The following is a 71,420-nucleotide window of genomic DNA, read 5'->3' as shown; positions in this document are numbered from 1 at the left end:
CAAACTAAGACGGCCGCTCAAACTAAGGCAACCGCTCAAACTAAGGCATCCGCTCAAACTAAGGAAGCCGGTCAAACTAAGGCAACCGCTCAAACAAAGGCAGCCCCTCAAACTAAGGCAGCCACTCATACTAAGGCAGCCGCTCAAACTAAGGCAACCGCTCAAACTAAGGCGGCCATTCAAACTTAGGCAACCCCTCAAACTGAGGCAACCTCTCAAACTAAGGCAACCGCTCAAACAAAGGCAACCCCTCAAACTAAGGCAGCCGCTCAAACTCAGGCAACCGCTCAAAATAAGGCAACCCCTCAAACTAAGGCAGCTGCTCATACTCAGGCAACCGCTCAAACTAAGGCAGCCCCTCAAACTAATTTAGCCGCTCCAACTAAGGCAACCCCTCAAACTAAGGCAACCGCTCAAACTAAGGCATCCCCTCAAACTAAGGCGGCCGCTCAAACTAAGGCAATCGCTCAAACTAAGGCAATCGCTCAAACTAAGCAGAATCTCAAACTAAGGCAACCGCTCAAACTTAGGCAGCCGCTCATACTAAGGCAGCCATTCAAACTAAGGCAGCCCCTCAAACTTAGGCAACCGCTCATACTAAGGCAACTGCTCAAACTAAGGCAACCGCTCAAAGCAAGGCGGCCGCTCAAACTTAGGCAGCCGCTCAAACTAAGGCAGCCGCTCAAACTAAGGCAACCCCTCAAACTAAGGAACCCCTCAAACTAAGGCAGCCCCTCAAACGAAGGCAACCGCTCAAACTAAGGCAGCCGCTCAAACTAAGGCAACCCCTCAAACTAAGGTAACCTCTCAAACTAAGGCATCGTCTCAAACTAAGGCATCCCCTCAAATTAAGGCAACCGCTCAAACTAAGGCAACCGCTCAAACTATGGCGGCCGCTCAAACTTAGGCAACCGCTCAAACTAAGGCAGCCGCTCAAACTAAGGCAACCGCTCAAACTAAGGCAGCCGCTCAAACTAAGGCAACCCCTCTAACTAAGGCAGCCGCTCAAACTAAGGCAACCGCTCAAACTTAGGCAACCGCTCAAACTAAGGCAGCCGCTCAAACTAAGGCAACCCCTCAAACTAAGGCGGCCGCTCAAACTAAGGCAACCGCTCAAACTTAGGCAACCGCTCAAACTTAGGCAGCCGCTCAAACTAAGGCAGCCGCTCAAACTAAGGCAAGCCCTCAAACTAAGGCGGCCGCTCAAACTTAGGCAGCCGCTCAAACTAAGGCAGCCGCTCAAACTAAGGCAGCCACTCAAACGAAGGCAACCCCTCAAACTAAGGCGGCCGCTCAAACTTAGGCAAACGCTCAAACTAAGGCAGCCGCTCAAACTTAGGCAATCGCTCAAACTAAGGGAGCCACTCAAACTAAGGCTACCCCCCAAGCTAAGGCGGCCGCTCAAACTTAGGCAGCCGCTCAATCTAAGGCGGCCGCTCAAACTAAGGCAACCCCTCAAACTAAGGAACCCCTCAGACTAAGGCAACCCCTCAAACTAAGGAACCCCTCAAACTAAGGCAGCCCCTCAAACTAAGGCAACCGCTCAAACTAAGGCATCCCCTCGTACTAAGGCAGCCGCTCAAACGAAGGCAACCGCTCAAACTAAGTCATCCCCTCAATCTCAGGCAGCCGCTCAAACTAAGGCAACCGCTCAAACTAAGGCATCCCCTCAAACTAAGGCATCCGCTCAAACTAAGGCGGCCGCTCAAACTAAGGCAACCGCTCAAACTAAGGCATCCCCTCAAACTAAGGCAGCCGCTCAAACGAAGGCAACTGCTCAAACTAAGTCATCCCCTCAAACTAAGGCAGCCGCTCAAAGTAAGGCGGCCGCTCAAACTTAGGCAACCCCTCAAACTAAGGCAGCCCCTCAAACTAAGGCAACCGCTCAAACTAAGTCATCCCCTCCAGCTAAGGCAGCCGCTCAAACTAAGCAGAATCTCAAACTAAGGCAACCGCTCAAACTAAGGCAACCGCTCAAACTAAAGCAACCCCACAAACTAAGGCAGCCGCTCAAATAAAGCAGAATCTCAAACTAAGGCAGCCGCTCATACTAAGGCAGCCGCTCAAACTAAGGCAACCCCTCAAACTAAGGCAGCCGCTCAAACTAAGGCAGCCGCTCAAACTAAGGCAACCCCTCAAACTAAGGCAGCCCCTCAGTCTGAGGCAACCGCTCAAACTTAGGCAGCCGCTCAAACTAAGCAGAATCTCAAACTAAGGCAGCCATTCTAACTAAGGCAGCCCCTCAAACTTAGGCAGCCCCTAAAACTAAGGCGACCGCTCAAACTAAGGCAACCGCTCAAACTGAGGCGGCCGCTCAAACTTTGGCAGCCACTCAAACTAAGGCAGCCGCTCAAACTAAGGCAACCCCTCAAACTAAGGAAACCCTCAAACTAAGGCAGCCCCTCAAACTAATTTAGCCGCTCCAACTAAGGCAACCCCTCAAACTAAGGCAACCGCTCAAACTAAGGCATCCCCTCAAACTAAGGCGGCCACTCAAACTAAGGCAACCGCTCAAACTAAGGCAATCGCTCAAACTAAGCAGAATCTCAAACTAAGGCAACCGCTCAAACAAAGGCAGCCGCTCATATTAAGGCAGCCATTCAAACTAAGGCAGCCCCTCAAACTTAGGCAACCGCCCAAACTAAGGCAACTGCTCAAACTAAGGCAACCGCTCAAAGCAAGGCGGCCGCTCAAACTTAGGCAGCCGCTCAAACTAAGGCAGCCGCTCAAACTAAGGCAACCCCTCAAACTAAGGAACCCCTCAAACTAAGGCAGCCCCTCAAACTAAGGCAACCGCTCAAACTAAGGCAGCCGCTCAAACTAAGGCAACCCCTCAAACTAAGGTAACCTCTCAAACTAAGGCATCGTCTCAAACTAAGGCATCCCCTCAAATTAAGGCAACCGCTCAAACTAAGGCAACCGCTCAAACTATGGCGGCCGCTCAAACTAAGGCAGCCGCTCAAACTAAGGCAACCCCTCTAACTAAGGCAGCCGCTCAAACTAAGGCAACCGCTCAAACTTAGGCAACCGCTCAAACTAAGGCAGCCGCTCAAACTAAGGCAACCCCTCAAACTAAGGCGGCCGCTCAAACTTAGGCAGCCGCTCAAACTGAGGCAGCCGCTCAAACTAAGGCAAGCCCTCAAACTAAGGCGGCCGCTCAAACTTAGGCAGCCGCTCAAACTAAGGCAGCCGCTCAAACTAAGGCAGCCACTCAAACGAAGGCAACCCCTCAAACTAAGGCGGCCGCTCAAACTTAGGCAAACGCTCAAACTAAGGCAGCCGCTCAAACTTAGGCAACCGCTCAAACTAAGGCAGCCACTCAAACTAAGGCTACCCCCCAAGCTAAGGCGGCCGCTCAAACTTAGGCAGCCGCTCAATCTAAGGCGGCCGCTCAAACTAAGGCAACCCCTCAAACTAAGGAACCCCTCAGACTAAGGCAACCCCTCAAACTAAGGAACCCCTCAAACTAAGGCAGCCCCTCAAACTAAGGCAACCGCTCAAACTAAGGCATCCCCTCGTACTAAGGCAGCCGCTCAAACGAAGGCAACCGCTCAAACTAAGTCATCCCCTCAATCTCAGGCAGCCGCTCAAACTAAGGCAACCGCTCAAACTAAGGCATCCCCTCAAACTAAGGCATCCGCTCAAACTAAGGCGGCCGCTCAAACTAAGGCAACCGCTCCAACTAAGGCAACCCCTCAAACTAAGGCAACCTCTCAAACTAAGGCATCCCCTCAAACTAAGGCAGCCGCTCAAACGAAGGCAACTGCTCAAACTAAGTCATCCCCTCAAACTAAGGCAGCCGCTCAAAGTAAGGCGGCCGCTCAAACTTAGGCAACCCCTCAAACTAAGGCAGCCCCTCAAACTAAGGCAACCGCTCAAACTAAGTCATCCCCTCCAGCTAAGGCAGCCGCTCAAACTAAGCAGAATCTCAAACTAAGGCAACCGCTCAAACTAAGGCAACCGCTCAAACTAAAGCAACCCCACAAACTAAGGCAGCCGCTCAAATAAAGCAGAATCTCAAACTAAGGCAGCCGCTCATACTAAGGCAGCCGCTCAAACTAAGGCAACCCCTCAAACTAAGGCAGCCGCTCAAACTAAGGCAGCCGCTCAAACTAAGGCAACCCCTCAAACTAAGGCAGCCCCTCAATCTGACGCAACCGCTCAAACTTAGGCAGCCGCTCAAACTAAGCAGAATCTCAAACTAAGGCAGCCATTCTAACTAAGGCAGCCCCTCAAACTTAGGCAGCCCCTAAAACTAAGGCGACCGCTCAAACTAAGGCAACCGCTCAAACTGAGGCGGCCGCTCAAACTTTGGCAGCCACTCAAACTAAGGCAGCCGCTCAAACTAAGGCAACACCTCAAACTAAGGAAACCCTCAAACTAAGGCAGCCCCTCAAACTAATTTAGCCGCTCCAACTAAGGCAACCACTCAAACTAAGGCAACCACTCAAACTAAGGCATCCCCTCAAACTAAGGCGGCCGCTCAAACTAAGGCAACCGCTCAAACTAAGGCAATCGCTCAAACTAAGCAGAATCTCAAACTAAGGCAACCGCTCAAACTAAGGCAGCCGCTCATACTAAGGCAGCCATTCAAACTAAGGCAGCCCCTCAAACTTAGGCAACCGCTCAAACTAAGGCAACTGCTCAAACTAAGGCAAGCGCTCAAAGCAAGGCGGCCGCTCAAACTTAGGCAGCCGCTCAAACTAAGGCAGCCGCTCAAACTAAGGCAACCCCTCAAACTAAGGAACCCCTCAAACTAAGGCAGCCCCTCAAACTAAGGCAACCGCTCAAACTAAGGCAGCCGCTCAAACTGAGGCAACCCCTCAAACTAAGGTAACCTCTCAAACTAAGGCATCGTCTCAAACTAAGGCATCCCCTCAAATTAAGGCAACCGCTCAAACTAAGGCAACCGCTCAAACTATGGCGGCCGCTCAAACTTAGGCAACCGCTCAAACTAAGGCAGCCGCTCAAACTAAGGCAACCGCTCAAACTAAGGCAGCCGCTCAAACTAAGGCAACCCCTCTAACTAAGGCAGCCGCTCAAACTAAGGCAACCGCTCAAACTTAGGCAACCGCTCAAACTAAGGCAGCCGCTCAAACTAAGGCAACCCCTCAAACTAAGGCGGCCGCTCAAACTTAGGCAGCCGCTCAAACTAAGGCAGCCGCTCAAACTAAGGCAAGCCCTCAAACTAAGGCGGCCGCTCAAACTTAGGCAGCCGCTCAAACTAAGGCAGCCGCTCAAACTAAGGCAGCCACTCAAATGAAGGCAACCCCTCAAACTAAGGCGGCCGCTCAAACTTAGGCAAACGCTCAAACTAAGGCAGCCGCTCAAACTTACGCAACCGCTCAAACTAAGGCAGCCACTCAAACTAAGGCTACCCCCCAAGCTAAGGCGGCCGCTCAAACTTAGGCAGCCGCTCAATCTAAGGCGGCCGCTCAAACTAAGGCAACCCCTCAAACTAAGGAACCCCTCAGACTAAGGCAACCCCTCAAACTAAGGAACCCCTCAAACTAAGGCAGCCCCTCAAACTAAGGCAGCCGCTCAAACTAAGGCAGCCGCTCAAACTAAGGCAACCGCTCAAACCAAGGCAGCTGCTCAAACTCAGGCGGCCGCTCAAACTAAGGCAGCCGCTCAAACTAAGGCAGCCGCTCAAACGAAGGCAACCCCTCAAACTAAAGCAACTGCTCAAACTAAGGCAACCGCTCAAACTAAGGCAGCCGCTCAAACTAAGGCGCCCGCTCAAATTAAGGCAACCCCTCAAACTAAGGCAACAGATCAAACTAAGGCAGTCGCTCAAACTAAGGCAACCGCTCAAACTAAGGCAACCGCTCAAACTAAGGTGGCCGCTCAAACTAAGGCAACCGCTCAAACTAAGGCGCCCGCTCAAACTAAGGCAACCCCTCAAACTAAGGCAACAGCTCAAACTAAGGCAACCCCTCAAACTAAGGCAACAGCTCAAAATAAGGCAGCCGCTCAAACTAAGGCAACCGCTCAAACTAAGGCAACCGCTCAAACTAAGGCGGCCGCTCAAACTAAGGCGCCCGCTCAAACTAAGGCAACCCCTCAAACTAAGGCAACAGCTCAAACTAAGGCAGCCCCTCAAACTAAGGCAACAGCTCAAACTAAGGCAACCCCTCAAACTAAGGCAACAGCTCAAACTAAGGCAGCCGCTCAAACTAACGCAACCGCTCAAACTAAGGCAACCGCTCAAACTAAGGCAGCCGCTCAAACTAAGGCGCCCGCTCAAACTAAGGCAACCCCTCAAACTAGGGCAACAGCTCAAACTAAGGCAGCCGCTCAAACTAAGGCAACCGCTCAAACTAAGGCAACCGCTCAAACTAAGGCGGCCGCTCAAACTAAGGCAACCGCTCAAACTAAGGCAACCGCTCAAACCAAGACGGCAGCTCAAACTAAGGCAACCGCTCAAACTAAGGCATCCGCTCAAATTAAGGCAACAGCTCAAATTAAGGCAACCGCTCAAACTAAGGCAACCGCTCAAACTAAGGCAACCGCTCAAACTAAGGCTTCCCCTCAAACTAAGGAAGCCGCTCAAACTAAGGCGGCCGCTCAAACTAAGGCAACCGCTCCAACTAAGGCAACCGCTCAAACTAAGGCAACCGCTCAAACTAAGGCGGCCGCTCAAACTAAGGCAACCGCTCAAACTAAGGCAACCGCTCAAACCAAGACGGCAGCTCAAACTAAGGCAACCGCTCAAACTAAGGCATCCGCTCAAAATAAGGCGGCCGCTCAAACTAAGGCAACCGCTCAAACTAAGGCATCCGCTCAAATTAAGGCAACAGCTCAAATTAAGGCAACCGCTCAAACTAAGGCAACCGCTCAAACTAAGGCAACCGCTCAAACTAAGGCTTCCCCTCAAACTAAGGAAGCCGCTCAAACTAAGGCGGCCGCTCAAACTAAGGCAACCGCTCCAACTAAGGCAACCGCTCAAACTAAGGCGGCCGCTCAAACTGAGGCAACCGCTCAAACTAAGGCGGCCGCTCAAACTAAGGCAACCGCTCAAACTAAGGCAACCGCTCAAACTAAGGCAGCTGCTCAAACTCAGGCGGGCGCTCAAACTAAGGCAGCCGCTCAAACTAAGGCAGCCGCTCAAACGAAGGCGCCCGCTCAAACTAAGGCAACCCCTCAAACTAAGGCAACAGCTCAAACTAAGGCAGCCGCTCAAACTAAGGCAACCGCTCAAACTAAGGCAACCGCTCAAACTAAGGCAACCGCTCAAACTAAGGCATCCGCTCAAATTAAGGCAACCGCTCAAATTAAGGCAACCGCTCAAACTAAGGCAACCGCTCAAACTAAGGCAACCGCTCAAACTAAGGCTTCCCCTCAAACTAAGGAAGCCGCTCAAACGAAGGCGGCCGCTCAAACTAAGGCAACCGCTCCAACTAAGGCAACCGCTCAAACTAAGGCGGCCGCTCAAACTGAGGCAACCGCTCAAACTAAGGCGGCCGCTCAAACTAAGGCAACCGCTCAAACTAAGGCTTCCCCTCAAACTAAGGCAACCGCTCAAACTAAGGCATCCGCTCAAACTAAGGAAGCCGCTCAAACTAAGGCAACCGCACAAATTAAGGCAGCCCCTCAAACAAAGGCAGCCGCTCAAACTGAGGCGGCCGCTCAAACTAAGGCAACCGCTCCAACTAAGGCAACCCCTCAAACTAAGGCAACCGCTCAAACTAAGGCATCCCCTCGTTCTAAGGCAGCCGCTCAAACGAAGGCAACCGCTCAAACTAAGTCATCCCCTCAAACTAAGGCAGCCGCTAAAACTAAGGCAACTGCTCAAGCTAAGGCATCCCCTCAAACTAAGGCAGCCGCTCAAACTAAGGCGGCCGCTCAAACTAAGGCAACCGCTCCAACTAAGGCAACCGCTCAAACTCAGTCATCCCCTCAAACTAAGGCAGCCGCTCAAACTAAGGCGCCCGCTCAAACTTAGGCAACCGCTCACACCAAGGCTTCCCCTCAAACTAAGTCAGCCGCTCAAACTAAGGCAACCGCTCAAACTAAGTCATCCCCTCAAACTAAGGCAGCCGCTCAAAGTAAGGCGGCCGCTCAAACTTAGGCAACCCCTCAAACTAACGCAGCCCCTCAAACTAAGGCAACCGCTCAAACTCAGTCATCCCCTCAAACTAAGGCAGCCGCTCAAACTAAGGCGCCCGCTCAAACTTAGGCAAACGCTCAAACTGAGGCAGCCGCTCAAACTGAGGCAACCGCTCAAACTAAGGCAGCATCTTAAACTAAGGCAACCGCTCAAACTAAGGCAGCCGCTCAAACTAAGGCAAGCGCTCAAACTAAGGCGGCCGCTCAAACTGAGGCGACCACTCAAACTAAGGCGGCCGCTCAAACTAAGGCAACCGCTCACACTAAGGCTTCCCCTCAAACTAAGGCAACCGCTCAAACTTAAGCAACCGCTCAAACTAAGACGGCCGCTCAAACTAAGGCAACCGCTCAAACTAAGGCATCCGCTCAAACTAAGGAAGCCGGTCAAACTAAGGCAACCGCTCAAACAAAGGCAGCCCCTCAAACTAAGGCAGCCACTCATACTAAGGCAGCCGCTCAAACTAAGGCAACCGCTCAAACTAAGGCGGCCATTCAAACTTAGGCAACCCCTCAAACTGAGGCAACCTCTCAAACTAAGGCAACCGCTCAAACAAAGGCAACCCCTCAAACTAAGGCAGCCGCTCAAACTCAGGCAACCGCTCAAAATAAGGCAACCCCTCAAACTAAGGCAGCTGCTCATACTCAGGCAGCCGCTCAAACTAAGGCAACCCCTCAAACTAAAGCAACCCCTCAGACTAAGGCAACCGCTCTAACAAAGGCAACCGCTCAAACTAAGGCAACAGCTCAAACTAAAGCAGCCCCTCAAACTAAGGCAACACCTCAAACTAACGCAACCGCTCAAAATAAGGCAGCCCCTCAACCTAAGGCAACCCCTCAAACTAAGGCAACCCCTCAAACTAAGGCAACCACTCAAACTAAGGCAGCGGCTCAAATTAAGGCAGCCCCTCAAACTAAGGCAACCGCTCAAACTAAAGCAACCCCACAAACTAAGGCAGCCGCTCAAACTAAGGCGCTTGCTCAAACTAAGGCAACCCCTCAAACTAAGGCAACAGCTCAAACTAAGGCAGCCGCTCAAACTAAGGCAACCGCTCAAACTAAGGCAACCGCTCAAACTAAGGCGGCCGCTCAAACTAAGGAAACCGCTCAAACTAAGGCAACCGCTCAAACTAAGACGGCCGCTCAAACTAAGGCAACCGCTTAAACTAAGGCAACCGCTCAAACTAAGGCGGCCGCTCAAACTAAGGCGGCCGCTCAAACTAAGGCAACCGCTCAAACTAAGGCAACCGCTCAAACTAAGGCAACCGCTCAAACTAAGGCGGCCGCTCAAACTAAGGCAACCGCTCAAACTAAGGCAACCGCTCAAACTAAGACGGCCGCTCAAACTAAAGCACCCGCTCAAAATAAGGCGGCCGCTCAAACTAAGGCAACCGCCAAACTAAGGCAACCGCTCAAACTAAGGCATCCGCTCAAATTAAGGCAACCGCTCAAATTAAGGCAACCGCTCAAACTAAGGCAACCGCTCCAACTAAGGCGGCCGCTCAAACTAAGGCAACCGCTCCAACTAAGGCAACCGCTCAAACTAAGGCGGCCGCTCAAACTAAGGCAACCGCTCAAACTAAGGCTTCCCCTCAAACTAAGGCAACCGCTCAAACTAAGGCATCCGCTCAAACTAAGGAAGCCGCTCAAACTAAGGCAACCGCACAAACAAAGGCAGCCCCTCAAACTAAGGAACCCGCTCAAACTGAGGCGGCCGTTCAAACTAAGGCAACCGCTCCAACTAAGGCAACCCCTCAAACTAAGGCAACCGCTCAAACTAAGGCATCCCCTCGTACTAAGGCAGCCGCTCAAACGAAGGCAACCGCTCAAACTAAGTCATCCCCTCAAACTAAGGCAGCCGCTCAAACTAAGGCAACCGCTCAAACTAAGGCATCCCCTCAAACTAAGGCATCCGCTCTAACTAAGGCGGCCGCTCAAACTAAGGCAACCGCTCCAACTAAGGCAACCCCTCAAACTAAGGCAGCCGCTCAAACGAAGGCAACCGCTCAAACTAAGTCATCCCCTCAAACTAAGGCAGCCGCTCAAAGTAAGGCGGCCGCTCAAACTTAGGCAACCCCTCAAACTAAGGCAGCCCCTCAAACTAAGGCAACCGCTCAAACTAAGTCATCCCCTCAAACTAAGGCAGCCGCTCAAACTAAGCAGAATCTCAAACTAAGGCAACCGCTCAAACTAAGGCAACCGCTCAAACTAAAGCAACCCCACAAACTAAGGCAGCCGCTCAAATAAAGCAGAATCTCAAACTAAGGCATCCGCTCAAATTAAGGCAACCGCTCAAATTATGGCAACCGCTCAAACTAAGGCAACCGCTCAAACTAAGGCAACCGCTCAAACTAAGGCTTCCCCTCAAACTAAGGAAGCCGCTCAAACGAAGGCGGCCGCTCAAACTAAGGCAACCGCTCCAACTAAGGCAACCGCTCAAACTAAGGCGGCCGCTCAAACTGAGGCAACCGCTCAAACTAAGGCGGCCGCTCAAACTAAGGCAACCGCTCAAACTAAGGCTTCCCCTCAAACTAAGGCAACCGCTCAAACTAAGGCATCCGCTCAAACTAAGGAAGCCGCTCAAACTAAGGCAACCGCACAAACAAAGGCAGCCCCTCAAACAAAGGCAGCCGCTCAAACTGAGGCGGCCGCTCAAACTAAGGCAACCGCTCCAACTAAGGCAACCCCTCAAACTAAGGCAACCCCTCAAACTAAGGCAACCGCTCAAACTCAGTCATCCCCTCAAACTAAGGCAGCCGCTCAAACTAAGGCGCCCGCTCAAACTTAGGCAACCGCTCAAACTGAGGCAGCCGCTCAAACTGAGGCAACCGCTAAAACTAAGGCAGCATCTTAAACTAAGGCAACCGCTCAAACTAAGGCAGCCGCTCAAACTGAGGCGACCACTCAAACTAAGGCGGCCGCTCAAACTAAGGCAACTGCTCACACTAAGGCTTCCCCTCAAACTAAGGCAACCGCTCAAACTTTAGCAACCGCTCAAACTAAGACGGCCGCTCAAACTAAGGCAACCGCTCAAACTAAGGCATCCGCTCAAACTAAGGAAGCCGCTCAAACTAAGGCAACCGCTCAAACAAAGGCAGCCCCTCAAACTAAGGCAGCCACTCATACTAAGGCAGCCGCTCAAAATCAGGCAGCCGCTCAAACGAAGGCAACCCCTCAAACTAAGGCAACCCCTCAAACTAACGCAACCGCTCAAAATAAGGCAGCCCCTCAACCTAAGGCAACCCCTCAAACTAAGGCAACCCCTCAAACTAAGGCAACCACTCAAACTAAGGCAGCGGCTCAAATTAAGGCAGCCCCTCAAACTAAGGCAACCGCTCAAACTAAAGCAACCCCACAAACTAAGGCAGCCGCTCAAACTAAGGCGCTCGCTCAAACTAAGGCAACCCCTCAAACTAAGGCAACAGCTCAAACTAAGGCAGCCGCTCAAACTAAGGCAACCGCTCAAACTAAGGCAACCGCTCAAACTAAGGCGGCCGCTCAAACTAAGGCAACCGCTCAAACTAAGGCAACCGCTCAAACTAAGACGGCCGCTCAAACTAAGGCAACCGCTCAAACTAAGGCAACCGCTCAAACTAAGGCGGCCGCTCAAACTAAGGCGGCCGCTCAAACTAAGGCAACCGCTCAAACTAAGGCAACCGCTCAAACTAAGGCAACCGCTCAAACTAAGGCGGCCGCTCAAACTAAGGCAACCGCTCAAACTAAGGCAACCGCTCAAACTAAGACTGCCGCTCAAACTAAAGCACCCGCTCAAAATAAGGCGGCCGCTCAAACTAAGGCAACTGCCAAACTCAGGCAACCGCTCAAACTAAGGCATCCGCTCAAATTAAGGCAACCGCTCAAATTAAGGCAACCGCTCACACTAAGGCAACCGCTCAAACTAAGGCAACCGCTCAAACTAAGGCTTCCCCTCAAACTAAGGCAGCCGCTCAAACTAAGGCGGCCGCTCAAACTAAGGCAACCGCTCCAACTAAGGCAACCGCTCAAACTAAGGCGGCCGCTCAAACTGAGGCAACCGCTCAAACTAAGGCGGCCGCTCAAACTAAGGCAACCGCTCAAACTAAGGCTTCCCCTCAAACTAAGGCAACCGCTCAAACTAAGGCATCCGCTCAAACTAAGGAAGCCGCTCAAACTAAGGCAACCGCACAAACAAAGGCAGCCCCTCAAACTAAGGAACCCGCTCAAACTGAGGCGGACGTTCAAACTAAGGCAACCGCTCCAACTAAGGCAACCCCTCAAACTAAGGCAAACGCTCAAACTAAGGCATCCCCTCGTACTAAGGCAGCCGCTCAAACGAAGGCAACCGCTCAAACTAAGTCATCCCCTCAAACTAAGGCAGCCGCTCAAACTAAGGCAACCGCTCAAACTAAGGCATCCCCTCAAACTAAGGCATCCGCTCTAACTAAGGCGGCCGCTCAAACTAAGGCAACCGCTCCAACTAAGGCAACCCCTCAAACTAAGGCATCCGCTCAAACTAAGGCATCCCCTCAAACTAAGGCAGCCGCTCTAACGAAGGCAACCGCTCAAACTAAGTCATCCCCTCAAACTATGGCAGCCGCTCAAAGTAAGGCGGCCGCTCAAACTTAGGCAACCCCTCAAACTAAGGCAGCCCCTCAAACTAAGGCAACCGCTCAAACTAAGTCATCCCCTCAAACTAAGGCAGCCGCTCAAACTAAGCAGAATCTCAAACTAAGGCAACCGCTCAAACTAAGGCAACCGCTCAAACTAAAGCAACCCCACAAACTAAGACAGCCGCTCAAATAAAGCAGAATCTCAAACTAAGGCAGCCGCTCATACTAAGGCAGCCGCTCAAACTAAGGCAACCCCTCAAACTAAGGCAGCCGCTCAAACTAAGGCAGCCGCTCAAACTAAGGCAACCCCTCAAACTAAGGCAGCCCCTCAATCTGAGGCAACCGCTCAAATTATGGCAGCCGCTCAAACTAAGCAGAATCTCAAACTAAGGCAACCGCTCAAACTTAGGGAGCCGCTCAAACTAAGCAGAATCTCAAACTAAGGAAGCCATTCTAACTAAGGCAGCCCCTCAAACTTAGGCAGCCCCTAAAACTAAGGCGACCGCTCAAACTAAGGCAACCGCTCAAACTGAGGCGGCCGCTCAAATTTTGGCAGCCACTCAAACTAAGGCAGCCGCTCAAACTAAGGCAACCCCTCAAACTAAGGAAACCCTCAAACTAAGGCAGCCCCTCAAACTAATTCAGCCGCTCCAACTAAGGCAACCCCTCAAACTAAGGCAACCGCTCAAACTAAGGCATCCCCTCAAACTAAGGCGGCCGCTCAAACTAAGGCAACCGCTCAAACTAAGGCAATCGCTCAAACTAAGCAGAATCTCAAACTAAGGCAACCGATCAAACTAAGGCAGCCGCTCATACTAAGGCAGCCATTCAAACAAAGGCAGCCCCTCAAACTTAGGCAGCCCCTCAAACTAAGGCAACTGCTCAAACTAAGGCAACCGCTCAAAGCAAGGCGGCCGCTCAAACTTAGGCAGCCGCTCAAACTAAGGCAGCCGCTCAAACTAAGGCAACCCCTCAAACTAAGGAACCCCTCAAACTAAGGCAGCCCCTCAAACTAAGGCAACCGCTCAAACTAAGGCAGCCGCTCAAACTAAGGCAACCCCTCAAACTAAGGTAACCTCTCAAACTAAGGCATCGTCTCAAACTAAGGCATCCCCTCAAATTAAGGCAACCGCTCAAACTAAGGCAACCGCTCAAACTATGGCGGCCGCTCAAACTTAGGCAACCGCTCAAACTAAGGCAGCCGCTCAAACTAAGGCAACCGCTCAAACTAAGGCAGCCGCTCAAACTGAGGCAACCCCTCAAACTAAGGCAGCCGCTCAAACTAAGGCAACCGCTCAAACTTAGGCAACCGCTCAAACTAAGGCAGCCGCTCAAACTAAGGCAACCCCTCAAACTAAGGCGGCCGCTCAAACTTAGGCAGCCGCTCAAACTAAGGCAGCCGCTCAAACTAATGCAAGCCCTCAAACTAAGGCGGCCGCTCAAACTTAGGCAGCCGCTCAAACTAAGTCAGCCGCTCAAACTAAGGCAGCCACTCAAACGAAGGCAACCCCTCAAACTAAGGCGGCCGCTCAAACTTAGGCAAACGCTCAAAGTAAGGCAGCCGCTCAAACTTAGGCAACCGCTCAAACTAAGGCAGCCACTCAAACTAAGGCAACCCCTCAAACTAAGGCAACATCACAAACTAAGGCAACCGCTCAAACTGAGGCAACCCCTCAAACTAAGGCAACCGCTCAAACTAAGGCAACCCCTCAAACTAAGGCAGCCGCTCAAACTAAGGCCACCCCTCAAACTAAGGCAACCGCTCAAACTAAGTGCAACCCCTCAAACTAAGGCAACCGCTCAAACTAAGGCAACCCCTCAAACTAAGGCAAACGATCAAACTGAGGCAAACCCTCAAACTAAGGCAGCCACTCAAACTAAGGCAACCGCTCAAACTAAGGCAAACCCTCAAACTAAGGCAACCCCTCAAACTAAGGCAACCCCTCAAACTAAGGCAGCCGCTCAAACTCAGGCAGCCGCTCAAACTAAGGCAACCCCTCAAACTAAGGCAACCCCTCAAACTAAGGTAACCCCTCAAACTAAGGCAACACCTCATACTAAGACAACCGCTCTAACTAAGGCAACCGCTCAAACTAAGGCAGACTCTCAAATTAAGGCAACCGCTCAAACTAAGGCAGCCCCTCAAACTAAGGCAACCCATCAAACTAAGGCAAAACCTCAAACTAAGACAACCGCTCTAACTAAGGCAACCGCTCAAACTAACGCAGACTCTCAAATTAAGGCAACCGCTCAAACTAAGGCAGCCCCTCAAACTAAGGCAACCCCTCAAACTAAGGCAATAGCTCAAAATAAGGCAACTGCTCAAAATAAGGCAGACTCTCAAACTAAGGCAACAGCTCAAATTAAGGCAGCCCCTCAAACTAAGGCAACACCTCAAACTAATGCAATACCTCAAACTAAGGCAACACCTCAAAATAAGGCAGCCGCTCAAACTAAGGCGGCCGCTCAAACTAAGGCAGCCCCTCAAACTAAGGCAACCGCTCAACTAAGGCAAAACCTCAAACTAAGGCAACCGCTCAAGCTAAGGCGTCCGTTCAAACTAAGGCAACCCCTCAAACTAAGGCAACCGCTCAAACTAAGACAACTGCTCAAACAAAGGCAGCCGCTCAAACTAAGGCGGCCGCTCAAACTAAGGCATCCCCTCAAACTAAGGCAACCGCTCAAACTAAGGCAACCGCTCAAACTAAGGCAACCGCTCAAACTAAGGCGGCCGCTCAAACTAAGACAACCGCTCAAACAAAGGCTTCCCCTCAAACTAAGGCAACCGCTCAAACTAAGGCAACCGCTCAAACTAAGGCAGCCCCTCAAACTAAGGCAACCGCTCAAACTAAGGCAACCGCTCAAACTAAGGCAACCGCTCAAGCTAAGGCGTCCGTTCAAACTAAGGCAACCCCTCAAACTAAGGCAACCGCTCAAACTAAGACAACTGCTCAAACAAAGGCAGCCGCTCTAACTGAGGCGGCCGCTCAAACTAAGGCATCGTCTCAAACTAAGGCAACCGCTCAAACTAAGGCAACCGCTCAAACTAAGGCAACCGCTCAAACTAAGGCGGCCGCTCAAACTAAGACAACCGCTCAAACAAAGGCTTCCCCTCAAACTAAGGCAACCGCTCAAACTAAGGCAACCGCTCATACTAAGACGGCCGCTCAAGCTAAGTCAACCGCTCAAACTAAGGCAACCGCTCAAACTGAGTCAACCGCTCAAACCAAGGCAACCCCTCAAACTAAGGCAGCCGCTCAAACTAAGGCAACCGCTCAAACTAAGGCATCCGCTCAAACTAAGGCGGCCGCTCAAACTAAGGCAACCGCTCAAACTAAGGCAACCGCTCAAACTAAGGCAACAGCTCAAACTAAGGCATCCCCTCAAACTAGGGCAGCCGCTCAAACTAAGGCAACCGCACCAACTAAGGCAACCCCTCAAACTTAGGCAACCGCTCAAAATAAGGCAGCCCCTCAACCTAAGGCAACCCCTCAAACTAAGGCAACCCCTCAAACTAAGGCAACCACTCAAACTAAGGCAGCGGCTCAAATTAAGGCAGCCCCTCAAACTAAGGCAACCGCTCAAACTAAAGCAACCCCACAAACTACGCAGCCGCTCTAACAAAGGCAACCGCTCAAACTAAAGCAACCCCACAAACTAAGGCAGCCGCTCAAACCAAGCAGAATCTCAAACTGAGGCAACCACTCAAACTGAGGCAGCCGCTCAATCTAAGGCAACCCCTCAAACTAAGGCAACCGCTCAAAATAAGGCAACCGCTCAAACTAAGGCAGCCGCTCAAACTAAGGCAACCGCTCAAACTAAGGCGGCCGCTCAAACTGAGGCAACGGCTCAAACTCAGGCTTCCCCTCAAACTAAGGCAACCGCTAAAACTAAGGCAACCGCTCAAACTAAGACGGCCGCTCAAAATAAGGCAACCGCTCAAACTCAGGCATCCGCTCCAACTAAGGCAACCGCTCAAACTAAGGCAACCGCTCAAACTAAGGCATCCGCTCAAATTAAGGCAACCGCTCAAACTAAGGCAACCGCTCAAACTAAGGTAACCGCTCAAACTAAGGCATCCCCTCAAACTAAGGCAGCCGCTCAAACTAAGGCGGCCGCTCAAACTAAGGCAGCCGCTCAAACTAAGGCGACCGCTCAAACTTAGGCAACCGCTCAAACTGAGGCAGCCGCTCAAACTAAGGCAACCGCTCAAACTAAGGCAGCATCTCAAACTAAGACAACCGCTCAAACTAAGGCAACCCCTCAAACTAAGGCAGCCGCTCAAACTAAGGCAACCGCTCAAACTAAGACAACCGCTCAAACTAAGGCAGCCGCTCAAACTAAGGCGGCCGCTCAAACTTAGGCAACCGCTCAAACTAAGGCAGCCGCTCAACCCAAGGCAGCTGCTCAAACTAAGGCGGCCGCCCAAACTTAGGCAACCGCTCAAACTAAGGCAACCGCTCAAACTAAGTCAGCCGCTCAAACTAAGGCGGCCGCTCAAACTTAGGCAACCGCTCAAACTAAGGCAACCGCTCAAACTTAGGCAACCGCTCCAACTAAGGCGGCCACTCAAACTCAGGCATTCGCTCAAACTAAGGCAGCCGAGCAAACTAAGGCAACTGCTCAAACTAAGGCAACCGCTCAAACTAAGGCAACCGCTCAAACTAAGGCATCCCCTCAAACTAAGGCATTCCCTCAAACTAAGACAGCCAATCAAACTAAGGCAACACCTCAAACTTAGGCAACCCCTCAAACTAAGGCAACCGCTCAAACTAAGGCATCTGCTCAAACTAAGGCAGCCGCTCAAACTAAGGCAACCGCTCAAACAAAGGCAGCCCCTCAAACTAAGGCAACCACTCAAAGTAAGGCAACCGCTCAAACTAAGGCAAACCCTCAAACTAAGGCAACCCCTCAAACTAAGGCAACCCCTCAAACTAAGGCAGCCGCTCAAACTCAGGCAGCCGCTCAAACTAAGTGCAACCCCTCAAACTAAGGCAAACGCTCAAACTAAGGCAACCCCTCAAACTAAGGCAACCGATCAAACTGAGGCAAACCCTCAAACTAAGGCAGCCATTCAAACTAAGTCAACCGCTCAAACTAAGGCAAACCCTCAAACTAAGGCAACCCATCAAACTAAGGCAACCCCTCAAACTAAGGCAGCCGCTCAAACTCAGGCAGCCGCTCAAACTAAGGCAACCCCTCAAACTAAGGCAACCCCTCAAACTAAGGTAACCCCTCAAACTAAGGCAACACCTCATACTAAGACAACCGCTCTAACTAAGGCAACCGCTCAAACTAAGGCAGACTCTCAAACTAAGGCAACCGCTCAAACTAAGGCAGCCCCTCAAACTAAGGCAACCCATCAAACTAAGGCAAAACCTCAAACTAAGACAACCGCTCTAACTAAGGCAACCGCTCAAACTAACGCAGACTCTCAAACTAAGGCAACCGCTCAAACTAAGGCAGCCCCTCAAACTAAGGCAACCCCTCAAACTAAGGCAATAGCTCAAAATAAGGCAACCGCTCAAAATAAGGCAGACTCTCAAACTAAGGCAACAGCTCAAATTAAGGCAGCCCCTCAAACTAAGGCAACACCTCAAACTAATGCAATACCTCAAACTAAGGCAACACCTCAAAATAAGGCAGCCGCTCAAACTAAGGCGGCCGCTCAAACTAAGGCAGCCCCTCAAACTAAGGCAACCGCTCAAACTCAGGCAACCGCTCAAACTAAGGCAACCGCTCAAGCTAAGGCGTCCGTTCAAACTAAGGCAACCCCTCAAACTAAGGCAACCGCTCAAACTAAGACAACTGCTCAAACAAAGGGAGCCGCTCAAACTAAGGCGGCCGCTCAAACTAAGGCATCCCCTCAAACTAAGGCAACCGCTCAAACTAAGGCAACCGCTCAAACAAAGGCAACCGCTCAAACTAAGGCGGCCGCTCAAACTAAGACAACCGCTCAAACAAAGGCTTCCCCTCAAACTAAGGCAACCGCTCAAACTAAGGCAACCGCTCAAACTAAGGCAGCCCCTCAAACTAAGGCAACCGCTCAAACTAAGGCAACCGCTCAAACTAAGGCAACCGCTCAAGCTAAGGCGTCCGTTCAAACTAAGGCAACCCCTCAAACTAAGGCAACCGCTCAAACTAAGACAACTGCTCAAACAAAGGCAGCCGCTCAAACTAAGGCGGCCGCTCAAACTAAGGCGGCCGCTCAAACTAAGGCATCCCCTCAAACTAAGGCAACCGCTCAAACTAAGGCAACCGCTCAAACTAAGGCAACCGCTCAAACTGAGGCGGCCGCTCAAACTAAGACAAGCGCTCAAACAAAGGCTTCCCCTCAAACTAAGGCAACCGCTCAAACTAAGGCAACCGCTCAAACTAAGACGGCCGCTCAAACTAAGTCAACCGCTCAAACTAAGGCAACCGCTCAAACTGAGTCAACCGCTCAAACCAAGGCAACCCCTCAAACTAAGGCAGCCGCACAAACTGAGGCAACCGCTCAAACTAAGGCAACCGCTCAAACTAAGGCGGCCGCTCAAACTAAGGCAACCGCTCAAACTAAGGCAACCGCTCAAACTAAGGCAACAGCTCAAACTAAGGCATCCCCTCAAACTAGGGCAGCCGCTCAAACTAAGGCAACCGCTCCAACTAAGGCAACCCCTCAAACTTAGGCAACCCCTCAAACTAAGGCAGCCCCTCAATCTAAGGCAACCGCTCAAACTAAGTCATCCCCTCAAACTAAGGCAGCCGCTCAAACTAAGGCGGCCGCTCAAACTTAGGCAACCTCTCAAACTGAGGCAGCCGCTCAAACTAAGGCAACCGCTCAAACTAAGGCAGCATCTCAAACTAAGGCAACCGCTCAAACTAAGGCAGCCGCTCAAACTAACGCAACCGCTCAAACTAAGGCGGCCGCTCAAACTAAGTCATCCCCTCAAACTAAGGCAGCCGCTCAAAGTAAGGCGGCCGCTCAAACTTAGGCAACCCCTCAAACTAAGGCAACCGCTCAAAGTAAGGCGACCGCTCAAACTAAGACGGCCGCTCAAACTTAGGCAACCGTTCAAACTAAGGCATCTGCTCAAACTAAGTCGGCCGCTCAAACTAAGGCAACCCCTCAAACTAAGGCAGCCCCTCAAACTAAGGCAACCGCTCAAACTAAGTCATCCCCTCAAACTAAGGCAGCCGCTCAAACTAAGGCGGACGCTCAAACTTAGGCAACCGCTCAAACTGAGGCAGCAGCTTAAACTAAGGCAACCGCTCAAACTCAGGCAGCATCTCAAACTAAGGCAGCCGCTCAAACTAAGGCGGCCGCTCAAACTTAGGCAACCGCTCAAACGAAGGCAGCCGCTCAACCTAAGGCAGCCGCTCAAACTAAGGCGGCCGCTCAAACTGAGGCAACCGCTCAAACTAAGGCAACCCCTCAAACTAAGGCAGCCCCTCAAACTAAGGCAACCGCTCAAACGAAGGCAACCGCTCAAACTAAGGCAGCCGCTCAAACTAATGCGGCCGCTCAAACTTAGGCAACCGCTCAAACTAAGGCAGCCGCTCAAACTAAGGCGGCCGCTCAAACTTAGGCAACCGCTCAAACTAAGGCAGCCGCTCAAACGAAGGCGGCCGCTCAAACTTAGGCAACCGCTCAAACTAAGGCAGCCGCTCAAACTAAGGCATCCCCTCAAACTAAGGCATTCCCTCAAACTAAGGCAGCCAATCAAACTAAGGCAACACCTCAAACTGAGGCAACCCCTCAAACTAAGGCAACCACTCAAAGTAAGGCATCCGCTCAAACTAAGGCAGCCGCTCAAACTAAGGCAGCCGCTCAAACTAAGGCAACCCCTCAAACTAAGGCAACCGCTCAAACTAAGGCAACCCCACAAACTAAGGCAACCGCTCAAACTGAGGCAAACCCTCAAACTAAGGCAGCCACTCAAACTAAGGCAACCGCTCAAACTAAGGCAAACCCTCAAACTAAGGCAACCCCTCAAACTAAGGCAATCCCTCAAACAAAGGCAGCCGCTCAAACTCAGGCAGCCGCTCAAACTAAGGCAACCCCTCAAACTAAGGCAAGCCATCAAACTAAGGTAACCCCTCAAACTCAGGCAACCGCTCTAACTAAGGCAACCGCTCAAACTAAGGCAACAGCTTAAATTAAAGCAGCCCCTCAAACTAAGGCAACCGCTCAAACTCAGACAACCGCTCTAACTAAGGCAACCGCTCAAACTAAGGCAGATTCTCAAACTAAGGCAACCGCTCAAACTAAGGCAGCCCCTCAAACTAAGGCAACCCCTCAAACTAAGGCAAAACCTCAAACTAAGACAACCGCTCTAACTAAGGCAACCGCTCAAACTAACGCAGACTCTCAAACTAAGGCAACCGCTCAAACTAAGGCAGCCCCTCAAACTAAGGCAACCCCTCAAACTAAGGCAATAGCTCAAAATAAGGCAACCGCTCAAAATAAGGCAGACTCTCAAACTAAGGCAACCGCTCAAATTAAGGCAGCCCCTAAAACTAAGGCAACACCTCAAACTAAGGCATTACCTCAAACTAAGGCAACACCTCAAAATAAGGCAGCCGCTCAAACTAAGGAGGCCGCACAAACTAAGGCAGCCCCTCAAACAAAGGCGTCCGTTCAAACTAAGGCAACCCCTGAAACTAAGGCAACCGCTCAAACTAAGACAACCGCTCAAACAAAGGCAGCCGCTCAAACTAAGGCGGCCGCTCAAACTAAGGCATCCCCTCAAACTAAGGCAACCGCTCAAACTAAGGCAACCGCTCAAACTAAGGCAACCGCTCAAACTAAGGCGGCCGCTCAAACTAAGTCAACCGCTCAAACTAAGGCAACCGCTCAAACTGAGTCAACCGCTCAAACCAAGGCAACCCCTCAAACTAAGGCAGCCGCTCAAACTAAGGCAACCGCTCAAACTAAGGCATCCGCTCAAACTAAGGCGGCCGCTCAAACTAAGGCAACCGCTCAAACTAAGGCAACCGCTCAAACTAAGGCAACAGCTCAAACTAAGGCATCCCCTCAAACTAGGGCAGCCGCTCAAACTAAGGCAACCGCTCCAACTAAGGCAACCCCTCAAACTTAGGCAACCCCTCAAACTAAGGCAGCCCCTCAATCTAAGGCAACCGCTCAAACTAAGTCATCCCCTCAAACTAAGGCAGCCGCTCAAACTAAGGCGGCCGCTCAAACTTAGGCAACCTCTCAAACTGAGGCAGCCGCTCAAACTAAGGCAACCGCTCAAACTAAGGCAGCATCTCAAACTAAGGCAACCGCTCAAACTAAGGCAGCCGCTCAAACTAAGGCAGCCGCTCAAAGTAAGGAGGCCGCTCAAACTTAGGCAAGCCTTCAAACTAATGCAACCGCTCAAAGTAAGGCAACCGCTCAAACTAAGACGGCCGCCCAAACTTAGGCAACCGTTCAAACTAAGGCATCTGCTCAAACTAAGGCGGCCGCTCAAACTAAGGCAACCCCCCAAACTAAGGCTGTCCCTCAAACTAAGGCAACCGCTCAAACTAAGTCATCCCCTCAAACTAAGGCGGCCGCTCAAACTAAGGCAACCCCCCAAACTAAGGCAGCCCCTCAAACTTAGGCAACCGCTCAAACTGAGGCAGCAGCTTAAACTAAGGCAACCGCTCAAACTCAGGCAGCATCTCAAACTAAGGCAGCCGCTCAAACTAAGGCGGCCGCTCAAACTTAGGCAACCGCTCAAACTAAGGCAGCCGCTCAACCTAAGGCAGCCGCTCAAACTAAGGCGGCCGCTCAAACTGAGGCACAGCTCAAACTAAGGCAACCCCTCAAACTAAGGCAGCCCCTCAAACTAAGGCAACCGCTCAAACGAAGGATACCGCTCAAACTAAGGCAATCCCTCAAACTAAGGCAGCCGCTCAAACTCAGGCAGCCGCTCAAACTAAGGCAAGCCCTCAAACTAAGGCAACCCCTCAAACTAAGGTAACCCCTCAAACTCAGGCAACCGCTCTAACTAAGGCAACCGCTCAAACTAAGGCAACAGCTCAAATTAAAGCAGCCCCTCAAACTAAGGCAACCGCTCAAACTCAGACAACCGCTCTAACTAAGGCAAGCGCTCAAACTAAGGCAGATTCTCAAACTAAGGCAACCGCTCAAACTAAGGCAGCCCCTCAAACTAAGGCAACCCCTCAAACTAAGGCAAAACCTCAAACTAAGACAACCGCTCTAACTAAGGCAACCGCTCAAACTAACGCAGACTCTCAAACTAAGGCAACCGCTCAAACTAAGGCAGCCCCTCAAACTAAGGCAATAGCTCAAAATAAGGCAACCGCTCAAAATAAGGCAGACTCTCAAACTGAGGCAACCGCTCAAATTAAGGCAGCCCCTCAAACTAAGGCAACACCTCAAACTAAGGCATTACCTCAAACTAAGGCAACACCTCAAAATAAGGCAGCCGCTCAAACTAAGGAGGCCGCACAAACTATGGCAGCCCCTCAAACTAAGGCGTCCGTTCAAACTAAGGCAACCCCTGAAACTAAGGCAACCACTCAAACTAAGACAACCGCTCAAACAAAGGCAGCCACTCAAACTAAGGCGGCCGCTCAAACTAAGGCATCCCCTCAAACAAAGGCAACCGCTCAAACTAAGGCAACCGCTCAAACTAAGGCAACCGCTCAAACTAAGGCGGCCGCTCAAACTAAGGCAACCGCTCAAACAAAGGCTTCCCCTCAAACTAAGGCAACCGCTCAAACTAAGGCAACCGCTCAAACTAAGACGGCCGCTCAAACTAAGTCAACCGCTCAAACTAAGGCAACCGTTCAAACTGAGTCAACCGCTCAAACCAAGGCAACCCCTCAAACTAAGGCAGCCGCTCAAACTAAGGCAACCGCTCAAAATAAGGCATCCGCTCAAACTAAGGCGGCCGCTCAAACTAAGGCAACCGCTCAAACTAAGGCAACCGCTCAAACTAAGGCAACCGCTCAAAATAAGGCATCCCCTCAAACTAAGGCAGCCGCTCAAACTAACTCAACCGCTCCAACTAAGGCAACCCCTCAAACTTAGGCAACCCCTCAAACTAAGGCAGCCCCTCAATCTAAGGCAACCGCTCAAACTAAGTCATCCCCTCAAACTAAGGCAGCCGCTCAAACTAAAGCGGCCGCTCAAACTTAGGCAACCTCTCAAACTGAGGCAGACGCTCAAACTAAGGCAACCGCTCAAACTAAGGCAGCATCTCAAACTAAGGCAACCGCTCAAATTAAGGCAGCCGCTCAAACTAAGGCAACCGCTCAAACTAAGGCGGCCGCTCAAACTGAGGCAACCGCTCAAACTAAGGCGGCCGCTCAAACTAAGGGAACCGCTCAAACTAAGGCTTCCCCTCAAACGAAGGCAACCGCTCAAAGTAAGGCAACCGCTCAAACTAAGACGGCCGCTCAAACTTAGGCAACCGCTCAAACTAAGGCATCTGCTCAAACTAAGGCGGCCGCTCAAACTAAGGCAACCCCTCAAACTAAGGCAGCCCCTCAAACTAAGGCAACCGCTCAAACTAAGTCATCCCCTCAAACTAAGGCAGCCGCTCAAACTAAGGCGGCCGCTCAAACTTAGGCAACCGCTCAAACTGAGGCAGCAGCTTAAACTAAGGCAACCGCTCAAACTCAGGCAGCATCTCAAACTAACGCAACCGCCCAAACTAAGGCAGCCGCTCAAACTGAGGCAACCGCTCAAACTAAGGCTGCCGCTCAAACTGAGGCAACCGCTCAAACTAAGGCGGCCGCTCAAACGAAGGCAACCGCTCAAACTAAGGCTTCCCCTCAAACTAAGGCAACCGCTCAAACTAAGGCAACCGCTCAAACTAAGGTAACCGCTCAAACTAAGGCATCCCCTCAAACTAAGGCAGCCGCTCGAAATAAGGCGGCCGCTCAAACTAAGGTAGCCACTCAAACTAAGGCAGCCGCTCAAACTTAGGCAACCGCTCAAACTGAGGCAGCCGCACAAACTAAGGCAACCGCTCAAACTAAGGCGGCCGCTCAAACTGAGGCAACCGCTCAAACTAAGGCAACCGCTCAAACTGAGGCAACCGCTCAAACTAAGGCAACCCCTCAAACTAAGGCAGCCCCTCAAACTAAGGCAACCGCTCAAACGAAGGCAACCGCTCAAACTAATGCGGCCGCTCAAACTTAGGCAGCCGCTCAAACTAAGGAGGCCGCTCAAACTTAGGCAACAGCTCAAACTAAGGCAACCGCTCAAACTAAGGCAGCCGCTCATACTAAGGCAGCCGAGCAAACTAAGGCAACTGCTCAAACTAAGGCAACCGCTCAAACTAAGGCAACCGCTCAAACTAAGGCAACCCCTCAAACTAAGGCAGCCGCTCAAACTTAGGCAACCGCTCAAACTAAGGCAACCTCTCAAACTAAGGCATCCGCTCAAACTAAGGCGGCCGCTCAAACTTAGGCAACCGCTCAAACTAAGACGGCCGCTCAAACTTAGGCAACCGTTCAAACTAAGGCATCTGCTCAAACTAAGGCGGCCGCTCAAACTAAGGCAACCCCTCAAACTAAGGCAGCCCCTCAAACTAAGGCAACCGCTCAAACTCAGTCATCCCCTCAAACTAAGGCAGCCGCTCAAACTAAGGCGGACGCTCAAACTTAGGCATCCGCTCAAACTGAGGCAGCAGCTTAAACAAAGGCAACCGCTCAAACTCAGGCAGCATCTCAAACTAAGGCAGCCGCTCAAACTAAGGCGGCCGCTCAAACTTAGGCAACCGCTCAAACTAAGGCAGCCGCTCAACCTAAGGCAGCCGCTCAAACTAAGGCAGCCCCTCAAACTAAGGCAACCGCTCAAATGAAGGCAACCGCTCAAACTAAGGCAGCCGCTCAAACTAAGGCAGCCGCTCAAACTAAGGTGGCCGCTCAAACTTAGGCAACCGCTCAAAATAAGGCAGCCGCTCAAACTAAGGCAGCCCCTCAAACTAAGGCAAACGCTCAAACGAAGGCAACCGCTCAAACTAAGGCAGCCGCTCAAACTAATGCGGCCGCTCAAACTTACGCAGCCGCTCAAACTAAGGAGGCCGCTCAAACTTAGGCAACCGCTCAAACTAAGGCAACCGCTCAAACTAAGGCAACCCCTCAAACTAAGGCAGCCCCTCAAACTAAGGCAACCGCTCAAACTAAGTCATCCCCTCAAACTAAGGCAGCCGCTCAAACTAAGGCGGACGCTCAAACTTAGGCAACCGCTCAAACTGAGGCAGCAGCTTAAACTAAGGCAACCGCTCAAACTCAGGCAGCATCTCAAACTAAGGCAGCCGCTCAAACTAAGGCGGCCGCTCAAACTTAGGCAACCGCTCAAACGAAGGCAGCCGCTCAACCTAAGGCAGCCGCTCAAACTAAGGCGGCCCCTCAAACTAAGGCAACCGCTCAAACGAAGGCAACCGCTCAAACTAAGGCAGCCGCTCAAACTAATGCGGCCGCTCAAACTTAGGCAACCGCTCAAACTAAGGCAGCCGCTCAAACTAAGGCGGCCGCTCAAACTTAGGCAACCGCTCAAACTAAGGCAGCCGCTCAAACGAAGGCGGCCGCTCAAACTTAGGCAACCGCTCAAACTAAGGCAGCCGCTCAAACTAAGGCATCCCCTCAAACTAAGGCATTCCCTCAAACTAAGGCAGCCAATCAAACTAAGGCAACACCTCAAACTGAGGCAACCCCTCAAACTAAGGCAACCACTCAAAGTAAGGCATCCGCTCAAACTAAGGCAGCCGCTCAAACTAAGGCAGCCGCTCAAACTAAGGCAACCCCTCAAACTAAGGCAACCGCTCAAACTAAGGCAACCCCACAAACTAAGGCAACCGCTCAAACTGAGGCAAACCCTCAAACTAAGGCAGCCACTCAAACTAAGGCAACCGCTCAAACTAAGGCAAACCCTCAAACTAAGGCAACCCCTCAAACTAAGGCAATCCCTCAAACAAAGGCAGCCGCTCAAACTCAGGCAGCCGCTCAAACTAAGGCAACCCCTCAAACTAAGGCAAGCCATCAAACTAAGGTAACCCCTCAAACTCAGGCAACCGCTCTAACTAAGGCAACCGCTCAAACTAAGGCAACAGCTTAAATTAAAGCAGCCCCTCAAACTAAGGCAACCGCTCAAACTCAGACAACCGCTCTAACTAAGGCAACCGCTCAAACTAAGGCAGATTCTCAAACTAAGGCAACCGCTCAAACTAAGGCAGCCCCTCAAACTAAGGCAACCCCTCAAACTAAGGCAAAACCTCAAACTAAGACAACCGCTCTAACTAAGGCAACCGCTCAAACTAACGCAGACTCTCAAACTAAGGCAACCGCTCAAACTAAGGCAGCCCCTCAAACTAAGGCAACCCCTCAAACTAAGGCAATAGCTCAAAATAAGGCAACCGCTCAAAATAAGGCAGACTCTCAAACTAAGGCAACCGCTCAAATTAAGGCAGCCCCTAAAACTAAGGCAACACCTCAAACTAAGGCATTACCTCAAACTAAGGCAACACCTCAAAATAAGGCAGCCGCTCAAACTAAGGAGGCCGCACAAACTAAGGCAGCCCCTCAAACAAAGGCGTCCGTTCAAACTAAGGCAACCCCTGAAACTAAGGCAACCGCTCAAACTAAGACAACCGCTCAAACAAAGGCAGCCGCTCAAACTAAGGCGGCCGCTCAAACTAAGGCATCCCCTCAAACTAAGGCAACCGCTCAAACTAAGGCAACCGCTCAAACTAAGGCAACCGCTCAAACTAAGGCGGCCGCTCAAACTAAGTCAACCGCTCAAACTAAGGCAACCGCTCAAACTGAGTCAACCGCTCAAACCAAGGCAACCCCTCAAACTAAGGCAGCCGCTCAAACTAAGGCAACCGCTCAAACTAAGGCATCCGCTCAAACTAAGGCGGCCGCTCAAACTAAGGCAACCGCTCAAACTAAGGCAACCGCTCAAACTAAGGCAACAGCTCAAACTAAGGCATCCCCTCAAACTAGGGCAGCCGCTCAAACTAAGGCAACCGCTCCAACTAAGGCAACCCCTCAAACTTAGGCAACCCCTCAAACTAAGGCAGCCCCTCAATCTAAGGCAACCGCTCAAACTAAGTCATCCCCTCAAACTAAGGCAGCCGCTCAAACTAAGGCGGCCGCTCAAACTTAGGCAACCTCTCAAACTGAGGCAGCCGCTCAAACTAAGGCAACCGCTCAAACTAAGGCAGCATCTCAAACTAAGGCAACCGCTCAAACTAAGGCAGCCGCTCAAACTAAGGCAGCCGCTCAAAGTAAGGAGGCCGCTCAAACTTAGGCAAGCCTTCAAACTAATGCAACCGCTCAAAGTAAGGCAACCGCTCAAACTAAGACGGCCGCCCAAACTTAGGCAACCGTTCAAACTAAGGCATCTGCTCAAACTAAGGCGGCCGCTCAAACTAAGGCAACCCCCCAAACTAAGGCTGTCCCTCAAACTAAGGCAACCGCTCAAACTAAGTCATCCCCTCAAACTAAGGCGGCCGCTCAAACTAAGGCAACCCCCCAAACTAAGGCAGCCCCTCAAACTTAGGCAACCGCTCAAACTGAGGCAGCAGCTTAAACTAAGGCAACCGCTCAAACTCAGGCAGCATCTCAAACTAAGGCAGCCGCTCAAACTAAGGCGGCCGCTCAAACTTAGGCAACCGCTCAAACTAAGGCAGCCGCTCAACCTAAGGCAGCCGCTCAAACTAAGGCGGCCGCTCAAACTGAGGCACAGCTCAAACTAAGGCAACCCCTCAAACTAAGGCAGCCCCTCAAACTAAGGCAACCGCTCAAACGAAGGATACCGCTCAAACTAAGGCAATCCCTCAAACTAAGGCAGCCGCTCAAACTCAGGCAGCCGCTCAAACTAAGGCAAGCCCTCAAACTAAGGCAACCCCTCAAACTAAGGTAACCCCTCAAACTCAGGCAACCGCTCTAACTAAGGCAACCGCTCAAACTAAGGCAACAGCTCAAATTAAAGCAGCCCCTCAAACTAAGGCAACCGCTCAAACTCAGACAACCGCTCTAACTAAGGCAAGCGCTCAAACTAAGGCAGATTCTCAAACTAAGGCAACCGCTCAAACTAAGGCAGCCCCTCAAACTAAGGCAACCCCTCAAACTAAGGCAAAACCTCAAACTAAGACAACCGCTCTAACTAAGGCAACCGCTCAAACTAACGCAGACTCTCAAACTAAGGCAACCGCTCAAACTAAGGCAGCCCCTCAAACTAAGGCAATAGCTCAAAATAAGGCAACCGCTCAAAATAAGGCAGACTCTCAAACTAAGGCAACCGCTCAAATTAAGGCAGCCCCTCAAACTAAGGCAACACCTCAAACTAAGGCATTACCTCAAACTAAGGCAACACCTCAAAATAAGGCAGCCGCTCAAACTAAGGAGGCCGCACAAACTATGGCAGCCCCTCAAACTAAGGCGTCCGTTCAAACTAAGGCAACCCCTGAAACTAAGGCAACCACTCAAACTAAGACAACCGCTCAAACAAAGGCAGCCACTCAAACTAAGGCGGCCGCTCAAACTAAGGCATCCCCTCAAACAAAGGCAACCGCTCAAACTAAGGCAACCGCTCAAACTAAGGCAACCGCTCAAACTAAGGCGGCCGCTCAAACTAAGGCAACCGCTCAAACAAAGGCTTCCCCTCAAACTAAGGCAACCGCTCAAACTAAGGCAACCGCTCAAACTAAGACGGCCGCTCAAACTAAGTCAACCGCTCAAACTAAGGCAACCGTTCAAACTGAGTCAACCGCTCAAACCAAGGCAACCCCTCAAACTAAGGCAGCCGCTCAAACTAAGGCAACCGCTCAAACTAAGGCATCCGCTCAAACTAAGGCGGCCGCTCAAACTAAGGCAACCGCTCAAACTAAGGCAACCGCTCAAACTAAGGCAACCGCTCAAAATAAGGCATCCCCTCAAACTAAGGCAGCCGCTCAAACTAACTCAACCGCTCCAACTAAGGCAACCCCTCAAACTTAGGCAACCCCTCAAACTAAGGCAGCCCCTCAATCTAAGGCAACCGCTCAAACTAAGTCATCCCCTCAAACTAAGGCAGCCGCTCAAACTAAAGCGGCCGCTCAAACTTAGGCAACCTCTCAAACTGAGGCAGACGCTCAAACTAAGGCAACCGCTCAAACTAAGGCAGCATCTCAAACTAAGGCAACCGCTCAAATTAAGGCAGCCGCTCAAACTAAGGCAACCGCTCAAACTAAGGCGGCCGCTCAAACTGAGGCAACCGCTCAAACTAAGGCGGCCGCTCAAACTAAGGGAACCGCTCAAACTAAGGCTTCCCCTCAAACGAAGGCAACCGCTCAAAGTAAGGCAACCGCTCAAACTAAGACGGCCGCTCAAACTTAGGCAACCGCTCAAACTAAGGCATCTGCTCAAACTAAGGCGGCCGCTCAAACTAAGGCAACCCCTCAAACTAAGGCAGCCCCTCAAACTAAGGCAACCGCTCAAACTAAGTCATCCCCTCAAACTAAGGCAGCCGCTCAAACTAAGGCGGCCGCTCAAACTTAGGCAACCGCTCAAACTGAGGCAGCAGCTTAAACTAAGGCAACCGCTCAAACTCAGGCAGCATCTCAAACTAACGCAACCGCCCAAACTAAGGCAGCCGCTCAAACTGAGGCAACCGCTCAAACTAAGGCTGCCGCTCAAACTGAGGCAACCGCTCAAACTAAGGCGGCCGCTCAAACGAAGGCAACCGCTCAAACTAAGGCTTCCCCTCAAACTAAGGCAACCGCTCAAACTAAGGCAACCGCTCAAACTAAGGTAACCGCTCAAACTAAGGCATCCCCTCAAACTAAGGCAGCCGCTCGAAATAAGGCGGCCGCTCAAACTAAGGTAGCCACTCAAACTAAGGCAGCCGCTCAAACTTAGGCAACCGCTCAAACTGAGGCAGCCGCACAAACTAAGGCAACCGCTCAAACTAAGGCGGCCGCTCAAACTGAGGCAACCGCTCAAACTAAGGCAACCGCTCAAACTGAGGCAACCGCTCAAACTAAGGCAACCCCTCAAACTAAGGCAGCCCCTCAAACTAAGGCAACCGCTCAAACGAAGGCAACCGCTCAAACTAATGCGGCCGCTCAAACTTAGGCAGCCGCTCAAACTAAGGAGGCCGCTCAAACTTAGGCAACCGCTCAAACTAAGGCAACCGCTCAAACTAAGGCAGCCGCTCATACTAAGGCAGCCGAGCAAACTAAGGCAACTGCTCAAACTAAGGCAACCGCTCAAACTAAGGCAACCGCTCAAACTAAGGCAACCCCTCAAACTAAGGCAGCCGCTCAAACTTAGGCAACCGCTCAAACTAAGGCAACCTCTCAAACTAAGGCATCCGCTCAAACTAAGGCGGCCGCTCAAACTTAGGCAACCGCTCAAACTAAGACGGCCGCTCAAACTTAGGCAACCGTTCAAACTAAGGCATCTGCTCAAACTAAGGCGGCCGCTCAAACTAAGGCAACCCCTCAAACTAAGGCAGCCCCTCAAAATAAGGCAACCGCTCAAACTCAGTCATCCCCTCAAACTAAGGCAGCCGCTCAAACTAAGGCGGACGCTCAAACTTAGGCATCCGCTCAAACTGAGGCAGCAGCTTAAACAAAGGCAACCGCTCAAACTCAGGCAGCATCTCAAACTAAGGCAGCCGCTCAAACTAAGGCGGCCGCTCAAACTTAGGCAACCGCTCAAACTAAGGCAGCCGCTCAACCTAAGGCAGCCGCTCAAACTAAGGCAGCCCCTCAAACTAAGGCAACCGCTCAAATGAAGGCAACCGCTCAAACTAAGGCAGCCGCTCAAACTAAGGCAGCCGCTCAAACTAAGGCGGCCGCTCAAACTTAGGCAACCGCTCAATATAAGGCAGCCGCTCAAACTAAGGCAGCCCCTCAAACTAAGGCAAACGCTCAAACGAAGGCAACCGCTCAAACTAAGGCAGCCGCTCAAACTAATGCGGCCGCTCAAACTTACGCAGCCGCTCAAACTAAGGAGGCCGCTCAAACTTAGGCAACCGCTCAAACTAAGGCAACCGCTCAAACTAAGGCAGCCGCTCAAACTAAGGCAGCCGAGCAAACTAAGGCAACTGCTCAAACTCAGGCAACCGCTCAAACTAAGGCAACCGCTCAAACTAAGGCAACCCCTCAAACTAAGGCAGCCGCTCAAACTTAGGCAACCGCTCAAACGAAGGCAACCGCTCAAACTAAGGCTTCCCCTCAAACTAAGGCAACCGCTCAAACTAAGGCAACCGCTCAAACTAAGGTAACCGCTCAAACTAAGGCATCCCCTCAAACTAAGGCAGCCGCTCGAAATAAGGCGGCCGCTCAAACTAAGGTAGCCACTCAAACTAAGGCAGCCGCTCAAACTTAGGCAACCGCTCAAACTGAGGCAGACGCTCAAACTAAGGCAACCGCTCAAACTAAGGCGGCCGCTCAAACTGAGGCAACCGCTCAAACTAAGGCAACCGCTCAAACTGAGGCAACCGCTCAAACTAAGGCAACCCCTCAAACTAAGGCAGCCCCTCAAACTAAGGCAACCGCTCAAACGAAGGCAACCGCTCAAACTAATGCGGCCGCTCAAACTTAGGCAGCCGCTCAAACTAAGGAGGCCGCTCAAACTTAGGCAACCGCTCAAACTAAGGCAACCGCTCAAACTAAGGCAGCCGCTCATACTAAGGCAGCCGAGCAAACTAAGGCAACTGCTCAAACTAAGGCAACCGCTCAAACTAAGGCAACCGCTCAAACTAAGGCAACCCCTCAAACTAAGGCAGCCGCTCAAACTAAGGCGGACGCTCAAACTTAGGCATCCGCTCAAACTGAGGCAGCAGCTTAAACAAAGGCAACCGCTCAAACTCAGGCAGCATCTCAAACTAAGGCAGCCGCTCAAACTAAGGCGGCCGCTCAAACTTAGGCAACCGCTCAAACTAAGGCAGCCGCTCAACCTAAGGCAGCCGCTCAAACTAAGGCAGCCCCTCAAACTAAGGCAACCGCTCAAATGAAGGCAACCGCTCAAACTAAGGCAGCCGCTCAAACTAAGGCAGCCGCTCAAACTAAGGCGGCCGCTCAAACTTAGGCAACCGCTCAATATAAGGCAGCCGCTCAAACTAAGGCAGCCCCTCAAACTAAGGCAAACGCTCAAACGAAGGCAACCGCTCAAACTAAGGCAGCCGCTCAAACTAATGCGGCCGCTCAAACTTACGCAGCCGCTCAAACTAAGGAGGCCGCTCAAACTTAGGCAACCGCTCAAACTAAGGCAACCGCTCAAACTAAGGCAGCCGCTCAAACTAAGGCAGCCGAGCAAACTAAGGCAACTGCTCAAACTCAGGCAACCGCTCAAACTAAGGCAACCGCTCAAACTAAGGCAACCCCTCAAACTAAGGCAGCCGCTCAAACTTAGGCAACCGCTCAAACGAAGGCAACCGCTCAAACTAAGGCTTCCCCTCAAACTAAGGCAACCGCTCAAACTAAGGCAACCGCTCAAACTAAGGTAACCGCTCAAACTAAGGCATCCCCTCAAACTAAGGCAGCCGCTCGAAATAAGGCGGCCGCTCAAACTAAGGTAGCCACTCAAACTAAGGCAGCCGCTCAAACTTAGGCAACCGCTCAAACTGAGGCAGACGCTCAAACTAAGGCAACCGCTCAAACTAAGGCGGCCGCTCAAACTGAGGCAACCGCTCAAACTAAGGCAACCGCTCAAACTGAGGCAACCGCTCAAACTAAGGCAACCCCTCAAACTAAGGCAGCCCCTCAAACTAAGGCAACCGCTCAAACGAAGGCAACCGCTCAAACTAATGCGGCCGCTCAAACTTAGGCAGCCGCTCAAACTAAGGAGGCCGCTCAAACTTAGGCAACCGCTCAAACTAAGGCAACCGCTCAAACTAAGGCAGCCGCTCATACTAAGGCAGCCGAGCAAACTAAGGCAACTGCTCAAACTAAGGCAACCGCTCAAACTAAGGCAACCGCTCAAACTAAGGCAACCCCTCAAACTAAGGCAGCCGCTCAAACTTAGGCAACCGCTCAAACTAAGGCAACCGCTCAAACTAAGGCATCCGCTCAAACTAAGGCGGCCGCTCAAACTTAGGCAACCGCTCAAACTAAGACGGCCGCTCAAACTTAGGCAACCGTTCAAACTAAGGCATCTGCTCAAACTAAGGCGGCCGCTCAAACTAAGGCAACCCCTCAAACTAAGGCAGCCCCTCAAACTAAGGCAACCGCTCAAACTAAGTCATCCCCTCAAACTAAGGCAGCCGCTCAAACTAAGGCGGACGCTCAAACTTAGGCAACCGCTCAAACTGAGGCAGCAGCTTAAACTAAGGCAACCGCTCAAACTCAGGCAGCATCTCAAACTAAGGCATCCGCTCAAACTAAGGCGGCCGCTCAAACTTAGGCAACCGCTCAAACTAAGGCAGCCGCTCAACCTAAGGCAGCCGCTCAAACTAAGGCAGCCCCTCAAACTAAGGCAACCGCTCAAACGAAGGCAACCGCTCAAACTAAGGCTGCCGCTCAAACTAAGGCAGCCGCTCAAACTAAGGCGGCCGCTCAAACTTAGGCAACCGCTCAAACTAAGGCAGCCGCTCAAACTAAGGCGGCCGCTCAAACTGAGGCAACCGCTCAAATTAAGGCAACCCCTCAAACAAAGGCAGCCCCTCAAACTAAGGCAAACGCTCAAACGAAGGCAACCGCTCAAACTAAGGCAGCCGCTCAAACTAATGCGGCCGCTCAAACTTAGGCAGCCGCTCAAACTAAGGAGGCCGCTCAAACTTAGGCAACCGCTCAAACTAAGGCAACCGCTCAAACTAAGGCAGCCGCTCAAACTAAGGCAGCCGAGCAAACTAAGGCAACTGCTCAAACTCAGGCAACCGCTCAAACTAAGGCAACCGCTCAAACTAAGGCAACCCCTCAAACTAAGGCAGCCGCTCAAACTTAGGCAACCGCTCAAACTAAGGCAACCGCTCAAACTAAGGCATCCGCTCAAACTAAGGCGGCCGCTCAAACTTAGGCAACCGCTCAAACTAAGACGGCCGCTCAAACTTAGGCAACCGTTCAAACTAAGGCATCTGCTCAAACTATGGCGGCCGCTCAAACAAAGGCAACCCCTCAAACTAAGGCAGCCCCTCAAACTAAGGCAACCGCTCAAACTAAGTCATCCCCTCAAACTAAGGCAGCCGCTCAAACTAAGGCGGACGCTCAAACTTAGGCAACCGCTCAAACTGAGGCAGCAGCTTAAACTAAGGCAACCGCTCAAACTCAGGCAGCATCTCAAACTAAGGCAGCCGCTCAAACTAAGGCGGCCGCTCAAACTTAGGCAACCGCTCAAACTAAGGCAGCCGCTCAACCTAAGGCAGCCGCTCAAACTAAGGCAGCCGCTCAAACTGAGGCAACCGCTCAAACTAAGGCAACCCCTCAAACTAAGGCAGCCCCTCAAACTAAGGCAACCGCTCAAACGAAGGCAAACGCTCAAACGAAGGCAGCCGCTCAAACTAATGCGGCCGCTCAAACTTAGGCAACCGCTCAAACTAAGGCAGCCGCTCAAACTAAGGCGGCCGCTCAAACTGAGGCAACCGCTCAAACTAAGGCAGCCGCTCAAACTAAGGCGGCCGCTCAAACTTAGGCAAAAGCTCAAACTAAGGCAGCCGCTCAAACTAAGGCATCCCCTCAAACTAAGGCATTCCCTCAAACTAAGGCAGCCAATCAAACAAAGGCAACACCTCAAACTTAGGCAACCCGTCAAACTAAGGCATCCCCTCAAACTAAGGCATTCCCTCAAACTAAGGCAGCCAATCAAACTAAGGCAACACCTCAAACTTAGGCAACCCCTCAAACTAAGGCAACCGCTCAAAGTAAGGCATCCGCTCAAACTAAGGCAGCCGCTCAAACTAAGGCAACCGCTCAAACTAAGGCAACCCCTCAAACTAAGGCAGCCGCTCAAACTAAGGCAACCGCTCAAACTAAGGCAACCGCTCAAACTAAGGCAACCCCTCAAACTAAGGCAACCGCTCAAACTGAGGCAAACCCTCAAACTAAGGCAGCCACTCAAACTAAGGCAACCGCTCAAACTAAGGCAAACCCTCAAACTAAGGCAACCCCTCAAACTAAGGCAATCCCTCAAACTAAGGCAGCCGCTCAAACTCAGGCAGCCGCTCAAACTAAGCCAACCCCTCAAACTAAGGCAACCCCTCAAATTAAGGTAAACCCTCAAACTCAGGCAACCGCTCTAACTAAGGCAACCGCTCAAACTAAGGCAACAGCTCAAATTAAAGCAGCCCCTCAAACCAAGGCAACCGCTCAAACTCAGACAACCACTCTAACTAAGGCAACCGCTCAAACTAAGGCAGATTCTCAAACTAAGGCAACCGCTCAAACTAAGGCAGCCCCTCAAACTAAGGCAACCCCTCAAACTAAGGCAAAACCTCAAACTAAGACAACCGCTCTAACTAAGGCAACCGCTCAAACTAACGCAGACTCTCAAACTAAGGCAACCGCTCAAACTAAGGCAGCCACTCAAACTAAGGCAACCCCTCAAACTAAGGCAATAGCTCAAAATAAGGCAACCGCTCAAAATAAGGCAGACTCTCAAACTAAGGCAACCGCTCAAATTAAGGCAGCCCCTCAAACTAAGGCAACACCTCAAACTAAGGCAACCGCTCAAACTAAGGCAACCGCTCAAACTAAGACGGCCGCTCAAACTAAGTCAACCGCTCAAACTAAGGCAACCGTTCAAACTGAGTCAACCGCTCAAACCAAGGCAACCCCTCAAACTAAGGCAGCCGCTCAAACTAAGGCAACCGCTCAAACTAAGGCATCCGCTCAAACTAAGGCGGCCGCTCAAACTAAGGCAACCGCTCAAACTAAGGCAACCGCTCAAACTAAGGCAACCGCTCAAACTAAGGCATCCCCTCAAACTAAGGCAGCCGCTCAAACTAAGGCAACCGCTCCAACTAAGGCAACCCCTCAAACTTAGGCAACCCCTCAAACTAAGGCAGCCCCTCAATCTAAGGCAACCGCTCAAACTAAGTCATCCCCTCAAACTAAGGCAGCCGCTCAAACTAAGGCGGCCGCTCAAACTTAGGCAACCTCAAACTGAGGCAGCCGCTCAAACTAAGGCAACCGCTCAAACTAAGGCAGCATCTCAAACTAAGGCAACCGCTCAAACTAAGGCAGCCGCTCAAACTAAGGCAACCGCTCAAACTAAGGCGGCCGCTCAAACTGAGGCAACCGCTCAAACTAAGGCGGCCGCTCAAACTAAGGGAACCGCTCAAACTAAGGCTTCCCCTCAAACTAAGGCAACCGCTCAAAGTAAGGCAACCGCTCAAACTAAGACGGCCGCTCAAACTTAGGCAACCGCTCAAACTAAGGCATCTGCTCAAACTAAGGCGGCCGCTCAAACTAAGGCAACCCCTCAAACTAAGGCAGCCCCTCAAACTAAGGCAACCGCTCAAACTAAGTCATCCCCTCAAACTAAGGCAGCCGATAAAGTAAGGCGGCCGCTCAAACTTAGGCAACCGCTCAAACTGAGGCAGCAGCTTAAACTAAGGCAACCGCTCAAACTCAGGCAGCATCTCAAACTAACGCAACCGCTCAAACTAAGGCAGCCGCTCAAACTGAGGCAAACCCTCAAACTAAGGCAACCGCTCAAACTAAGGCAAACCCTCAAACTAAGGCAACCCCTCAAACTAAGGCAATCCCTCAAACTAAGGCAGCCGCTCAAACTCAGGCAGCCGCTCAAACTAAGGCAACCCCTCAAACTAAGGCAACCCCTCAAACTAAGGTAACCCCTCAAACTCAGGCAACCGCTCTAACAAAGGCAACCGCTCAAACTAAGGCAACAGCTCAAATTAAAGCAGCCCCTCAAACTAAGGCAACCGCTCAAACTCAGACAACCGCTCTAACTAAGGCAACCGCTCAAACTAAGGCAGATTCTCAAACTAAGGCAACCGCTCAAACTAAGGCAGCCCCTCAAACTAAGGCAACCCCTCAAACTAAGGCAAAACCTCAAACTAAGACAACCGCTCTAACTAAGGCAACCGCTCAAACTAACGCAGACTCTCAAACTAAGGCAACCGCTCAAACTAAGGCAGCCACTCAAACTAAGGCAACCCCTCAAACTAAGGCAATAGCTCAAAATAAGGCAACCGCTCAAAATAAGGCAGACTCTCAAACTAAGGCAACCGCTCAAACTAAGGCATTACCTCAAACTAAGGCAACACCTCAAAATAAGGCAGCCGCTCAAACTAAGGAGGCCGCACAAACTAAGGCAGCCCCTCCATCTAAGGCGTCCGTTCAAACTAAGGCAACCCCTGACACTAAGGCAACCGCTCAAACTAAGACAACCGCTCAAACAAAGGCAGCCGCTCAAACTAAGGCCGCCGCTCAAACAAAGGCATCCCCTCAAACTAAGGCAACCGCTCAAACTAAGGCAACCGCTCAAACTAAGGCAACCGCTCAAACTAAGGCGGCCGCTCAAACTAAGGCAACCGCTCAAACAAAGGCTTCCCCTCAAACTAAGGCAACCGCTCAAACTAAGGCAACCGCTCAAACTAAGACGGCCGCTCAAACTAAGTCAACCGCTCAAACTAAGGCAACCGTTCAAACTGAGTCAATCGCTCAAACCAAGGCAACCCCTCAAACTAAAGCAGCCGCTCAAACTAAGGCAACCGCTCAAACTAAGGCATCCGCTCAAACTAAGGCGGCCGCTCAAACTAAGGCAACCGCTCAAACTAAGGCAACCGCTCAAACTAAGGCAACCGCTCCAACTAAGGCAACCCCTCAAACTTAGGCAACCCCTCAAACTAAGGCAGCCCCTCAATCTAAGGCAACCGCTCAAACTAAGTCATCCCCTCAAACTAAGGCAGCCGCTCAAAGTAAGGCGGCCGCTCAAACTTAGGCAACCCCTCAAACTAAGGCAACCGCTCAAAGTAAGGCAACCGCTCAAACTAAGACGGCCGCTCAAACTTAGGCAACCGTTCAAACTAAGTCATCCCCTCAAACTAAGGCAGCCGCTCAAACTAAGGCGGACGCTCAAACTTAGGCAACCGCTCAAACTGAGGCAGCAGCTTAAACTAAGGCAACCGCTCAAACTCAGGCAGCATCTCAAACTAAGGCAGCCGCTCAAACTAAGGCGGCCGCTCAAACTTAGGCAACCGCTCAAACTAAGGCAGCCGCTCAACCTAAGGCAGCCGCTGAAACTAAGGCGGCCGCTCAAACTGAGGCACAGCTCAAACTAAGGCAACCCCTCAAACTAAGGCAGCCCCTCAAACGAAGGCAACCGCTCAAACGAAGGATACCGCTCAAACTAAGGCAATCCCTCAAACTAAGGCAGCCGCTCAAACTCAGGCAGCCGCTCAAACTAAGGCAACCCCTCAAACTAAGGCAACCCCTCAAACTAAGGTAACCCCTCAAACTCAGGCAACCGCTCTAACTAAGGCAACCGCTCAAACTAAGGCAACAGCTCAAATTAAAGCAGCCCCTCAAACTAAGGCAACCGCTCAAACTCAGACAACCGCTCAAACTTAGGCAACCGCTCAAACTAAGGCAGCCGCTCAACCTAAGGCAGCCGCTCAAACTAAGGCAGCCGCTCAAACTGAGGCAACCGCTCAAACTAAGGCAACCCCTCAAACTAAGGCAGCCCCTCAAACTAAGGCAACCGCTCAAACGAAGGCAAACGCTCAAACGAAGGCAGCCGCTCAAACTAATGCGGCCGCTCAAACTTAGGCAACCGCTCAAACTAAGGCAGCCGCTCAAACTAAGGCGGCCGCTCAAACTGAGGCAACCGCTCAAACTAAGGCAGCCGCTCAAACTAAGGCGGCCGCTCAAACTTAGGCAAAAGCTCAAACTAAGGCAGCCGCTCAAACTAAGGCATCCCCTCAAACTAAGGCATTCCCTCAAACTAAGGCAGCCAATCAAACAAAGGCAACACCTCAAACTTAGGCAACCCGTCAAACTAAGGCATCCCCTCAAACTAAGGCATTCCCTCAAACTAAGGCAGCCAATCAAACTAAGGCAACACCTCAAACTTAGGCAACCCCTCAAACTAAGGCAACCGCTCAAAGTAAGGCATCCGCTCAAACTAAGGCAGCCGCTCAAACTAAGGCAACCGCTCAAACTAAGGCAACCCCTCAAACTAAGGCAGCCGCTCAAACTAAGGCAACCGCTCAAACTAAGGCAACCGCTCAAACTAAGGCAACCCCTCAAACTAAGGCAACCGCTCAAACTGAGGCAATCCCTCAAACTAAGGCAGCCACTCAAACTAAGGCAACCGCTCAAACTAAGGCAAACCCTCAAACTAAGGCAACCCCTCAAACTAAGGCAATCCCTCAAACTAAGGCAGCCGCTCAAACTCAGGCAGCCGCTCAAACTAAGCCAACCCCTCAAACTAAGGCAACCCCTCAAATTAAGGTAAACCCTCAAACTCAGGCAACCGCTCTAACTAAGGCAACCGCTCAAACTAAGGCAACAGCTCAAATTAAAGCAGCCCCTCAAACCAAGGCAACCGCTCAAACTCAGACAACCACTCTAACTAAGGCAACCGCTCAAACTAAGGCAGATTCTCAAACTAAGGCAACCGCTCAAACTAAGGCAGCCCCTCAAACTAAGGCAACCCCTCAAACTAAGGCAAAACCTCAAACTAAGACAACCGCTCTAACTAAGGCAACCGCTCAAACTAACGCAGACTCTCAAACTAAGGCAACCGCTCAAACTAAGGCAGCCACTCAAACTAAGGCAACCCCTCAAACTAAGGCAATAGCTCAAAATAAGGCAACCGCTCAAAATAAGGCAGACTCTCAAACTAAGGCAACCGCTCAAATTAAGGCAGCCCCTCAAACTAAGGCAACACCTCAAACTAAGGCAACCGCTCAAACTAAGGCAACCGCTCAAACTAAGACGGCCGCTCAAACTAAGTCAACCGCTCAAACTAAGGCAACCGTTCAAACTGAGTCAACCGCTCAAACCAAGGCAACCCCTCAAACTAAGGCAGCCGCTCAAACTAAGGCAACCGCTCAAACTAAGGCATCCGCTCAAACTAAGGCGGCCGCTCAAACTAAGGCAACCGCTCAAACTAAGGCAACCGCTCAAACTAAGGCAACCGCTCAAACTAAGGCATCCCCTCAAACTAAGGCAGCCGCTCAAACTAAGGCAACCGCTCCAACTAAGGCAACCCCTCAAACTTAGGCAACCCCTCAAACTAAGGCAGCCCCTCAATCTAAGGCAACCGCTCAAACTAAGTCATCCCCTCAAACTAAGGCAGCCGCTCAAACTAAGGCGGCCGCTCAAACTTAGGCAACCTCAAACTGAGGCAGCCGCTCAAACTAAGGCAACCGCTCAAACTAAGGCAGCATCTCAAACTAAGGCAACCGCTCAAACTAAGGCAGCCGCTCAAACTAAGGCAACCGCTCAAACTAAGGCGGCCGCTCAAACTGAGGCAACCGCTCAAACTAAGGCGGCCGCTCAAACTAAGGGAACCGCTCAAACTAAGGCTTCCCCTCAAACTAAGGCAACCGCTCAAAGTAAGGCAACCGCTCAAACTAAGACGGCCGCTCAAACTTAGGCAACCGCTCAAACTAAGGCATCTGCTCAAACTAAGGCGGCCGCTCAAACTAAGGCAACCCCTCAAACTAAGGCAGCCCCTCAAACTAAGGCAACCGCTCAAACTAAGTCATCCCCTCAAACTAAGGCAGCCGATAAAGTAAGGCGGCCGCTCAAACTTAGGCAACCGCTCAAACTGAGGCAGCAGCTTAAACTAAGGCAACCGCTCAAACTCAGGCAGCATCTCAAACTAACGCAACCGCTCAAACTAAGGCAGCCGCTCAAACTGAGGCAAACCCTCAAACTAAGGCAACCGCTCAAACTAAGGCAAACCCTCAAACTAAGGCAACCCCTCAAACTAAGGCAATCCCTCAAACTAAGGCAGCCGCTCAAACTCAGGCAGCCGCTCAAACTAAGGCAACCCCTCAAACTAAGGCAACCCCTCAAACTAAGGTAACCCCTCAAACTCAGGCAACCGCTCTAACAAAGGCAACCGCTCAAACTAAGGCAACAGCTCAAATTAAAGCAGCCCCTCAAACTAAGGCAACCGCTCAAACTCAGACAACCGCTCTAACTAAGGCAACCGCTCAAACTAAGGCAGATTCTCAAACTAAGGCAACCGCTCAAACTAAGGCAGCCCCTCAAACTAAGGCAACCCCTCAAACTAAGGCAAAACCTCAAACTAAGACAACCGCTCTAACTAAGGCAACCGCTCAAACTAACGCAGACTCTCAAACTAAGGCAACCGCTCAAACTAAGGCAGCCACTCAAACTAAGGCAACCCCTCAAACTAAGGCAATAGCTCAAAATAAGGCAACCGCTCAAAATAAGGCAGACTCTCAAACTAAGGCAACCGCTCAAACTAAGGCATTACCTCAAACTAAGGCAACACCTCAAAATAAGGCAGCCGCTCAAACTAAGGAGGCCGCACAAACTAAGGCAGCCCCTCCATCTAAGGCGTCCGTTCAAACTAAGGCAACCCCTGACACTAAGGCAACCGCTCAAACTAAGACAACCGCTCAAACAAAGGCAGCCGCTCAAACTAAGGCCGCCGCTCAAACAAAGGCATCCCCTCAAACTAAGGCAACCGCTCAAACTAAGGCAACCGCTCAAACTAAGGCAACCGCTCAAACTAAGGCGGCCGCTCAAACTAAGGCAACCGCTCAAACAAAGGCTTCCCCTCAAACTAAGGCAACCGCTCAAACAAAGGCAACCGCTCAAACTAAGACGGCCGCTCAAACTAAGTCAACCGCTCAAACTAAGGCAACCGTTCAAACTGAGTCAATCGCTCAAACCAAGGCAACCCCTCAAACTAAAGCAGCCGCTCAAACTAAGGCAACCGCTCAAACTAAGGCATCCGCTCAAACTAAGGCGGCCGCTCAAACTAAGGCAACCGCTCAAACTAAGGCAACCGCTCAAACTAAGGCAACCGCTCCAACTAAGGCAACCCCTCAAACTTAGGCAACCCCTCAAACTAAGGCAGCCCCTCAATCTAAGGCAACCGCTCAAAGTAAGGCGGCCGCTCAAACTTAGGCAACCCCTCAAACTAAGGCAACCGCTCAAAGTAAGGCAACCGCTCAAACTAAGACGGCCGCTCAAACTTAGGCAACCGTTCAAACTAAGTCATCCCCTCAAACTAAGGCAGCCGCTCAAACTAAGGCGGACGCTCAAACTTAGGCAACCGCTCAAACTGAGGCAGCAGCTTAAACTAAGGCAACCGCTCAAACTCAGGCAGCATCTCAAACTAAGGCAGCCGCTCAAACTAAGGCGGCCGCTCAAACTTAGGCAACCGCTCAAACTAAGGCAGCCGCTCAACCTAAGGCAGCCGCTGAAACTAAGGCGGCCGCTCAAACTGAGGCACAGCTCAAACTAAGGCAACCCCTCAAACTAAGGCAGCCCCTCAAACGAAGGCAACCGCTCAAACGAAGGATACCGCTCAAACTAAGGCAATCCCTCAAACTAAGGCAGCCGCTCAAACTCAGGCAGCCGCTCAAACTAAGGCAACCCCTCAAACTAAGGCAACCCCTCAAACTAAGGTAACCCCTCAAACTCAGGCAACCGCTCTAACTAAGGCAACCGCTCAAACTAAGGCAACAGCTCAAATTAAAGCAGCCCCTCAAACTAAGGCAACCGCTCAAACTCAGACAACCGCTCTAACTAAGGCAACCGCTCAAACTAAGGCAGATTCTCAAACTAAGGCAACCGCTCAAACTAAGGCAGCCCCTCAAACTAAGGCAACCCCTCAAACTAAGGCAAAACCTCAAACTAAGACAACCGCTCTAACTAAGGCAACCGCTCAAACTAACGCAGACTCTCAAACTAAGGCAACCGCTCAAACTAAGGCATCCCCTCAAACTAAGGCAACCCCTCAAACTAAGGCAATAGCTCAAAATAAGGCAACCGCTCAAAATAAGGCAGACTCTCAAACTAAGGCAACCGCTCAAATTAAGGCAGCCCCTCAAACTAAGGCAACACCTCAAACTAAGGCATTACCTCAAACTAAGGCAACACCTCAAAATAAGGCAGCCGCTCAAACTAAGGAGGCCGCACAAACTAAGGCAGCCCCTCAAACTAAGGCGTCCGTTCAAACTAAGGCAACCCCTGAAACTAAGGCAACCGCTCAAACTAAGACAACCGCTCAAACAAAGGCAGCCACTCAAACTAACGCGGCCGCTCAAACTAAGGCATCCCCTCAAACTAAGGCAACCGCTCAAACTAAGGCAACCGCTCAAACTAAGGCAACCGCTCAAACTAAGGCAGCCGCTCAAACTAAGGCAACCGCTCAAACAAAGGCTTCCCCTCAAACTAAGGCAACCGCTCAAACGAAGGCAACCGCTCAAACTAAGACGGCCGCTCAAACTAAGTCAACCGCTCAAACTAAGGCAACCATTCAAACTGAGTCAACCGCTCAAACCAAGGCAACCCCTCAAACTAAGGCAGCCGCTCAAACTAAGGCAACCGCTCAAACTAAGGCATCCGCTCAAACTAAGGCGGCCGCTCAAACTAAGGCAACCGCTCAAAATAATGCATCCCCTCAAACTAAGGCAGCCGCTCAAACTAAGGCAACCGCTCCAACTAAGGCAACCCCTCAAACTTAGGCAACCCCTCAAACTAAGGCAGCCCCTCAATCTAAGGCAATCGCTCAAACTAAGTCATCCCCTCAAACTAAGGCAGCCGCTCAAACTAAAGCGGCCGCTCAAACTTAGGCAACCTCTCAAACTGAGGCAGCCGCTCAAACTAAGGCAACCGCTCAAACTAAGGCAGCATCTCAAACTAAGGCAACCGCTCAAACTAAGGCAACCGCTCAAACTAAGGCAGCCGCTCATACTAAGGCAGCCGAGCAAACTAAGGCAACTGCTCAAACTAAGGCAACCGCTCAAACTAAGGCAACCGCTCAAACTAAGGCAACCCCTCAAACTAAGGCAGCCGCTCAAACTTAGGCAACCGCTCAAACTAAGGCAACCTCTCAAACTAAGGCATCCGCTCAAACTAAGGCGGCCGCTCAAACTTAGGCAACCGCTCAAACTAAGACGGCCGCTCAAACTTAGGCAACCGTTCAAACTAAGGCATCTGCTCAAACTAAGGCGGCCGCTCAAACTAAGGCAACCCCTCAAACTAAGGCAGCCCCTCAAACTAAGGCAACCGCTCAAACTAAGTCATCCCCTCAAACTAAGGCAGCCGCTCAAACTAAGGCGGACGCTCAAACTTAGGCATCCGCTCAAACTCAGGCAGCAGCTTAAACAAAGGCAACCGCTCAAACTCAGGCAGCATCTCAAACTAAGGCAGCCGCTCAAACTAAGGCGGCCGCTCAAACTTAGGCAACCGCTCAAACTAAGGCAGCCGCTCAACCTAAGGCAGCCGCTCAAACTAAGGCAGCCCCTCAAACTAAGGCAACCGCTCAAATGAAGGCAACCGCTCAAACTAAGGCAGCCGCTCAAACTAAGGCAGCCGCTCAAACTAAGGCGGCCGCTCAAACTTAGGCAACCGCTCAAAATAAGGCAGCCGCTCAAACTAAGGCAGCCCCTCAAACTAAGGCAAACGCTCAAACGAAGGCAACCGCTCAAACTAAGGCAGCCGCTCAAACTAATGCGGCCGCTCAAACTTACGCAGCCGCTCAAACTAAGGAGGCCGCTCAAACTTAGGCAACCGCTCAAACTAAGGCAACCGCTCAAACTAAGGCAGCCGCTCAAACTAAGGCAGCCGAGCAAACTAAGGCAACTGCTCAAACGAAGGCAACCGCTCAAACTAAGGCTTCCCCTCAAACTAAGGCAACCGCTCAAACTAAGGCAACCGCTCAAACTAAGGTAACCGCTCAAACTAAGGCATCCCCTCAAACTAAGGCAGCCGCTCGAAATAAGGCGGCCGCTCAAACTAAGGTAGCCACTCAAACTAAGGCAGCCGCTCAAACTTAGGCAACCGCTCAAACAGGGGCAGACGCTCAAACGAAGGCAACCGCTCAAACTAAGGCGGCCGCTCAAACTGAGGCAACCGCTCAAACTAAGGCAACCGCTCAAACTGAGGCAACCGCTCAAACTAAGGCAACCCCTCAAACTAAGGCAGCCCCTCAAACTAAGGCAACCGCTCAAACGAAGGCAACCGCTCAAACTAATGCGGCCGCTCAAACTTAGGCAGCCGCTCAAACTAAGGAGGCCGCTCAAACTTAGGCAACCGCTCAAACTAAGGCAACCGCTCAAACTAAGGCAGCCGCTCATACTAAGGCAGCCGAGCAAACTAAGGCAACTGCTCAAACTAAGGCAACCGCTCAAACTAAGGCAACCGCTCAAACTAAGGCAACCCCTCAAACTAAGGCAGCCGCTCAAACTTAGGCAACCGCTCAAACTAAGGCAACCGCTCAAACTAAGGCATCCGCTCAAACTAAGGCGGCCGCTCAAACTTAGGCAACCGCTCAAACTAAGACGGCCGCTCAAACTTAGGCAACCGTTCAAACTAAGGCATCTGCTCAAACTAAGGCGGCCGCTCAAACTAAGGCAACCCCTCAAACTAAGGCAGCCCCTCAAACTAAGGCAACCGCTCAAACTAAGTCATCCCCTCAAACTAAGGCAGCCGCTCAAACTAAGGCGGACGCTCAAACTTAGGCAACCGCTCAAACTGAGGCAGCAGCTTAAACTAAGGCAACCGCTCAAACTCAGGCAGCATCTCAAACTAAGGCATCCGCTCAAACTAAGGCGGCCGCTCAAACTTAGGCAACCGCTCAAACTAAGGCAGCCGCTCAACCTAAGGCAGCCGCTCAAACTAAGGCAGCCCCTCAAACTAAGGCAACCGCTCAAACGAAGGCAACCGCTCAAACTAAGGCTGCCGCTCAAACTAAGGCAGCCGCTCAAACTAAGGCGGCCGCTCAAACTTAGGCAACCGCTCAAACTAAGGCAGCCGCTCAAACTAAGGCGGCCGCTCAAACTGAGGCAACCGCTCAAACTAAGGCAACCCCTCAAACAAAGGCAGCCCCTCAAACTAAGGCAAACGCTCAAACGAAGGCAACCGCTCAAACTAAGGCAGCCGCTCAAACTAATGCGGCCGCTCAAACTTAGGCAGCCGCTCAAACTAAGGAGGCCGTTCAAACTTAGGCAACCGCTCAAACTAAGGCAACCGCTCAAACTAAGGCAGCCGCTCAAACTAAGGCAGCCGAGCAAACTAAGGCAACTGCTCAAACTCAGGCAACCGCTCAAAATAAGGCAACCGCTCAAACTAAGGCAACCCCTCAAACTAAGGCAGCCGCTCAAACTTAGGCAACCGCTCAAACTAAGGCAACCGCTCAAACTAAGGCATCCGCTCAAACTAAGGCGGCCGCTCAAACTTAGGCAACCGCTCAAACTAAGACGGCCGCTCAAACTTAGGCAACCGTTCAAACTAAGGCATCTGCTCAAACTATGGCGGCCGCTCAAACTAAGGCAACCCCTCAAACTAAGGCAGCCCCTCAAACTAAGGCAACCGCTCAAACTAAGTCATCCCCTCAAACTAAGGCAGCCGCTCAAACTAAGGCGGACGCTCAAACTTAGGCAACCGCTCAAACTGAGGCAGCAGCTTAAACTAAGGCAACCGCTCAAACTCAGGCAGCATCTCAAACTAAGGCAGCCGCTCAAACTAAGGCGGCCGCTCAAACTTAGGCAACCGCTCAAACTAAGGCAGCCGCTCAACCTAAGGCAGCCGCTCAAACTAAGGCAGCCGCTCAAACTGAGGCAACCGCTCAAACTAAGGCAACCCCTCAAACTAACGCAGCCCCTCAAACTAAGGCAACCGCTCAAACGAAGGCAAACGCTCAAACGAAGGCAGCCGCTCAAACTAATGCGGCCGCTCAAACTTAGGCAACCGCTCAAACTAAGGCAGCCGCTCAAACTAAGGCGGCCGCTCAAACTTAGGCAACCGCTCAAACTAAGGCAGCCGCTCAAACTAAGGCGGCCGCTCAAACTTAGGCAACCGCTCAAACTAAGGCAGCCGCTCAAACTAAGGCATCCCCTCAAACTAAGGCATTCCCTCAAACTAAGGCAGCCAATCAAACAAAGGCAACACCTCAAACTTAGGCAACCCGTCAAACTAAGGCATCCCCTCAAACTAAGGCATTCCCTCAAACTAAGGCAGCCAATCAAACTAAGGCAACACCTCAAACTTAGGCAACCCCTCAAACTAAGGCAACCGCTCAAAGTAAGGCATCCGCTCAAACTAAGGCAGCCGCTCAAACTAAGGCAACCGCTCAAACTAAGGCAACCCCTCAAACTAAGGCAGCCGCTCAAAATAAGGCAACCGCTCAAACTAAGGCAACCGCTCAAACTAAGGCAACCCCTCAAACTAAGGCAACCCCTCAAACTAAGGCAACTGCTCAAACTGAGGCAAACCCTCAAACTAAGGCAGCCACTCAAACTAAGGCAACCGCTCAAACTAAGGCAAACCCTCAAACTAAGGCAACCCCTCAAACTAAGGCAATCCCTCAAACTAAGGCAGCCGCTCAAACTCAGGCAGCCGCTCAAACTAAGGCAACCCCTCAAACTAAGGCAACCCCTCAAATTAAGGTAAACCCTCAAACTCAGGCAACCGCTCTAACTAAGGCAACCGCTCAAACTAAGGCAACAGCTCAAATTAAAGCAGCCCCTCAAACCAAGGCAACCGCTCAAACTCAGACAACCACTCTAACTAAGGCAACCGCTCAAACTAAGGCAGATTCTCAAACTAAGGCAACCGCTCAAACTAAGGCAGCCCCTCAAACTAAGGCAACCCCTCAAACTAAGGCAAAACCTCAAACTAAGACAACCGCTCTAACTAAGGCAACCGCTCAAACTAACGCAGACTCTCAAACTAAGGCAACCGCTCAAACTAAGGCAGCCACTCAAACTAAGGCAACCCCTCAAACTAAGGCAATAGCTCAAAATAAGTCAACCGCTCAAAATAAGGCAGACTCTCAAACTAAGGCAACCGCTCAAATTAAGGCAGCCCCTCAAACTAAGGCAACACCTCAAACTAAGGCAACCGCTCAAACTAAGGCAACCGCTCAAACTAAGACGGCCGCTCAAACTAAGTCAACCGCTCAAACTAAGGCAACCGTTCAAACTGAGTCAACCGCTCAAACCAAGGCAACCCCTCAAACTAAGGCAGCCGCTCAAACTAAGGCAACCGCTCAAACTAAGGCATCCGCTCAAACTAAGGCGGCCGCTCAAACTAAGGCAACCGCTCAAACTAAGGCAACCGCTCAAACTAAGGCAACCGCTCAAACTAAGGCATCCCCTCAAACTAAGGCAGCCGCTCAAACTAAGGCAACCGCTCCAACTAAGGCAACCCCTCAAACTTAGGCAACCCCTCAAACTAAGGCAGCCCCTCAATCTAAGGCAACCGCTCAAACTAAGTCATCCCCTCAAACTAAGGCAGCCGCTCAAACTAAGGCGGCCGCTCAAACTTAGGCAACCTCAAACTGAGGCAGCCGCTCAAACTAAGGCAACCGCTCAAACTAAGGCAGCATCTCAAACTAAGGCAACCGCTCAAACTAAGGCAGCCGCTCAAACTAAGGCAACCGCTCAAACTAAGGCGGCCGCTCAAACTGAGGCAACCGCTCAAACTAAGGCGGCCGCTCAAACTAAGGGAACCGCTCAAACTAAGGCTTCCCCTCAAACTAAGGCAACCGCTCAAAGTAAGGCAACCGCTCAAACTAAGACGGCCGCTCAAACTTAGGCAACCGCTCAAACTAAGGCATCTGCTCAAACTAAGGCGGCCGCTCAAACTAAGGCAACCCCTCAAACTAAGGCAGCCCCTCAAACTAAGGCAACCGCTCAAACTAAGTCATCCCCTCAAACTAAGGCAGCCGATAAACTAAGGCGGCCGCTCAAACTTAGGCAACCGCTCAAACTGAGGCAGCAGCTTAAACTAAGGCAACCGCTCAAACTCAGGCAGCATCTCAAACTAACGCAACCGCTCAAACTAAGGCAGCCGCTCAAACTGAGGCAAACCCTCAAACTAAGGCAACCGCTCAAACTAAGGCAAACCCTCAAACTAAGGCAACCCCTCAAACTAAGGCAATCCCTCAAACTAAGGCAGCCGCTCAAACTCAGGCAGCCGCTCAAACTAAGGCAACCCCTCAAACTAAGGCAACCCCTCAAACTAAGGTAACCCCTCAAACTCAGGCAACCGCTCTAACAAAGGCAACCGCTCAAACTAAGGCAACAGCTCAAATTAAAGCAGCCCCTCAAACTAAGGCAACCGCTCAAACTCAGACAACCGCTCTAACTAAGGCAACCGCTCAAACTAAGGCAGATTCTCAAACTAAGGCAACCCCTCAAACTAAGGCAAAACCTCAAACTAAGACAACCGCTCTAACTAAGGCAACCGCTCAAACTAACGCAGACTCTCAAACTAAGGCAACCGCTCAAACTAAGGCAGCCACTCAAACTAAGGCAACCCCTCAAACTAAGGCAATAGCTCAAAATAAGGCAACCGCTCAAAATAAGGCAGACTCTCAAACTAAGGCAACCGCTCAAATTAAGGCAGCCCCTCAAACTAAGGCAACACCTCAAACTAAGGCATTACCTCAAACTAAGGCAACACATCAAAATAAGGCAGCCGCTCAAACTAAGGAGGCCGCACAAACTAAGGCAGCCCCTCCATCTAAGGCGTCCGTTCAAACTAAGGCAACCCCTGAAACTAAGGCAACCGCTCAAACTAAGACAACCGCTCAAACAAAGGCAGCCGCTCAAACTAAGGCCGCCGCTCAAACTAAGGCATCCCCTCAAATTAAGGCAACCGCTCAAACTAAGGCAACCGCTCAAACTAAGGCAACCGCTCAAACTAAGGCGGCCGCTCAAACTAAGGCAACCGCTCAAACAAAGGCTTCCCCTCAAACTAAGGCAACCGCTCAAACTAAGGCAACCGCTCAAACTAAGACGGCCGCTCAAACTAAGTCAACCGCTCAAACTAAGGCAACCGTTCAAACTGAGTCAATCGCTCAAACCAAGGCAACCCCTCAAACTAAAGCAGCCGCTCAAACTAAGGCAACCGCTCAAACTAAGGCATCCGCTCAAACTAAGGCGGCCGCTCAAACTAAGGCAACCGCTCAAACTAAGGCAACCGCTCAAACTAAGGCAACCGCTCCAACTAAGGCAACCCCTCAAACTTAGGCAACCCCTCAAACTAAGGCAGCCCCTCAATCTAAGGCAACCGCTCAAACTAAGTCATCCCCTCAAACTAAGGCAGCCGCTCAAAGTAAGGCGGCCGCTCAAACTTAGGCAACCCCTCAAACTAAGGCAACCGCTCAAAGTAAGGCAACCGCTCAAACTAAGACGGCCGCTCAAACTTAGGCAACCGTTCAAACTAAGTCATCCCCTCAAACTAAGGCAGCCGCTCAAACTAAGGCGGATGCTCAAACTTAGGCAACCGCTCAAACTGAGGCAGCAGCTTAAACTAAGGCAACCGCTCAAACTCAGGCAGCATCTCAAACTAAGGCAGCCGCTCAAACTAAGGCGGCCGCTCAAACGTAGGCAACCGCTCAAACTAAGGCAGCCGCTCAACCTAAGGCAGCCGCTGAAACTAAGGCGGCCGCTCAAACTGAGGCACAGCTCAAACTAAGGCAACCCCTCAAACTAAGGCAGCCCCTCAAACGAAGGCAACCGCTCAAACGAAGGATACCGCTCAAACTAAGGCAATCCCTCAAACTAAGGCAGCCGCTCAAACTCAGGCAGCCGCTCAAACTAAGGCAACCCCTCAAACTAAGGCAACCCCTCAAACTAAGGTAACCCCTCAAACTCAGGCAACCGCTCTAACTAAGGCAACCGCTCAAACTAAGGCAACAGCTCAAATTAAAGCAGCCCCTCAAACTAAGGCAACCGCTCAAACTCAGACAACCGCTCTAACTAAGGCAACCGCTCAAACTAAGGCAGATTCTCAAACTAAGGCAACCGCTCAAACTAAGGCAGCCCCTCAAACTAAGGCAACCCCTCAAACTAAGGCAAAACCTCAAACTAAGACAACCGCTCTAACTAAGGCAACCGCTCAAACTAACGCAGACTCTCAAACTAAGGCAACCGCTCAAACTAAGGCATCCCCTCAAACTAAGGCAACCCCTCAAACTAAGGCAATAGCTCAAAATAAGGCAACCGCTCAAAATAAGGCAGACTCTCAAACTAAGGCAACCGCTCAAATTAAGGCAGCCCCTCAAACTAAGGCAACACCTCAAACTAAGGCATTACCTCAAACTAAGGCAACACCTCAAAATAAGGCAGCCGCTCAAAACTAAGGAGGCCGCACAAACTAAGGCAGCCCCTCAAACTAAGGCGTCCGTTCAAACTAAGGCAAGCCCTGAAACTAAGGCAACCGCTCAAACTAAGACAACCGCTCAAACAAAGGCAGCCACTCAAACTAACGCGGCCGCTCAAACTAAGGCATCCCCTCAAACTAAGGCAACCGCTCAAACTAAGGCAACCGCTCAAACTAAGGCAACCGCTCAAACTAAGGCAGCCGCTCAAACTAAGGCAACCGCTCAAACAAAGGCTTCCCCTCAAACTAAGGCAACCGCTCAAACGAAGGCAACCGCTCAAACTAAGACGGCCGCTCAAACTAAGTCAACCGCTCAAACTAAGGCAACCGTTCAAACTGAGTCAACCGCTCAAACCAAGGCAACCCCTCAAACTAAGGCAGCCGCTCAAACTAAGGCAACCGCTCAAACTAAGGCATCCGCTCAAACTAAGGCGGCCGCTCAAACTAAGGCAACCGCTCAAACTAAGGCAACCGCTCAAACTAAGGCAACCGCTCAAAATAATGCATCCCCTCAAACTAAGGCAGCCGCTCAAACTAAGGCAACCGCTCCAACTAAGGCAACCCCTCAAACTTAGGCAACCCCTCAAACTAAGGCAGCCCCTCAATCTAAGGCAATCGCTCAAACTAAGTCATCCCCTCAAACTAAGGCAGCCGCTCAAACTAAAGCGGCCGCTCAAACTTAGGCAACCTCTCAAACTGAGGCAGCCGCTCAAACTAAGGCAACCGCTCAAACTAAGGCAGCATCTCAAACTAAGGCAACCGCTCAAACTAAGGCAGCCGCTCAAACTAAGGCAACCGCTCAAACTAAGGCAACCGCTCAAACTAAGGCAGCCGCTCAAACTAAGGCAGCCGAGCAAACTAAGGCAACTGCTCAAACTCAGGCAACCGCTCAAACTAAGGCAACCGCTCAAACTAAGGCAACCCCTCTAACTAAGGCAGCCGCTCAAACTTAGGCAACCGCTCAAACTAAGGCAACCGCTCAAACTAAGGCATCCGCTCAAACTAAGGCGGCCGCTCAAACTTAGGCAACCGCTCAAACTAAGACGGCCGCTCAAACTTAGGCAACCGTTCAAACTAAGGCATCTGCTCAAACTATGGCGGCCGCTCAACCTAAGGCAACCCCTCAAACTAAGGCAGCCCCTCAAACTAAGGAAACCGCTCAAACTAAGTCATCCCCTCAAACTAAGGCAGCCGCTCAAACTAAGGCGGACGCTCAAACTTAGGCAACCGCTCAAACTGAGGCAGCAGCTTAAACTAAGGCAACCGCTCAAACTCAGGCAGCATCTCAAACTAAGGCAGCCGCTCAAACTAAGGCGGCCGCTCAAACTTAGGCAACCGCTCAAACTAAGGCAGCCGCTCAACCTAAGGCAGCCGCTCAAAATAAGGCAGCCGCTCAAACTGAGGCAACCGCTCAAACTAAGGCAACCCCTCAAACTAAGGCAGCCCCTCAAACTAAGGCAACCGCTCAAACGAAGGCAAACGCTCAAACGAAGGCAGCCGCTCAAACTAATGCGGCCGCTCAAACTAAGGCAACCGCTCAAACTAAGGCAGCCGCTCAAACTAAGGCGGCCGCTCAAACTTAGGCAACCGCTCAAACTAAGGCAGCCGCTCAAACTAAGGCGGCCGCTCAAACTTAGGCAACCGCTCAAACTAAGGCAGCCGCTCAAACTAAGGCATCCCCTCAAACTAAGGCATTCCCTCAAACTAAGGCAGCCAATCAAACAAAGGCAACACCTCAAACTTAGGCAACCCCTCAAACTAAGGCATCCCCTCAAACTAAGGCATTCCCTCAAACTAAGGCAGCCAATCAAACTAAGGCAACACCTCAAACTTAGGCAACCCCTCAAACTAAGGCAACCGCTCAAAGTAAGGCATCAGCTCAAACTAAGGCAACCCCTCAAACTAAGGCAGCCGCTCAAACTAAGGCAACCCCTCAAACTAAGGCAACCGCTCAAACTAAGGCAACCCCTCAAACTAAGGCAATCCCTCAAACTAAGGCAACCGCTCAAACTGAGAAAAAACCCTCAAACTAAGGCAGCCACTCAAACTAAGGCAACCGCTCAAACTAAGGCAAACCCTCAAACTAAGGCAACCCCTCAAACTAAGGCAATCCCTCAAACTAAGGCAGCCGCTCAAACTCAGGCAGCCGCTCAAACTAAGGCAACCCCTCAAACTAAGGCAACCCCTCAAACTAAGGTAACCCCTCAAACTCAGGCAACCGCTCTAACTAAGGCAACCGCTCAAACTAAGGCAACAGCTCAAATTAAAGCAGCCCCTCAAACTAAGGCAACCGCTCAAACTCAGACAACCGCTCTAACTAAGGCAACCGCTCAAACTAAGGCAGATTCTCAAACTAAGGCAACCGCTCAAACTAAGGCAGCCCCTCAAACTAAGGGAACCCCTCAAACTAAGGCAAAACCTCAAACTAAGACAACCGCTCTAACTAAGGCAACCGCTCAAACTAACGCAGACTCTCAAACTAAGGCAACCGCTCAAACTAAGGCAGCCACTCAAACTAAGGCAACCCCTCAAACTAAGGCAATAGCTCAAAATAAGGCAACCGCTCAAAATAAGGCAGACTCTCAAACTAAGGCAACCGCTCAAATTAAGGCAGCCCCTCAAACTAAGGCAACACCTCAAACTAAGGCAACCGCTCAAACTAAGGCAACCGCTCAAACTAAGACGGCCGCTCAAACTAAGTCAACCGCTCAAACTAAGGCAACCGTTCAAACTGAGTCAACCGCTCAAACCAAGGCAACCCCTCAAACTAAGGCAGCCGCTCAAACTAAGGCAACCGCTCAAACTAAGGCATCCGCTCAAACTAAGGCGGCCGCTCAAACTAAGGCAACCGCTCAAACTAAGGCAACCGCTCAAACTAAGGCAACCGCTCAAACTAAGGCATCCCCTCAAACTAAGGCAGCCGCTCAAACTAAGGCAACCGCTCCAACTAAGGCAACCCCTCAAACTTAGGCAACCCCTCTAACTAAGGCAGCCCCTCAATCTAAGGCAACCGCTCAAACTAAGTCATCCCCTCAAACTAAGGCGGCCGCTCAAACTTAGGCAACCTCAAACTGAGGCAGCCGCTCAAACTAAGGCAACCGCTCAAACTAAGGCAGCATCTCAAACTAAGGCAACCGCTCAAACTAAGGCAGCCGCTCAAACTAAGGCAACCGCTCAAACTAAGTCGGCCGCTCAAACTGAGGCAACCGCTCAAACTAAGGCGGCCGCTCAAACTAAGGGAACCGCTCAAACTAAGGCTTCCCCTCAAACTAAGGCAACAGCTCAAAGTAAGGCAACCGCTCAAACTAAGACGGCCGCTCAAACTTAGGCAACCGCTCAAACTAAGGCATCTGCTCAAACTAAGGCGGCCGCTCAAACTAAAGCGGCCGCTCAAACTAAGGCAGCCGCTCAAACAAAGGCTTCCCCTCAAACTAAGGCAACCGCTCAAACTAAGGCAACCGCTCAAACTAAGACGGCCGCTCAAACTAAGTCAACCGCTCAAACTAAGGCAACCGTTCAAACTGAGTCAACCGCTCAAACCAAGGCAACCCCTCAAACTAAGGCAGCCGCTCAAACTAAGGCAACCGCTCAAACTAAGGCATCCGCTCAAACTAAGGCGGCCGCTCAAACTAAGGCAACCGCTCAAACTAAGGCAACCGCTCAAACTAAGGCAACCGCTCAAACTAAGGCATCACCTCAAACGAAGGCAGCCGCGCAAACTAAGGCAACTGCTCCAACTAAGGCAACCCCTCAAACTTAGGCAACCCCTCAATCTAAGGCAACCGCTCAAACTAAGTCATCCCCTCAAACTAAAGCAGCCGCTCAAACTAAGGCGGCCGCTCAAACTTAGGCAACCTCTCAAACTGAGGCAGCCGCTCAAACTAAGGCAACCGCTCAAACTAAGGCATCATCTCAAACTAAGGCAACCGCTCAAACTAAGGCAGCCGCTCAAACTAAGGCAAGCGCTCAAACTAAGGCGGCCGCTCAAACTGAGGCAACCGCTCAAACTAAGGCGGCCGCTCAAACTAAGGGAACCGCTCAAACTAAGGCTTCCCCTCAAACTAAGGCAACCGCTCAAAGTAAGGCAACCGCTCAAACTAAGACGGCCGCTCAAACTTAGGCAACCGCTCAAACTAAGGCATCTGCTCAAACTAAGGCAGCCGCTCAAACTAAGGCAACCCCTCAAACTAAGGCAGCCCCTCAAACTAAGGCAAATGCTCAAACTAAGTCATCCCCTCAAACTAAGGCAGCCGCTCAAACTAAGGCGGCCGCTCAAACTTAGGCAACCGCTCAAACTGAGGCAGCAGCTTAAACTAAGGCAACCGCTCAAACTCAGGCAGCATCTCAAACTAACGCAACCGCTCAAACTAAGGCAGCCGCTCAAACTAAGGCAACCGCTCAAACTAAGGCTGCCGCTCAAACTGAGGCAACCGCTCAAACTAAGGCGGCCGCTCAAACTAAGGCAACCGCTCAAACTAAGGCTTCCCCTCAAACTAAGGCAACCGCTCAAACTAAGGCAACCGCTCAAACTAAGGTAACCGCTCAAACTAAGGCATCCCCTCAAACAAAGGCAGCCGCTCGAAATAAGGCGTCCGCTCAAACTAAGGTAGCCACTCAAACTAAGGCAGCCGCTCAAACTTAGGCAACCGCTCAAACTGAGGCAGCCGCTCAAACTAAGGCAACCGCTCAAACTAAGGCGGCCGCTCAAACTGAGGCAACCGCTCAAACTAAGGCAACCGCTCAAACTGAGGCAACCGCTCAAAGTAATGCCACCCCTCAAACGAAGGCAGCCCCTCAAACTAAGGCAACCGCTCAAACGAAGGCAACCGCTCAAACTAAGGCAGCCGCTCAAACTAATGCGGCCGCTCAAACTTAGGCAACCGCTCAAACTAAGGAGGCCGCTCAAACTTAGGCAACCACTCAAACTAAGGCAACCGCTCAAACTAAGGCAGCCGCTTATTCTAAGGCAGCCGAGCAAACTAAGGCAACTGCTCAAACTAAGGCAACCGCTCAAACTAAGGCAACCGCTCAAACTAAGGCAACCCCTCAAACTAAGGCAGCCGCTCAAACTTAGGCAACCGCTCAAACTAAGGCAACCGCTCAAACTAAGGCATCCGCTCAAACTAAGGCGGCCGCTCAAACTTAGGCAACCGCTCAAACAAAGGCGGCCACTCAAACTAAGGCAACCGCTCAAACTAAGGCAGCCGAGCAAACTAAGGCAACTGCTCAAACTAAGGCAACCGCTCAAACTAAGGCAACCGCTCAAACTAAGGCCACCCCTCAAACTAAGGCAACCGCTCAAACAAAGGCAACCTCTCAAACCAATTCAACCCCTCAAACTAAGGCAGCCACTAAAACTAAGGCAACATCACAAACTAAGACAACCGCTCAAACTGAGGCAACCCCTCAAACTAAGGCAACCGCTCAAACTAAGGCAACCCCTCAAACTAAGGCAGCCGCTCAAACTGAGGCAACCTCTCAAACTAAGGCAACCGCTCAAACAAAGGCAACCCCTCAAACTAAGGCAAATGCTCAAACTAAGGCAACCCCTCAAACTAAGGCAGCCGCTCAAACTCAGGCAACCGCTCAAACTAAGGCAACCCCTCAAACTAAGGCAGCTGCTCATACTCAGGCAGCCGCTCAAACTAAGGCAACCCCTCAAACTAAAGCAACCCCTCAGACTAAGGCAACCGCTCTAACAAAGGCAACCGCTCAAACTAAGGCAACAGCTCAAACTAAAGCAGCCCCTCAAACTAAGGCAACACCTCAAACTAAGACAACCGCTCTAACTAAGGCAACCTCTCAAACTAAGGCAGACTCTCAAACTAAGGCAACCGCTCAAACTAAGGCAGCCCCTCAAACTAAGGCAACCCCTCAAACTAAGGCAACACCTCAAACTAAGGCAGCCGCTCAAACTGAGGCAACCGCTCAAACTAAGGCGGCCGCTCAAACGAAGGCAACCGCTCAAACTAAGGCTTCCCCTCAAACTAAGGCAACCGCTCAAACTAAGGCAACCGCTCAAACTAAGGCAACCGCTCAAACTAAGGCAGACTCTCAAACTAAGGCAACCGCTCAAACTGAGGCAACCGCTCAAACTAAGGCAACCCCTCAAACGAAGGCAGCCCCTCAAACTAAGGCAACCGCTCAAACGAAGGCAAGCGCTCAAACTAAGGCAGCCGCTCTAACTAATGCGGCCGCTCAAACTTAGGCAACCGCTCAAACTAAGGAGGCCGCTCAAACTTAGGCAACCACTCAAACTAAGGCAACCGCTCAAACTAAGGCAGCCGCTTATTCTAAGGCAGCCGAGCAAACTAAGGCAACTGCTCAAACTAAGGCAACCGCTCAAACTAAGGCAACCGCTCAAACTAAGGCAACCCCTCAAACTAAGGCAGCCGCTCAAACTTAGGCAACCGCTCAAACTAAGGCAACCGCTCAAACTAAGGCATCCGCTCAAACTAAGGCGGCCGCTCAAACTTAGGCAACCGCTCAAACAAAGGCGGCCACTCAAACTAAGGCAACCGCTCAAACTAAGGCAGCCGAGCAAACTAAGGCAACTGCTCAAACTAAGGCAACCGCTCAAACTAAGGCAACCGCTCAAACTAAGGCCACCCCTCAAACTAAGGCAACCGCTCAAACAAAGGCAACCTCTCAAACCAATTCAACCCCTCAAACTAAGGCAGCCACTAAAACTAAGGCAACATCACAAACTAAGACAACCGCTCAAACTGAGGCAACCCCTCAAACTAAGGCAACCGCTCAAACTAAGGCAACCCCTCAAACTAAGGCAGCCGCTCAAACTGAGGCAACCTCTCAAACTAAGGCAACCGCTCAAACAAAGGCAACCCCTCAAACTAAGGCAAATGCTCAAACTAAGGCAACCCCTCAAACTAAGGCAGCCGCTCAAACTCAGGCAACCGCTCAAACTAAGGCAACCCCTCAAACTAAGGCAGCTGCTCATACTCAGGCAGCCGCTCAAACTAAGGCAACCCCTCAAACTAAAGCAACCCCTCAGACTAAGGCAACCGCTCTAACAAAGGCAACCGCTCAAACTAAGGCAACAGCTCAAACTAAAGCAGCCCCTCAAACTAAGGCAACACCTCAAACTAAGACAACCGCTCTAACTAAGGCAACCGCTCAAACTAAGGCAGACTCTCAAACTAAGGCAACCGCTCAAACTAAGGCAGCCCCTCAAACTAAGGCAACCCCTCAAACTAAGGCAACACCTCAAACTAAGGCAGACGCTCAAACTGAGGCAACCGCTCAAACTAAGGCGGCCGCTCAAACGAAGGCAACCGCTCAAACTAAGGCTTCCCCTCAAACTAAGGCAACCGCTCAAACTAAGGCAACCGCTCAAACTAAGGCAACTGCTCAAACTAAGGCAGACTCTCAAACTAAGGCAGACTCTCAAACCAAGGCAACCGCTCAAACTAAGGCAGCCCCTCAAACTAAGGCAACACCTCAAACTAAGACAACCGCTCTAACTAAGGCAACCGCTCAAACTAAGGCAGACTCTCAAACTAAGGCAACCGCTCAAACTAAGGCAGCCCCTCAAACTAAGGCAACCCCTCAAACTAAGGCAACATCTCAAACTAAGGCAGCCGCTCAAACTGAGGCAACCGCTCAAACTAAGGCGGCCGCTCAAACTAAGGCAACCGCTCAAACTAAGGCAACCCCTCAAACTTAGGCAACCTCTCAAACTGAGGCGGCCGCTCAAACTAAGGGAACCGCTCAAACTAAGGCTTCCCCTCAAACTAAGGCAACCGCTCAAACTAAGGCATCCGCTCAAACTAAGGCAGCCGCTCAAACTAAGGCAACCCCTCAAACTAAGGCAGCCCCTCAAACTAAGGCAACCGCTCAAACTAAGTCATCCCCTCAAACTAAGGCAGCCGCTCAAACTAAGGCGGCCGCTCAAACTTAGGCAACCGCTCAAACTGAGGCAGCCGCTCAAACTAAGGCAACCGCTCAAACTCAGGCAGCATCTGAAACAAACGCAAGTGCTCAAACTAAGGCAGCCGCTCAAACGAAGGCAACTGCTCAAACGAAGGCGGCCGCTCAAACTGAGGGAACCGCTCAAACTAAGGCGGCCGCTCAAACTAAGGCAACCGCTCAAACTACGGCTTCCCCTCAAACTAAGGCAACTGCTCAAACTCAGGCAACCGCTCAAACTAAGGTAACCGCTCAAACTAAGGCATCCCCTCAAACTAAGGCAGCCGCTCGAAATAAGGCGGCCGCTCAAACTAAGTCGGCCGCTCAAACTAAGGCGGCCGCTCAAACTTAGGCAACCGCTCAAACTGAGGCAGCCGCTCAAACTAAGGCAACTGCTCAAACTAAGGCAGCATCTCAAACTAAGACAGCCGCTCAAACTAAGGCAACTGCTCAAATAAAGGCTTCCCCTCAAACTAAGGCAACCGCTCAAACTAAGGCAACCGCTCAATCTAAGACGGCCGCTCAAACTAAGTCAACCGCTCAAACTAAGGCAACCGTTCAAACTGAGTCAATCGCTCAAACCAAGGCAACCCCTCAAACTAAGGCAGCCGCTCAAACTAAGGCAACCGCTCAAACTAAGGCATCCGCTCAAACTAAGGCGGCCGCTCAAACTACGGCAACCGCTCAAACTAAGGCAACCGCTCAAACTAAGGCAACCGCTCAAACTAAGGCATCCGCTCAAACTAAGGCAGCCGCTCAAACTAAGGCAACCGCTCCAACTAAGGCAACCCCTCAAACTTAGGCAACCCCTCAAACTAAGGCAGCCCCTCAATCTAAGGCAACCGCTCAAACTAAGTCATCCCCTCAAACTAAGGCGGCCGCTCAAACTTAGGCAACCGCTCAAACTGAGGCAGCCGCTCAAACTAAGGCAACCGCTCAAACTAAGGCAGCATCTCAAACTAAGGCAACCGCTCAAACTAAGGCAACCGCTCAAACTAAGTCATCCCCTCAAACTAAGGCAGCCGCTCAAACTAAGGCGGCCGCTCAAACTTAGGCAACCGCTCAAACTGAGGCAGCAGCTTAAACTAAGGCAACCGCTCAAACTCAGGCAGCATCTCAAACTAACGCAACCGCTCAAACTAAGGCAGCCGCTCAAACTAAGGCAACCGCTCAAACTAAGGCTGCCGCTCAAACTGAGGCAACCGCTCAAACTAAGGCGGCCGCTCAAACTAGGGCAACCGCTCAAACTAAGGCTTCCCCTCAAACTAAGGGAACCGCTCAAACTAAGGCAACCGCTCAAACTAAGGTAACCGCTCAAACTATGGCATCCCCTCAAACTAAGGCAGCCGCTCGAAATAAGGCGGCCGCTCAAACTAAGGTAGCCACTCAAACTAAGGCAGCCGCTCAAACTTAGCCAACCGCTCAAACTGAGGCAGCCGCTCAAACTAAGGCAACCGCTCAAACTAAGGCGGCCGCTCAAACTGAGGCAACCGCTCAAACTAAGGCAACCGCTCAAACTGAGGCAACCGCTCAAACTAAGGCAACCCCTCAAACTAAGGCAGCCCCTCAAACTAAGGCAACCTCTCAAACGAAGGCAACCGCTCAAACTAAGGCAGCCGCTCAAACTAATGCGGCCGCTCAAACTTAGGCAGCCGCTCAAACTAAGGAGGCCGCTCAAACTTAGGCAACCGCTCAAACTAAGGCAACCGCTCAAACTAAGGCAGCCGCTCATACTGAGGCAGCCGAGCAAACTAAGGCAACTGCTCAAACTAAGGCAACCGCTCAAACTAAGGCAACCGCTCAAACTAAGGCAACGCCTCAAACTAAGGCAGCCAATCAAACTTAGGCAACCGCTCAAACTAAGGCAACCGCTCAAACTAAGGCATCCGCTCAAACTAAGGCGGCCGCTCAAACTTAGGCAACCGCTCAAACTAAGGCGGCCACTCAAACTAAGGCAACCGCTCAAACTAAGGCAGCCGAGCAAACTAAGGCAACTGCTCAAACTAAGGCAACCGCTCAAACTAAGGCAACCGCTCAAACTAAGGCCAACCCTCAAACTAAGGCAACCGCTCAAAGTAAGGCAACCTCTCAAATTAAGGCAACCCCTCAAACTGAGGCAACCCCTCAAACTAAGGCCACCGCTCAAACTAAGGCAACCCCTCAAACTAAGGCAGCCGCTCAAACTAAGGCAACCTCTCAAACTAAGGCAACCGCTCAAACAAAGGCAACCCCTCAAACTAAGGCAAATGCTCAAACTAAGGCAACCCCTCAAACTAAGGCAGCTGCTCAAACTCAGGCAACCGCTCAAACTAAGGCAACCCCTCAAACTAAGGCAGCCGCTCATACACAGGCAGCCGCTCAAACTAAGGAAACCCCTCAAACTAAGGCAATCCCTCAAACTAAGGCAACCGCTCTAACTAAGGCAACCGCTCAAACTTAGGCAACAGCTCAAACTAAAGCAGCCCCTCAAACTAAGGCAACACCTCAAACTAAGACAACCGCTCTAACTAAGGCAACCGCTCAAACTAAGGCAGACTCTCAAACTAAGGCAACCGCTCAAACTAAGGCAGCCCCACAAACTAAGGCAACCCCTCAAACTAAGGCAACACCTCAAACTAAGGCAGCCGCTCAAACTGAGGCAACCGCTCAAACTAAGGCGGCCGCTCAAACTAAGGCAACCGCTCAAACTAAGGCTTTGCCTCAAACTAAGGCAACCGCTCAAATTAAGGCAGCCCCTCAAACTAAGGCAACACCTCAAACTAAGGCATTACCTCAAACTGAGGCAACACCTCAAAATAAGGCAGCCGCTCAAACTAAGGAGGCCGCACAAACTAAGGCAGCCCCTCAAACTAAGGCGTCCGTTCAAACTAAGGCAACCCCTGAAACTAAGGCAACCGCTCAAACTAAGACAACCGCTCAAACAAAGGCAGCCGCTCAAACTAAGGCGGCCGCTCAAACTAAGGCATCCCCTCAAACTAAGGCAACCGCTCAAACTAAGGCAACCGCTCAAACTAAGGCAACCGCTCAAACTAAGGCGGCCGCTCAAACTAAGGCAACCGCTCAAACAAAGGCTTCCCCTCAAACTAAGGCAACCGCTCAAACTAAGGCAACCGTTCAAACTGAGTCAACCGCTCAAACCAAGGCAACCCCTCAAACTAAGGCAGCCGCTCAAACTAAGGCAACCGCTCAAACTAAGGCATCCGCTCAAACTAAGGCGGCCGCTCAAACTAAGGCAACCGCTCAAACTAAGGCAACCGCTCAAACTAAGGCAACCGCTCAAACGAAGGCAGCCGCGCAAACTAAGGCAACCGCTCCAACTAAGGCAACCCCTCAAACTTAGGCAACCCCTCAAACTAAGGCAGCCCCTCAATCTAAGGCAACCGCTCAAACTAAGTCATCCCCTCAAACTAAGGCAGCCGCTCAAACTAAGGCGGCCGCTCAAACTTAGGCAACCTCTCAAACTGAGGCAGCCGCTCAAACTAAGGCAACCGCTCAAACTAAGGCAGCATCTCAAACTAAGGCAACCGCTCAAACTAAGGCAGCCGCTCAAACTAAGGCAAGCGCTCAAACTAAGGCGGCCGCTCAAACTGAGGCAACCGCTCAAACTAAGGCGGCCGCTCAAACTAAGGGAACCGCTCAAACTAAGGCTTCCCCTCAAACTAAGGCAACCGCTCAAAGTAAGGCAACCGCTCAAACTAAGACGGCCGCTCAAACTTAGGCAACCGCTCAAACTAAGGCATCTGCTCAAACTAAGGCGGCCGCTCAAACTAAGGCAACCCCTCAAACTAAGGCAGCCCCTCAAACTAAGGCAAACGCTCAAACTAAGTCATCCCCTCAAACTAAGGCAGCCGCTCAAACTAAGGCGGCCGCTCAAACTTAGGCAACCGCTCAAACTGAGGCAGCAGCTTAAACTAAGGCAACCGCTCAAACTCAGGCAGCATCTCAAACTAACGCAACCGCTCAAACTAAGGCAGCCGCTCAAACTAAGGCAACCGCTCAAACTAAGGCTGCCGCTCAAACTGAGGCAACCGCTCAAACTAAGGCGGCCGCTCAAACTAAGGCAACCGCTCAAACTAAGGCTTCCCCTCAAACTAAGGCAACCGCTCAAACTAAGGCAACCGCTCAAACTAAGGTAACCGCTCAAACTAAGGCATCCCCTCAAACAAAGGCAGCCGCTCGAAATAAGGCGGCCGCTCAAACTAAGGTAGCCACTCAAACTAAGGCAGCCGCTCAAACTTAGGCAACCGCTCAAACTGAGGCAGCCGCTCAAACTAAGGCAACCGCTCAAACTAAGGCGGCCGCTCAAACTGAGGCAACCGCTCAAACTAAGGCAACCGCTCAAACTGAGGCAACCGCTCAAACTAAGGCAACCCCTCAAACTAAGGCAGCCCCTCAAACTAAGGCAACCGCTCAAACGAAGGCAACCGCTCAAACTAAGGCAGCCGCTCAAACTAATGCGGCCGCTCAAACTTAGGCAACCGCTCAAACTAAGGAGGCCGCTCAAACTTAGGCAACCGCTCAAACTAAGGCAACCGCTCAAACTAAGGCAGCCGCTCATACTAAGGCAGCCGAGCAAACTAAGGCAACTGCTCAAACTAAGGCAACCGCTCAAACTAAGGCAACCGCTCAAACTAAGGCAACCCCTCAAACTAAGGCAGCCGCTCAAACTTAGGCAACCGCTCAAACTAAGGCAACCGCTCAAACTAAGGCATCCGCTCAAACTAAGTCGGCCGCTCAAACTTAGGCAACCGCTCAAACAAAGGCGGCCACTCAAACTAAGGCAACCGCTCAAACTAAGGCAGCCGAGCAAACTAAGGCAACTGCTCAAACTAAGGCAACCGCTCAAACTAAGGCGGCCGCTCAAAGTAAGGGAACCGCTCAAACTAAGGCTTCCCCTCAAACTAAGGCAACCGCTCAAAGTAAGGCAACCGCTCAAACTAAGACGGCCGCTCAAACTTAGGCAACCGCTCAAACTAAGGCATCTGCTCAAACTAAGGCGGCCGCTCAAACTAAGGCAACCCCTCAAACTAAGGCAGCCCCTCAAACTAAGGCAAACGCTCAAACTAAGTCATCCCCTCAAACTAAGGCAGCCGCTCAAACTAAGGCGGCCGCTCAAACTTAGGCAACCGCTCAAACTGAGGCAGCAGCTTAAACTAAGGCAACCGCTCAAACTCAGGCAGCATCTCAAACTAACGCAACCGCTCAAACTAAGGCAGCCGCTCAAACTAAGGCAACCGCTCAAACTAAGGCTGCCGCTCAAACTGAGGCAACCGCTCAAACTAAGGCGGCCGCTCAAACTAAGGCAACCGCTCAAACTAAGGCTTCCCCTCAAACTAAGGCAACCGCTCAAACTAAGGCAACCGCTCAAACTAAGGTAACCGCTCAAACTAAGGCATCCCCTCAAACAAAGGCAGCCGCTCGAAATAAGGCGGCCGCTCAAACTAAGGTAGCCACTCAAACTAAGGCAGCCGCTCAAACTTAGGCAACCGCTCAAACTGAGGCAGCCGCTCAAACTAAGGCAACCGCTCAAACTAAGGCGGCCGCTCAAACTGAGGCAACCGCTCAAACTAAGGCAACCGCTCAAACTGAGGCAACCGCTCAAACTAAGGCAACCCCTCAAACTAAGGCAGCCCCTCAAACTAAGGCAACCGCTCAAACGAAGGCAACCGCTCAAACTAAGGCAGCCGCTCAAACTAATGCGGCCGCTCAAACTTAGGCAACCGCTCAAACTAAGGAGGCCGCTCAAACTTAGGCAACCGCTCAAACTAAGGCAACCGTTCAAACTAAGGCAGCCGCTCATACTAAGGCAGCCGAGCAAACTAAGGCAACTGCTCAAACTAAGGCAACCGCTCAAACTAAGGCAACCGCTCAAACTAAGGCAACCCCTCAAACTAAGGCAGCCGCTCAAACTTAGGCAACCGCTCAAACTAAGGCAACCGCTCAAACTAAGGCATCCGCTCAAACTAAGTCGGCCGCTCAAACTTAGGCAACCGCTCAAACAAAGGCGGCCACTCAAACTAAGGCAACCGCTCAAACTAAGGCAGCCGAGCAAACTAAGGCAACTGCTCAAACTAAGGCAACCGCTCAAACTAAGGCAACCGCTCAAACTAAGGCCACCCCTCAAACTAAGGCAACCGCTCAAACTAAGGCAACCTCTCAAACCAATTCAACCCCTCAAACTAAGGCAGCCACTAAAACTAAGGCAACATCACAAACTAAGACAACCGCTCAAACTGAGGCAACCCCTCAAACTAAGGCCACCGCTCAAACTAAGGCTGCCGCTCAAACTGAGGCAGCAGCTTAAACTAAGGCAACCGCTCAAACTCAGGCAGCATCTCAAACTAACGCAACCGCTCAAACTAAGGCAGCCGCTCAAACTAAGGCAACCGCTCAAACTAAGGCTGCCGCTCAAACTGAGGCAACCGCTCAAACTAAGGCGGCCGCTCAAACTAAGGCAACCGCTCAAACTAAGGCTTCCCCTCAAACTAAGGCAACGGCTCAAACTAAGGCAACCGCTCAAACTAAGGTAACCGCTCAAACTAAGGCATCCCCTCAAACAAAGGCAGCCGCTCGAAATAAGGCGGCCGCTCAAACTAAGGTAGCCACTCAAACTAAGGCAGCCGCTCAAACTTAGGCAACCGCTCAAACTGAGGCAGCCGCTCAAACTAAGGCAACCGCTCAAACTAAGGCGGCCGCTCAAACTGAGGCAACCGCTCAAACTAAGGCAACCGCTCAAACTGAGGCAACCGCTCAAACTAAGGCAACCCCTCAAACTAAGGCAGCCCCTCAAACTAAGGCAACCGCTCAAACGAAGGCAACCGCTCAAACTAAGGCAGCCGCTCAAACTAATGCGGCCGCTCAAACTTAGGCAACCGCTCAAACTAAGGAGGCCGCTCAAACTTAGGCAACCGCTCAAACTAAGGCAACCGTTCAAACTAAGGCAGCCGCTCATACTAAGGCAGCCGAGCAAACTAAGGCAACTGCTCAAACTAAGGCAACCGCTCAAACTAAGGCAACCGCTCAAACTAAGGCAACCCCTCAAACTAAGGCAGCCGCTCAAACTTAGGCAACCGCTCAAACTAAGGCAACCGCTCAAACTAAGGCATCCGCTCAAACTAAGTCGGCCGATCAAACTTAGGCAACCGCTCAAACAAAGGCGGCCACTCAAACTAAGGCAACCGCTCAAACTAAGGCAGCCGAGCAAACTAAGGCAACTGCTCAAACTAAGGCAACCGCTCAAACTAAGGCAACCGCTCAAACTAAGGCCACCCCTCAAACTAAGGCAACCGCTCAAACTAAGGCAACCTCTCAAACCAATTCAACCCCTCAAACTAAGGCAGCCACTAAAACTAAGGCAACATCACAAACTAAGACAACCGCTCAAACTGAGGCAACCCCTCAAACTAAGGCCACCGCTCAAACGAAGGCGGCCGCTCAAACTTAGGCAACCGCTCAAACTAAGGCGGCCACTCAAACTAAGGCAACCGCTCAAACTAAGGCAGCCGAGCAAACTAAGGCAACTGCTCAAACTAAGGCAACCGCTCAAACTAAGGCAACCGCGCAAACTAAGGCAACCGCTCCAACTAAGGCAACCCCTCAAACTTAGGCAACCCCTCAAACTAAGGCAGCCCCTCAATCTAAGGCAACCGCTCAAACTAAGGCAACCCCTCAAACTAAGGCAGCCGCTCAAACTAAGGCGGCCGCTCAAACTTAGGCAACCTCTCAAACTGAGGCAGCCGCTCAAACTAAGGCAACCGCTCAAACTAAGGCAGCATCTCAAACTAAGGCAACCGCTCAAACTAAGGCAACCGCTCAAACTAAGGCAACCGCTCAAACGAAGGCAGCCGCGCAAACTAAGGCAACCGCTCCAACTAAGGCAACCCCTCAAACTTAGGCAACCCCTCAAACTAAGGCAGCCCCTCAATCTAAGGCAACCGCTCAAACTAAGTCATCCCCTCAAACTAAGGCAGCCGCTCAAACTAAGGCGGCCGCTCAAACTTAGGCAACCTCTCAAACTGAGGCAGCCGCTCAAACTAAGGCAACCGCTCAAACTAAGGCAGCATCTCAAACTAAGGCAACCGCTCAAACTAAGGCAGCCGCTCAAACTAAGGCAAGCGCTCAAACTAAGGCGGCCGCTCAAACTGAGGCAACCGCTCAAACTAAGGCGGCCGCTCAAACTAAGGGAACCGCTCAAACTAAGGCTTCCCCTCAAACTAAGGCAACCGCTCAAAGTAAGGCAACCGCTCAAACTAAGACGGCCGCTCAAACTTAGGCAACCGCTCAAACTAAGGCATCTGCTCAAACTAAGGCGGCCGCTCAAACTAAGGCAACCCCTCAAACTAAGGCAGCCCCTCAAACTAAGGCAAACGCTCAAACTAAGTCATCCCCTCAAACTAAGGCAGCCGCTCAAACTAAGGCGGCCGCTCAAACTTAGGCAACCGCTCAAACTGAGGCAGCAGCTTAAACTAAGGCAACCGCTCAAACTCAGGCAGCATCTCAAACTAACGCAACCGCTCAAACTAAGGCAGCCGCTCAAACTAAGGCAACCGCTCAAACTAAGGCTGCCGCTCAAACTGAGGCAACCGCTCAAACTAAGGCGGCCGCTCAAACTAAGGCAACCGCTCAAACTAAGGCTTCCCCTCAAACTAAGGCAACCGCTCAAACTAAGGCAACCGCTCAAACTAAGGTAACCGCTCAAACTAAGGCATCCCCTCAAACAAAGGCAGCCGCTCGAAATAAGGCGGCCGCTCAAACTAAGGTAGCCACTCAAACCAAGGCAGCCGCTCAAACTTAGGCAACCGCTCAAACTGAGGCAGCCGCTCAAACTAAGGCAACCGCTCAAACTAAGGCGGCCGCTCAAACTGAGGCAACCGCTCAAACTAAGGCAACCGCTCAAACTGAGGCAACCGCTCAAACTAAGGCAACCCCTCAAACTAAGGCAGCACCTCAAACTAAGGCAACCGCTCAAACGAAGGCAACCGCTCAAACTAAGGCAGCCGCTCAAACTAATGCGGCCGCTCAAACTTAGGCAACCGCTCAAACTAAGGAGGCCGCTCAAACTTAGGCAACCGCTCAAACTAAGGCAACCGCTCAAACTAAGGCAGCCGCTCATACTAAGGCAGCCGAGCAAACTAAGGCAACTGCTCAAACTAAGGCAACCGCTCAAACTAAGGCAACCGCTCAAACTAAGGCAACCCCTCAAACTAAGGCAGCCGCTCAAACTTAGGCAACCGCTCAAACTAAGGCAACCGCTCAAACTAAGGCATCCCCTCAAACTAAGTCGGCCGCTCAAACTTAGGCAACCGCTCAAACAAAGGCGGCCACTCAAATTAAGGCAACCGCTCAAACTAAGGCAGCCGAGCAAACTAAGGCAACTGCTCAAACTAAGGCAACCGCTCAAACTAAGGCGGCCGCTCAAACTAAGGGAACCGCTCAAACTAAGGCTTCCCCTCAAACTAAGGCAACCGCTCAAAGTAAGGCAACCGCTCAAACTAAGACGGCCGCTCAAACTTAGGCAACCGCTCAAACTAAGGCATCTGCTCAAACTAAGGCGGCCGCTCAAACTAAGGCAACCCCTCAAACTAAGGCAGCCCCTCAAACTAAGGCAAACGCTCAAACTAAGTCATCCCCTCAAACTAAGGCAGCCGCTCAAACTAAGGCGGCCGCTCAAACTTAGGCAACCGCTCAAACTGAGGCAGCAGCTTAAACTAAGGCAACCGCTCAAACTCAGGCAGCATCTCAAACTAACGCAACCGCTCAAACTAAGGCAGCCGCTCAAACTAAGGCAACCGCTCAAACTAAGGCTGCCGCTCAAACTGAGGCAACCGCTCAAACTAAGGCGGCCGCTCAAACTAAGGCAACCGCTCAAACTAAGGCTTCCCCTCAAACTAAGGCAACCGCTCAAACTAAGGCAACCGCTCAAACTAAGGTAACCGCTCAAACTAAGGCATCCCCTCAAACAAAGGCAGCCGCTCGAAATAAGGCGGCCGCTCAAACTAAGGTAGCCACTCAAACTAAGGCAGCCGCTCAAACTTAGGCAACCGCTCAAACTGAGGCAGCCGCTCAAACTAAGGCAACCGCTCAAACTAAGGCGGCCGCTCAAACTGAGGCAACCGCTCAAACTAAGGCAACCGCTCAAACTGAGGCAACCGCTCAAACTAAGGCAACCCCTCAAACTAAGGCAGCCCCTCAAACTAAGGCAACCGCTCAAACGAAGGCAACCGCTCAAACTAAGGCAGCCGCTCAAACTAATGCGGCCGCTCAAACTTAGGCAACCGCTCAAACTAAGGAGGCCGCTCAAACTTAGGCAACCGCTCAAACTAAGGCAACCGTTCAAACTAAGGCAGCCGCTCATACTAAGGCAGCCGAGCAAACTAAGGCAACTGCTCAAACTAAGGCAACCGCTCAAACTAAGGCAACCGCTCAAACTAAGGCAACCCCTCAAACTAAGGCAGCCGCTCAAACTTAGGCAACCGCTCAAACTAAGGCAACCGCTCAAACTAAGGCATCCGCTCAAACTAAGTCGGCCGCTCAAACTTAGGCAACCGCTCAAACAAAGGCGGCCACTCAAACTAAGGCAACCGCTCAAACTAAGGCAGCCGAGCAAACTAAGGCAACTGCTCAAACTAAGGCAACCGCTCAAACTAAGGCAACCGCTCAAACTAAGGCCACCCCTCAAACTAAGGCAACCGCTCAAACTAAGGCAACCTCTCAAACCAATTCAACCCCTCAAACTAAGGCAGCCACTAAAACTAAGGCAACATCACAAACTAAGACAACCGCTCAAACTGAGGCAACCCCTCAAACTAAGGCCACCGCTCAAACGAAGGCGGCCGCTCAAACTTAGGCAACCGCTCAAACTAAGGCGGCCACTCAAACTAAGGCAACCGCTCAAACTAAGGCAGCCGAGCAAACTAAGGCAACTGCTCAAACTAAGGCAACCGCTCAAACTAAGGCAACCGCTCAAACTAAGGCCACCCCTCAAACTAAGGCAACCGCTCAAACTAAGGCAACCTCTCAAATTAAGGCAACCCCTCAAACTAAGGCAGCCACTAAAACTAAGGCAACATCACAAACTAAGACAACCGCTCAAACTGAGGCAACCCCTCAAACTAAGGCCACCGCTCAAACTAAGGCAACCCCTCAAACTAAGGCAGCCACTCAAACTGAGGCAACCTCTCAAACTAAGGCAACCGCTCAAACAAAGGCAACCCCTCAAACTAAGGCAAATGCTCAAACTAAGGCAACCCCTCAAACTAAGGCAGCTTCTCAAACTCAGGCAACCGCTCAAACTAAGGCAACCCCTCAAACTAAGGCAGCCGCTCATACTCAGGCAGCCGCTCAAACTAAGGCAAGCCCTCAAACTAAGGCAACCCCTGAAACTAAGGCAACCGCTCAAACTAAGACAACCGCTCAAACAAAGGCAGCCGCTCAAACTAAGGCGGCCGCTCAAACTAAGGCATCCCCTCAAACTAAGGCAACCGCTCAAACTAAGGCAACCGCTCAAACTAAGGCAACCGCTCAAACTAAGGCGGCCGCTCAAACTAAGGCAACCGCTCAAACAAAGGCTTCCCCTCAAACT

The sequence above is a fragment of the Heterodontus francisci genome, chromosome 38, assembly GCF_036365525.1.
Source record: "Heterodontus francisci isolate sHetFra1 chromosome 38, sHetFra1.hap1, whole genome shotgun sequence".
Taxonomy (NCBI): domain Eukaryota; kingdom Metazoa; phylum Chordata; class Chondrichthyes; order Heterodontiformes; family Heterodontidae; genus Heterodontus; species Heterodontus francisci.
The sequence above is the reverse complement of the archived record's forward strand: the minus strand, read 5'-3'. Positions refer to the sequence as shown.